This window comes from Echiichthys vipera (genome assembly GCF_963691815.1).
Source record: "Echiichthys vipera genome assembly, chromosome: 7".
In the NCBI taxonomy this organism is placed as follows: Eukaryota; Metazoa; Chordata; class Actinopteri; order Perciformes; family Trachinidae; genus Echiichthys; species Echiichthys vipera.
Genome location: NC_139832.1, coordinates 9,915,276 through 9,982,775, shown reverse-complemented (window position 1 = coordinate 9,982,775; position 67,500 = coordinate 9,915,276). Strand labels below are relative to the sequence as shown.

General features: G+C 40.2%; 6 protein-coding genes across 10 annotated transcripts in view; 2 read left to right on the top strand and 4 right to left on the bottom strand.

The window, feature by feature from the left end:
• Positions 1-26,654: 26,654 nt before the first annotated feature.
• On the top strand, positions 26,655-27,227 carry lepa (leptin a; the record flags this gene model as incomplete). Its single annotated transcript, XM_083917163.1, has 2 exons — positions 26,655-26,804; positions 26,892-27,227. The coding sequence occupies 2 exons, from the start codon at positions 26,655-26,657 to the stop codon at positions 27,225-27,227; spliced, it is 486 nt and encodes a 161-aa protein (XP_083773289.1).
• A 1,478-nt stretch (positions 27,228-28,705) lies between these two features.
• Positions 28,706-35,373, bottom strand: rbm28 (RNA binding motif protein 28). 2 transcript variants are annotated; one of them, XM_083916779.1, is made up of 20 exons: positions 35,042-35,373; positions 34,453-34,599; positions 34,149-34,363; positions 33,941-34,016; positions 33,589-33,681; positions 33,396-33,467; positions 33,184-33,283; positions 32,846-33,093; positions 32,655-32,721; positions 32,400-32,509; positions 32,232-32,305; positions 31,980-32,115; positions 31,654-31,718; positions 31,372-31,530; positions 30,999-31,148; positions 30,780-30,854; positions 30,565-30,694; positions 30,159-30,297; positions 29,585-29,699; positions 28,706-28,885 (listed from the first exon to the last, which is right to left on the bottom strand). In XM_083916779.1, exons 1-20 carry the CDS (start codon positions 35,157-35,159, stop codon positions 28,745-28,747), a joined length of 2,430 nt encoding a protein of 809 aa, XP_083772905.1. In that variant the 5' UTR covers positions 35,160-35,373; the 3' UTR covers positions 28,706-28,744. The 2 variants fall into 2 exon arrangements, with proteins under 2 accessions (XP_083772905.1, XP_083772906.1); XM_083916780.1 differs by having other exon boundaries at positions 34,149-34,342.
• Positions 35,374-39,005: 3,632 nt separating this feature from the next.
• LOC310949827 (transmembrane protein 53-A) lies at positions 39,006-44,504 on the bottom strand. The gene is made up of 4 exons (XM_083917389.1): positions 44,387-44,504; positions 43,707-43,978; positions 41,065-41,311; positions 39,006-40,303 (listed from the first exon to the last, which is right to left on the bottom strand). The coding sequence occupies exons 2-4, from the start codon at positions 43,965-43,967 to the stop codon at positions 39,942-39,944; spliced, it is 870 nt and encodes a 289-aa protein (XP_083773515.1). The 5' UTR covers positions 43,968-43,978; positions 44,387-44,504; the 3' UTR covers positions 39,006-39,941.
• A 4,806-nt stretch (positions 44,505-49,310) lies between these two features.
• On the top strand, positions 49,311-53,549 carry prrt4a (proline rich transmembrane protein 4a; the record flags this gene model as incomplete). Its single annotated transcript, XM_083916414.1, has 3 exons — positions 49,311-49,716; positions 49,837-49,983; positions 51,451-53,549. 3 exons carry the CDS (start codon positions 49,311-49,313, stop codon positions 53,547-53,549), a joined length of 2,652 nt encoding a protein of 883 aa, XP_083772540.1.
• A 2,846-nt stretch (positions 53,550-56,395) lies between these two features.
• Positions 56,396-63,901, bottom strand: impdh1a (IMP (inosine 5'-monophosphate) dehydrogenase 1a; the record flags this gene model as incomplete). 2 transcript variants are annotated; one of them, XM_083916191.1, is made up of 16 exons in its annotated part: positions 56,396-56,499; positions 56,635-56,651; positions 56,902-56,985; positions 57,063-57,206; positions 57,305-57,446; positions 57,583-57,726; positions 57,861-57,956; positions 58,056-58,146; positions 59,282-59,481; positions 59,594-59,681; positions 59,811-60,017; positions 60,179-60,253; positions 60,614-60,715; positions 61,849-61,897; positions 62,551-62,649; positions 63,657-63,901. In XM_083916191.1, 16 exons carry the CDS (start codon positions 63,890-63,892, stop codon positions 56,396-56,398), a joined length of 1,878 nt encoding a protein of 625 aa, XP_083772317.1. The 2 variants fall into 2 exon arrangements, with proteins under 2 accessions (XP_083772317.1, XP_083772316.1); XM_083916190.1 differs by lacking the exon at positions 56,635-56,651 and having other exon boundaries at positions 56,478-56,499; positions 63,657-63,892.
• A 1,660-nt stretch (positions 63,902-65,561) lies between these two features.
• LOC310949657 (receptor-interacting serine/threonine-protein kinase 3-like) overlaps positions 65,562-67,500 on the bottom strand; it is a 4,882-nt gene continuing 2,943 nt past the window's right edge. For 2 of the 3 annotated variants that reach the window (XM_083917158.1, XM_083917159.1), the window contains 4 exons: positions 67,388-67,413; positions 66,286-66,331; positions 65,922-66,164; positions 65,562-65,830 (listed from right to left, as the gene is read on the bottom strand). In XM_083917158.1, coding sequence (XP_083773284.1) covers positions 65,820-65,830; positions 65,922-66,164; positions 66,286-66,331; positions 67,388-67,413 — 326 coding nt within the window. In that variant the 3' untranslated portion in view covers positions 65,562-65,819. Of the gene's footprint in view, positions 65,831-65,921; positions 66,165-66,285; positions 66,332-67,387; positions 67,414-67,500 lie in introns of those variants that run through there. The other variant, XM_083917160.1, reaches the window with a different exon arrangement.

Sequence of the window (67,500 nt, the reverse complement as noted above, 5' to 3'; positions counted from 1 at the left end):
GAGAGTGTGGACATGTGTGTATTTTTTCATTTCTATTATTTCCTTCAAGCTTTTAGAAAAAGTAATTCTATTTTAATTGAGTGGGAATTAATCAATGATTACGCTGACCTTTTACAAACGGCATTAAACATTTAAACGGAAGAGCAACAGCTGTTCTGTACCAGACGTTCATCCTGAGGGAAAACTTGGAAGTGTAAGCTTACCATACTTGTTGGTCACCTCATTACCTTTTACATCAAGGATCATAGTGGAAATATCTTAAATATTATGGTGTTACCTTTTTACTTTTCTGTAGTTGTGTGTGATTTGACGTCTACAAAAGATCATGGTGGGATTTTTTAGTCTGTGACCCAGCCATTACCTCAAGGTGTAATACTCACTAAATGCAGGGGTTTGGTGTGTGCAATGAATTAACATTAATGTGCTGGCCAAACATTGTAGTGAAGCCTTTCTTGAACTGCTTTGGTGTTTATTGACAATACATCTGTCATATCTGATAGAAGTAAGAGATTTAAACCCCTTGCTCAACATTGCTTTTTCCAACTAACATTAATAAGAGCAGTAAGGAGCAGCTACAGTATAACTACTATAGCAATATCCATAGCCCCATAGAAACATCCACAACAGCAGCTGCAACCCAAGCACTAATCATATCCACAGTCACAAACAACCATTGCACAACCCACAGCCCTTCAGAACAGCTGTATACTGTCAGAGCTCTGCCTTTAGAAAGGAGTAATGAGCAATAAATGCATAATGTGTAATAGTGTCGGATCAAACTGGCAGTGTAGTTTGCAAAAAAATAAATAAATGCTGGAGCCTCCGTAGATGTCCTTCTTCTCGTAATGTCAAATACAACTCAAAAGTAAATTTCCCCAGGAACAAGTGTCATGGAAGTGCATGAATGTTATTATGTGATCATTCCAGAAATCCCAATGGTTGTGTTATGATGCCTTCACTGACAGGAGCCACTTAATCACTTAAACCTAGGACAGGCAGTTTAGTTGTGACGTTGTTGGGAAAACAATTCATAAGAATCTTTCATCATATTGTAAACCATGTGTTCTGAGAGAAAACTAGACTTCTGCACCTCCTCTTGACTCTGTTTTTAGGTTTTATAACACATTTAGCCCCAGTGTTGTGTCTGAACGTGTTCACTGAACACTAGTTCATGAACTCGTTCATATTTTGGGTGAACGTGAACTGAACGTACTGTATTTCTACCTGATGAACGTTACTGTGAACGTGTTCATTCTGGTGTCTGTGAACAACACGCACTCTCCGTTTAGCTTCGTTCAATAGGGTGCCAGATTTCTATAGAGCCTTCCAGACGAAACCCAGGCTTAAACACACCGTAAAGAGGCCTTAATATAAAATTTAAATAAAAACCCAATTCTGGCAACACCAGCCACCAGTGTTGCACCGCTGCATACGTCATCAAAACAAAAAACAGCATGTGTGGTCATTTAAATGAGTTTTATGACAAGTTCAGTGAGGATAGGAAAAACCTTACATTTATGTTCAAAATCCGCAGCAAACCTGAAACGGCACATTTGTACTGAAGCACCTGGAAAGCCTTCCATGGTATATACAAGCACATAAAAAATCAGACAGTCAAGACAGATCCTTGACCCAAATCCTATTAACTGCGTACAGTAGGCCCCATTGTCATCTCCCAGCCACAGCTGGACAACCTGGGGGTGCAGTATATTGTCAGAAAGTGGAAAGCTCATCTTTCACAAGCTTAATTAAGGGGTTGCAGCCCTCCAAAAGGGGGCCATCAGTTAAACGTTAAAACTGTTAAAATAATTGCTGTCTGTGCTTCTATACGGGCTGCAGCAATAATTTAAAAAAAAAAGTTAGCTTGCAGCAACATATTGAAAAAAAGAACTATGAACTAGTTCATTTTTGGAACTAAATTTTGGAAGTTGAATTACGAACTATGATCCGAACAAGTTCATTTCAAAATGTGTGAACTGAACTTTGAACTAGTTCATGTAGAAAGTGAACTTTCCCAACACTGTTGACATGGCTTGAGACTTTGGTCATGTTTTGTTACTTTAAGTTACTTTTAAGGTACTGCTCCTTTCCATGCTACTTTATACTTATGCGTCTACATTTCAGACCAAAATATTGTACTTTTTACTCCATTATATATTTGGCAACCCCTGAATTTAGAACCACTAGACTAACATTTTTGCTTTATACAGAAGCTAAAGCTGGCTCCACCTCCACAAACTACAACAGTAACTAACCATTCCCTGGGAAATGATGTGTGTTTCATATAACACTGTCCATGCTGACAGATGTTCTCTCTCCTTTGGGATTTTGGAGACTGCAGAGCCACAGGCCATCTATAGGAAACTGGAACACAAGAATGGCTGTTAATCAAACTGCCAATGGCTGCTTCACGGCAGTGTCTTACTGTAGCTTCTCTTTAACTCCAGGGACATTTTCTACTCCTGCAGTAACATTTTCTTACAGCGTAGTTTTGGCTTATCACTGGTAAAAGGGCAGGCTTACTGTGTAATGTGTGTCTTTAATCTGTTTCACCCTACACATGGAGTCTTATGTGGGAAGACAGAAAACTTAGCATCACCTGCCCGGGAGCTTATTGCTCTTGATTCATATTTGCATTGGAAAACGTGAGGGATCACAACACATTAGTAGATACTGAAATGGGAAAGCATTCTTAGAGAGAGTTGTATATACAGTATGTGCAGAGTAACTGAATATAAATGTTCCCTTTTTATGAAAGCATGTTTCGCAGTCAGACCAGAGATTGAATTGAATCAAGTAAGACTTCCTCTACTCTGCTCGATAACTCCAGGATTGAATAATGAATTCAATGAATTGTCTGTAATCTGTACTACATGCTACACATCACATGTTCCCGTTGTATTCTATGTGGACCCACCAGATTCTCCATATATCCTGTGGTCCATGCACATGTGTGAGATTGTAATTTACTTTGTATAGATGGATGTGTCGCACTGAATTATGCACCTTCTTTAATTGCATCCCCTTCTCATCAGGGTACCCAAAGTATACTGCAATTTCCTTTTGATCACTTGCCTGTGACACTGCAGATCATAGTGTGTGTGTGTGTGTGTGTGTGTGTGTGTGTGTGTGTGTGTGTGTGTGTGTGTGTGTGTGTGTGTGTGTGTGTGTGTGTGTGTGTGTGTGTGTGTGTGTGGGTGTGTGTGTGTGTGTGTGTGTGTGTGTGTGTGTGTGTGTGTGTGTGTGCGTGCGTGTGTGTGTGTGTGTGTGTGTGTGTGTGTGTGTGTGTGTGTGTGTGTGTGTGTGTGTGTGCATACTGTATATACTAGCATTCTGCGAGATGTGTGTGTGTTTTCATGTATTCATTGTGCACAGATTTCTAGATTTCTACAGCCTCCTGTAGTCTATCTCCATCATTATCCCATAAAAAGAAAGGCACATCACACACAATTTACATCCACTCATCTGTACTTGAGTGGATGATGGATTGCACCCATGCTTAAAGTGTAAAGTGAACACAAAGCCTGTTCTCTTTGACCTCTCCTACCTCTTGTTGTACAAGCACAAGCACCACTTACCTCAGCCTTCCCAGAAAATCTAATTTTGCATCTGTCAACAGCAACCATAAACAGATGGATTCATTGCTAGAATATATTTGTATTTTAATGCATGCATCAATATTTTAGTGACATATCCTTGAATTATGATTGACTTTTTGAGTCAGTCTGTAAATAACGTATCCATTCACCTTTCTCCCAAAGATAATGACCTCTTGCCAGATTGTCCTTGTAAATATGTTTTTCTTCAATCTTCTTTGAACCTGCCCTGAAAATAAAATCTTAATATCAGTGGCTGTAACAGTTGAAATGGGGCGAGGGCTGAGGCAGACAGTATGTTCAGTTTTATTTTAACCTTGACTTCAATCATCCATCCATAAAGAAGTCATCCTTAGCAATACTTTTTACGACTTTATATACATTTTATTGGCCCTGCAAAGCTAGAGCTCTTGCTTCAATCATTGTGTTCTGGAGACACTCAACAGGCATTTCCTTTGGACAGACAACTGAAAAAGACATTCACTGTTACCAGGAAAGTTTTTTACTGCAGTAGCTAATGATATGACAAGTTAGAGGTTAGCGGAAGTATTACTGAGGTTTTGGTTTACCCATTTTAGTCTGGTAAGGCAGGTACTGTAGGCTGCATAATAGATGACTGACAGTACCTTCCTTCACTCAGACATCTAATCCTTCTTACTTCTGTCACCGTCACAATTTTTAAAACTATAGAAAAACATAGCGCCTTATGCCAAATCTTTCCTTATTTTGTCACGATTTATCTTCCTAAACACTACAAATGGGTTTACATTTACAAGTTTTTGTTTGAATGTGTAACACTAGCTAAGTTTTTCAACATGGTGGATCCCAACATGTCAGCTGGTGTGGGTCAAGCATCTCCAAAAACCACCACCCAATCTGTTTTGGGATAAATATAGGCCCTGCAGTTGCACAATCAGGCTAAACACTCCCTGTAGTTTACTAATTGGTCTGGTTTCCAGCTGCTGGGCCCAATCGTCTTTCACTGGCTGTTTTTCAGACTACATTCTGCATTCAAACTTTCAAGAGGTCCGTTTTTACCCAACAAAAGTGTTGCTGTATTACCCTTTATTATTCTATTTACCTTTCAAAGTAAAGAGAGCCCAGGTTTGGTAAAGGTACACAGACTGTTTCTTCAGAGGTCTCTTTTGAGAGGAAAGGGCTTTGATATAGTGTTTGGATTTCTACAAAATAGTGCATACATTTCTGACAGACATGAGCTCTGTAACTGAGTGGGTAATTCTGCATACATGAATCATGACGCTGTCACTTCACATGTGTGTGCAAAATGGGGATTGGAGCTGTAGAAATTAAAATGCCATGGTGAATTAATCTGTGTTTCGAGGGCTATATCATCCATTGCACATTTGACATAGCTTTCTTTAATCACAGCCCTCATCTCCATCTTGGCAAAAGTAGGAATCATGTTAATTATATTTGATGAAGATGCTATCCCTTTGGAGTGTTCTTCTTAGTAATCCCTCACAGTTAAGTCTCTTGCTGTCTACAATAATGGGTTGCCATTTTGAATCCCAAGGCTTTAAGCACAAGTTAGACTGCTGATGACAGGGACTGGGCTTTCATGGGATTTTAAGGGGAAGCTGGTAAGCCACTTAACATCCCACAAGTCAGAACATGAGGCACTCTGCCAGTGGCTCACCATTTTAGATTTTCAAGAGCTGATTGCTGAGCTGTGTGGTGTCACACATTAAAGTTTAAAAGTGCTACACATACATACACACACACACACACACAAACACACACACACACACACACACACACATACACAAACAAACCATCTGACAAACTTCCACTTGCACAATGTAATCACACGGTTATGTGCCTTTTGCATCACGCAAACCGACGGAATGTTTTTCCTTTCGTGTCTTCAGGCTGTCAGAGTCAGAGGTTTCTCTAGCAGTAGATATAAAGAGATGGAGCAGCCTATTGAAATCCAGTGTAATCCTGTTTATGTCCACGTCAAGTCTCTTGTCAGTATTGCAGTAGATTGCTTCATTTTAAGAACACAGAAGGGAAGCAGCTTCATACACAAACTATAACTGATCTGTGGCCAGACATTTTCACATGCCACAGTAGGAAAAGCACAGGTGTAAATAATAAAATGTATGATGATTGAATTCCATTGAGCCTTGACTTCAGTTTCAGCGTCTTGATGTAATGCATGATGGCTTACTGTCACACTGACTTTCTGTGACATTGGAAAGGGAGGCATCGCTGACGTTATTGGTAACAAATGTGCTTATATTACTTTGATGAGTCAAAATATCTGCTGGTAAGAAAGGCCTATACGTTGTAAGTTAAACCAGCAAGGGTTAATAGAGACGGTGAAACATGGAGAAAACATGGTGAGAGAATGTGTGAGTACAGGTGTGTGTACACTGTCTGTTGGCTAGGTCGAGCCCCTGTGGTAAGCGACAGGACAAAGAGATGCCCTCTGAGCACTGTAGTCATTAATCAGCCACTCATTATTGAGCTGTGCTGTGAGACTTTCACACAGGGAAATGAATTCAAGCCATGCTAGCACACACACACACAAACACACACACACACACACACACAAAGGCACATAAACACACCCCATGGTTCAGTTCTCTGACCTCCCCAAGCCCCACCACAAACACATATAGCATTAGTCAGCATCTGGGACAGTGGGCAGAGGGTCACAGAGGGCAGAGGTAAAACAGTATGTATACCCTTTAATGATCACCAAAAGACAGATTTTATTATTTACCACACACCACCTTGGCCGTTGAGTGAATTTTCAGCAGACCTTGAGTGGACCACTCAATGTTTCCTCATGAATCTATTTATGAGAATACTAAGCCAGCAACCCAATGGATTTCACTGTTAAAACATTTGCTGCTTCCACTTTAGTTAATTAGCATACTGCATATTTCACGTATCCAAATTACCATTTAATATTTATAATTTTAGTGTCAATTGTCAAGGCTGCAGGTGTTCTTGATTACATGCCCTCTGTGTGTGTGTGTGTGTGTGTGTGTGTGTGTGTGTGTGTGTGTGTGTGTGTGTGTGTGTGTGTGTGTGTGTGTGTGTGTGTGTGTGTGTGTGTGTGTGTGTGTGTGTGTGTGTGTGTGTGTGTGTGTGTGTGGCCAAAACAAATTATGCACCACCTGTCGGGGCACGAGGTAGAAACGCGTGGCCTGTCACTCATCACGGGGCCGAACGGCTGGAGAGAATGGCTCTAAAATGAGGTGAAAAAGCATCGACAGTCAATCATTTTGTGATAAGGGCTTGAAGGATGGCTCAGTGTAGGAATGATTTCGCAGGATGGCTTCCATTTTCCCCATTACATGATGACACTATGATGTTCTGAAGCTCTTCCCCTTTCCTCCTCAAGGACAGAATCATATTTATCCTTTAAGCAGCGTTTCAGGAGAGAGAGTGTTTCATGCCCACTCTGTCTTGCCTCAGTGCATTTCTAACCCTATTTCCAATTGTTCAAGCAAAATATTACCATCAATCAACCACACACACATCTGTCACCGCTGTCTTCAACTGTTGGTGTGGGAAGAAATCTCTTTGTTCCATACAAGACTAAGATTTATAACAATTCCCCAGTTCGTCACCACCTACTTCTCCTCCCTGTCCACAGATTTTATACACCATCGCCATCTGTGTCAGTTTGGAATAAAGAGACTTGACTAGCCAGTGATGTACTGTGTCCAGTCTAAATCTGTGTCCAGCATGTTGGTCTCAGTGAGCATCTCAGTGTGTGCACATATGTGTGTGCGCATGTTTTTATTATGTGTGTCAGTGCTGCGGCAGTGCCAGTCATCACTGTGCTATCGTGGAGGAACAGAGGGCTGTATCTCTGCTGCCTCACACAGGACAAAGTTTGCAACTGCAGGTAGACTCTCGCCTCCGCCATCCCGTCTCTAACACATGTAGAATGAATCTTACACAAGCAGTTCTTCAGTGTCCTTCCCCCGTCCCTCCCTCAGGAGGGCTGATAACAGTGGTAGGACTCCAGCTGCTTGTTCACTTACATGCATGAACACTCAAGAGGCACCCATCTGCGGGCGCGCACACACACACACACACACACACACACACACACACACACACACACACACACACACACTTACACACACACATACACACATCCCTCAGACTCCTTGCTGAGAAGGTGGAGAATGAGAGGATCACACTGACATTTTCTCTACAGGCAGTCCCGACCAGGTGACTGCTGTATTGTTTTGTGTGTGTGTGTGTGTGTGTGTGTGTGTGTGTGTGTGTGTGTGTGTGTGTGTGTGTGTGTGTGTGTGTGTGTGTGTGTGTGTGTGTGTGTGTGAGAAGAGAAGGGAAGGAAAAGCTAAAAAGAAATAAAAGAGTAGGGTTGATAAAACGATAAAACCTCAAATTCACAAAAGCCTGTACATAGAATCTTAAGGAGGGAAGGCAATTTGTGTCCCAAGGAGCACTGCGGTAAGAAACATCCAATCATCAAGCTTAAAATTATGTTCCCATGCAGCTAATGGTGAGCTGACATTAAAGGTTAATAAATGCATTCATCAGCTTGAATCAATTTGGGATTATGAATCAATTTTGGATCAATTGAACAACTAAGGTGATTAAGGCTTCTAGGGCTTCTAGCCTTGTAGTCTATTCTCCAGGGCATCGAGGGTTCATGGGTAGAGCACAGACTGTGAAAAACATTTCACAGATTCTGTGATAAAATGTTAACCTTTTTACTGCATTGACTGCAATGAATTGATGAAACAGCTTCCTTGATCCTGTGTTTGAATGTGCACACCACACGAGAGCCAACGCCACCACCACTATAGCTTTTTCAACATGATTGATAGATGACTTACAACACATCTGTTATATGTTAACAAAGCACTCATTAATCCTTTTCAAACATTCATGAATGTTTTTTTCAATCATTTGTTCATTAGCAGCTTATAAATTACTTATGACTGATCGTTATTATAAAGTGTTACCAAAAATCCATGCAAAATTGATCGATTTTTATAGATAAAAGTGCCTAAACTAAACAAACACTCAACACCTAAACACACACTCAACACCTAAACACACACTCTGATATAGTTCTTTATATTGAATGGGATAATTTAGTTTGGAAACACTTAGGTATCATTAAAATTAAACATCCAAAATTTACAGCTGGGGAAAATATTTTTCTTCATATGGGACATATTCCTCACAGACTTGAGTAGTATATATGATGTACTCACTCTTAAGTATTGATAGTAATATTACATAGACCAAAGTGAGGACAAACGCGTAGAAATATTTGATCTTCACAGAAACGAAGCACACAGAAAGGTTTCTAGGGAGCAATACTGCTGACAGATGTCTTCAGGAAAAAAATAGCTCATATAGAGTTTTCCCTCCATTAATATGTGTGGGCATATTCTCAATAGATTCACAGAAAAACAAACAAACTCTGTTGATAGAATATCAATCTCCTTTTTTTCCTTCTCCAGTGACTGTCCTTTGGGTATTCCAGCCGAGTTTGCTGTTTTGTTTTGTTTGTTCACTTTTGTTTTTTAGGCCAGCATTTCATCATCCATCACACAGACTAGAAAATCATTCCATCCGCTGCTTGACAAAGAGCTTCATTCCTTTTCCTCTGAATGATGCAACTTTATCAATATTTGCCGAAGAGTGGGACACTGAATGCTTAAACAAGCGATGATGTATGATATTGCTCTAATATTGCTGAGAAGTGAATTATGCTCCCTCAGTGGGTCCTGTTTTCTCATCCCACTCAGCAGGTAAGCAATGCAGATAATTCAGGTAGAACTCTGAAGACAAACCATGTGGCTTTCTCTCACTTTTTCCATCCTGTAGCTTGGGTCTAGTAATTACTGGAGTGATCCTGTTAGATGTCCACATTCTGCACCAGTCAATAGCTTTTATGTTAATTCACTCACCGAACATTCAACTCATTTAGACTCCTCTCTCAATGTAATTAATGGAACTTGGCCATGATATGGATTCTCCTGGGCTGACCCGCTCATAGTTGCTTCATAGATGTGGTACACATTACTCCCAAAGTGTGAAATTACCAAATTGTTACTAAGTCTGACAATCAGAAACTGTGCACACTAATTATAGGATAACTAGAAGGACACTGTGAGAGCGCAGGCCTAGGCCAAATGCCGTATCTTCCAATGTTAACAATCTGCCCTGTGATTTGGCTGTTTTATGGACTCTTCCTTGGCCAATACCCTAAGCTTCCAAGCTACCAAGTTTTATAAAAAAAATTGGACAGTCACCTTTCCATAATGGTTTGAGCTAAATGCTAATTTCAGCATCCTGCATGTAACGAGCTCACAATGACAATGTTAACATGATGATGTTATGCATGTAAAATATTTACTATGTCCACCTGGTTAGTTTTGCATGTTAGCATGCTAACATTTGCTACATAGCAGAGATGTTAAGTCACACCTTCAAGTCTCAAGCAAGTCTCAAGTTCCTGTGTTTAAACTCAAGCAAATGAAATTCTACCCCAGTTTCCACACTTAAGTCAGTTAAAATACAGTGGTCATGACAAGTTGAGATTTATTTTCAACATTAATGAAAACCATTGTAACCTGCGCTTACAACTTTTGTCTCTGCTGGTCTGCCACATCCTAGCAAGTTACCAGGTTTGCACGCATTACACTAAATCACCCACTCATGATTTAAAAACAAAATATAACTTCTCAGTGCCTAGAAAAATGAAAAATATTTGACTTTATATGTCCTTTTCGAGTAATCTGTGTCAAGTCAAAGTCAAGTCTCAAGTCATGAATACCAAGTCAAGTCAAGTCTTTTATATATGTTAGCCAAGCAAATTTCAAGACCTATAATTTGTGACTCAAGTCTGACTCGAGTCCCCCACCTCTGCTAACTAGCAAGTATAGCTAGGGGTAATTGAATGTTATTTGTTTTGCAGGTATTTGGTCATAAACCAAAGTATTGGACAAAATGAAATGCTGACCTGATGTTGGTGCTAGATGAAAAGTCAGAGGATCATAATAGTTGTTTTAATTCATCTAGATGGGGACATGATTGTGTGTACCAAACTTGAATGCAATCCATCCAATAGCTGTCGAGAAATTTCACACAAAATATTATGGTGGCATGAGAGGACAAGTCAGGAGATCACCCATGTCGTCAGGCTTCATTCTTTAGGAATGATGAGCGAAGGATTAAAAACCTGCTGTTGGCGCTACAGGAAATATCAGAGGATTACCAATATGAATGGCTCTCCCGGCTACATAGCTGCACAAAATGTCATGGCAGTCCATCACATAGTTGTAGATATGTTTGTCTAGACCAAAGTGACGGACCGACATTGCCCTCCATAGAGCTATGCTGCTAAAACCCATGCATGCACGTGTAAATCCACACACCCAGTCTTTCTCTTTATATTCAGGGGTCATAGTTTGAGTGCTACTGATGCTTGTTCATTGTTTATGGGGTAAGCTATGTAGAACAGGGAATAAAAATAAAATCAAGGTCTCAGCGTTTGTCTCGGTTTCCCTATCTTACTTGACAGCAGGTACATTCAATTCTTTATAAGGCTCAGTGGCATTCCGAGGACAGAACTAGTTACACATGCCCGAAGTATGACACATGAAACAAGATACTAAGAATCATATAGATAATTTAAGGTGCATGAATTATGCATTAAAGATGTATGAATTATATACAGTGCATGCGGAGCACTGTATTCATGCAGAAAAGCGTGCCTCAAAATGTTTTAATCCACTTAGTGAAGCTCAGGTTGGACATGTGAGTTATGTTCACCGCATGAGTTGACCAAAAGGGCAGCAAGTATATTCTGACATTTCAACAAGGTAGCTCATTTAAACTGCCATCTTCTCACTGTTCCCTGCAGCCTCGCCTGTACCTGCTGTTACTGGCTTGAGCTGCCGTTCTCCTCCCACCATCCCAACTTCCTCCTCGTTAATCAACATGGTAGGATTGTCGGGCCTTCTGTTGAATTTATGTATTCAGTATTTCACATGTGAATCTGCCGGGTGCTCTTCGATGTATGCTGTGGGGGGTTCGATGGCGCTCCCCATGGAATCCGCAGCATGCTGCCTAGAAATCTGCAGGGAGCAGCCCAGTGAGCAAAACATATACTACCAAATGCAGCTCTAGAGCCATTTCACCCATAAATGTCTCTGACTGTATCTGTGTCTAACTGAACATACATTTGGGGAATAGTGTTTTGAGCTTCAAACTAGGCAAGTGTGTTTGTGGGTTGGCTTGTGTTAGCACCTGTGTATTGCATGTACACAATGCAGGCTCAGCAGATTCCGGCCTTCACAGACTATTGGCTTGTACAACAGCATTACTCTCCTCTTTAATATCTTCAGTTAATGCGAGTCTCTGGTTAATTGAAAATGAACTAGTCTCCCTGCAGTGCCTTTAGAAAGCTGTTAAGGAGACACACACCCTTTTGATGCAGGACAAACATCAGAAGCCTCCTACTGTATGCAAAGAATAGCTTGCTCTGGTGAATAAATCAATAAACTCTTTAGTGCAGAGGCGCTACACCAGGTGAAGCTGTGGTACTTTTATTCCTTGCCAAAAAGGAACAGCTGATAAATCAGGAATATGTGGAGATAAAACCACACATAAAGCCAGTGCAGAGCACACGTCTCCAGTGGCAGTGATTTACAGCAGGCTGAGCTAAACTGCTTACCGTCAGGAGCTGTAATGGATGCCAGCGTCTGCTCTTAATTTCTATGGCTGAGGATAGATATTGCTGCTGTTATTTTCTCCCAAGGCGGTTTCACTGATGTCTCCCAAGGTACCCTACTGTGTTATATTTGAACCATATGGGCACAAAATGGTGCAATTAAAAACACGCTGAAAGCCTCTGAAATTGATCACTAAGACGGGCAATTTTGGGTTTCAATAAGCAGTGCAATATACAAAATGTCTGCTGTTTCTCCTACTGTGGAGCTTATGATAAATCCTGAGAGCTGAGATAAGAAGATAGAGAAACATTAGTAAGAGATGAGCTGGAAAATTTAGAGTAGAAAAGTGTGGGCTCTCAAATGTACGTACAGATGTGCAGAGCAAGGAGGAACTCCTGATCACTGTTTCATTATCTTACAAACACACAATTAGCATTGTGCCTGGAAAGAAATGTTAAAAAACCTGTCGTCTCCTGATGATGGCTCATGGCTAAGATATGCAAATGTCTAAAGTATCAGTGCTAAAGTGAGCATGCATATCCACGAACAGAGTTATTTACAACTCGCAGAGGCTCATGCTTTGGCAGCTCATCAGAAAAAAAGCTTACATAAGCTGCACTTTACTTTATGGATGAGCTGCAACAGGTCTACCTCCACATAGTGTTTCCTCCTGCCACCTGCTGTTAATGGAGTCCATTGCAGCTTATTGGGACGAGTTCAGCTTTTCCCTGTTCTCATTGTGTGCAGATCTTTGCTTGTCAGAAGAAATCCAACATTCATCTGTCTGCAGCAGAAGATAACACATGCAAAATGAAAAAAAAATGGTGAGACTGTCCATTAATCAATTCCCAATTTCAAGTTGGACAGGAGGAGAGAAAAAGCAGATCATGTCTCCACACTCCACCCCACCATTTCCAATTACTCTAATACCAAACACCACGTAGTACCAACCTGCACCACCAGGTGAGAGAGTGAGAACAGCTTCAACTACCTGTGCCGTTTCAAGGATGATGCAACAGCGTTTTTATTTTATGCAGGTCTCATAAATAACCAGTAGATGGCATCAGCAGTTTAAGATTAACACTTGTAGCCACAAAGCTCACTATCAATACAAAGTCATAGCTGTTAGACATGGTCATTGTAAAGACAGCAATTACAAGACTTATTATCCACCCGGCTCGCTATGTGAACATTAATGATGGATCAAAAATGTTGATGTTTTAAGATTTTTATTGTAAAAGAAGGGTTTATGTTACATTGCAATTGCAGGTGTTTTATGATGTAAGTAGTAACAAAAAATGCTTGTATTGCACGAGCCTGAAAACAATGAGAAACATGGTTATATGATCCGTCTGTAGCATAGAGATAATATGACACCAAAGCATACATAGACTGCATGGAAAAACAGCCGATGTGAGTGTTTGTGTGTCACACCTCACCTCTGCTCTGTGAGTGAATAATCTGGGGAATCAAGGGACAAACAAGATGATGCAGTTTCAGTGGCCAGCTGGCATGTTTCAACTCAGCATGACCCTGTTGGAGGCTATCATGGCCTTGCAGTGAAATCAGCTTCTCTGATGTTATACTGTATATCACCCCAATGAAAAGTTCTGTCTTGAATGCAGTGAACGAATGAGTGAATGGGCTGCTATATGCCTGTGTGTTTTTGTTAAATGAATGAATGGCTAGGGGCCAGCTCACAGTGTGACAGGCCGGTCCATGGTGGCCGATGGCCTGACTCTATTTATGATGGCCGTTAACTAGGTTTAGGGTCTTGCCTCTCCTCCCACATCCCACTGCTGGCTGGGCTGGATGACCGCTCTTTTGCTATTTTTATCCCCGTGGTGCTGTTTCTGTTTCTCAGCCAGCCAGCAGAGAGGAGAGCAGAGGTGCGGGCGTCTCTCATCACCCCCCCCCCCCCCCTCTCTCTCTCTCTCTCTCTCTCTCTCTCTCCCCCCTCTCTCTCTCTCTATCTCTCTCTCTCTCTCTCTTTCCAAAAATAGCCGTGAGTCGTGATCGGCTTGTCCTTGAGAGAGAGAGAGAGAGAGAGAGAGAGAGAGAGAGAGAGAGAGAGAGAGAGAGAGAGAGCGAGAGAGAGAGAGAGAGAGAGAGAGAGAGAGAGAGAGAGAGAGAGAGAGAGAGAAAAAAAAAATGTATTATTGCTTAGAATCAGAGGAGGGGTTATGGATTGATACAAATAGTCACCCCCGCCAAGCCAACCCCAGCTCAGGCTGAATTAATGTGTTGCTATTTTTGGGAGCCCCGTGTTTCCAGGGGAGACCTAATGACGCAATGACGTCAATGCGGGTCAATCGCAGACTGGAGGAATTGAGTGGCTTCCATTTGGGGCTTTTGCAGTATTTCCTACAGAAAGGATGGAAACGAGTACAAAATGGAAGTGTATTTCCTCAAAAATGCATCGAAAATAGAGGTGAATCAAAATGCAGAAGTGAAAATGATCACAGTGGCATCACGTCGCCCCAACCCTTCGAGCATCAGCGATAGTAAGGGAGGTGTGTATATCAGGATGCTTTTTTTTCCTCCTCATCCACGGCGCATCTGTGGGATGATACCTGCCAGTGACTAGCTTTGTGGAATAACATTTTCGAGAATATTTCTTGTTGATTTGATTTAATTTGATGTACACAGCCTTGGCTGTTTGTTCTTCGTATGATCTTTGTGTGTATGTATTTTGCTGTTTTCCCTGCGTAACGCTATGTGCTGTCTATCTCTCTGCCATTATACTCTGTTTGATTTTGATTTTCTGATTCTTTCTTTCTCCCAAGGGCTTTACACAATCCCGACCTATTCCAAGCGCTCGCATCTACACGCACAGAGGTAACGAGCACCTTCTCCCTCATCTCACATCTCATAAATGAATATAGCTATTGGACATTTACTCTTGCATTTTACATGATGTTGTTGGTTTGCTCAGCTTTTGTCTTTAAATTGCTGATCAGGATTTGTATTGTAGTCAGTTATTACAGCTTCAGGATTGTGCGCGTCATGGTCGCTCGCAGCTCGGCGACCTGCCGACGCGCACAGCCAAACGTTGGTGATGCGTGAAGATTTCGTCTTTTCCAAAACTTTGAATTCGCCCGTGGATCACCTCTTTGCAGTGGAAGTTCAAATTGTTTGTTAAGTGTTCGTGATGTCATATCTGTGGGTTTATTTCCCACTGATTGCGAGCACATCTATCATTAGAGGAGGGTTATTTTTCAGTGGTTAGTAAGTAGGCGGTTGGCCAGGTGACGTGGGTAAAGGCAGGATGAATAGACAGTGCAATCCCTTGCTAAAAGAACAACCCCAAGAGGGATGCAAGTTGCATGCAGCAGAAGATCATGCTGAAACACACACACGTAAACACATTATCGGACACATTCAGACAGACAGACAGACAGACAGACAGATAGACAGACGCACAAGCACAAACAGACTCTCTGTCTCTGTCTCTCTCTCTCTCCCTCTCACACACACACACACACACACACACACACACACACACACACACACACACACACACACACACACACACACACACACACACACAGTCACACTTGCACACATGCACGGTGTCGTGAGAGGAGGTGGGGGGGATTTTAGGGCGTTTACCGGCAGGGCTGGTTTGAGGCTTTCAGGACCATGGACAGCTCACATGAAGCTCATCCAGTGTGGTCGACTGTCTTCTGTCCGCACTGGCCGCAGCATCTTTGTTTGGCACGGCACTTCAAAAAACAGCCCAAATAACTTTATCTTTCATTGTTTAAAGATTATTTTTACTGGAACAATAAAACAGATATTTTACCTTGGGATCAAGGATAGGCCCCACACATGACATATGTTACGTGTTCCTGCAGCCATCCAGTTTGTACTATTTGGCACCTGTGTGAAATGATGTCAGCTGTCAACTATTGGGGTAATAGGTGTATTGAAAAAAATATATACATATTGACTCTCTCTGAATATTTGTGTTCATGCACCAGCTCACCTTTACACCAACTTGTGGATCCACATTTTGATGACCACTTGAAAACCACACTTTCCCTCTCTGGCTTTTTTTTCCAAACTATAATTTGATAAACAGTTCCACATGAAATGTTCCCATATCCTCATCTTTTTAAAACTTTTTTTCCACCTGTTTTAAATTCAGAAACAGTATGTCCTTCTCGTCTTCTATTAGAAGCTCACAAATGGCTCCAGCATGCACTGTGTTATTCACAGGTGCTGCAGATTCATTGAATTCCCCCTGTTCATAGAGTAGCAAAACATGCCATGCAAAGGATTTTTACTTTATTTTGTGGCAGTGGACATCCCATTGTCAGTGGCTGTCTTAGGTGTAAGGTGTGACGAAGGTAAATCACAAAGAGGAATTTAGGACGCTGCGTGTATTTCATACATTTTGCAACTATGATTCCTTCATTTAGTTATGTGTATTTCAAAAGGAATCCTGGTTTTAATGATAAGCTAAGGATTGATGATGATACATTTGTGCATGTGTATTGCATTTGCTTTATGGGATCTCTTTCTATCCAATCTTTTCAATTGACTTCTCCCATTTATTTTTGAATTAATCTTTGGTCAATCAGTGGTCATCAGCATTAGTATAGCAAGCATGCGATGATCAGTGATGGATTTTATGCATGTTAACATCAGACTAGATCTTACATGATCAACGTATCTCTTTTAAAACTCAAATTCAAGTTGAAATCAGCGACACTTACATCCGTGTGGAATTGGTTAATTCAAATGTGGAATTACTCTATTCTGAACTTCAAGTATTCATTTGTTCAACCCATCTGTTTCGGCACATTAAAATCTATTTCAAAACAAATGCAATTATAATAACAACAAAAAGAGGAAGCAACACAACAGAGATTAATTGCTCAAGTATTTACATGATGTCAGAATATAGGCACTGGTGTTGACATGTTCAATAACCTTTAACCATATAAAAATTACTCATAATGTTATTAGTGTAATCATATCCAAATGGACTTGAAAATATTTACACAAAAGGCTCTGCATGCTGTCACCTATTTGAGGTTTACTAGAATAGGTCAAACTGAGACTATCTGCACTATGTATGCATTTATTTCCGCTGTAGTGCAAATGATTAAATTTTTAGTTTTAGTTATATAAACTAAACTGAACAGGGTAATGGATATTTTCTTTTAAATGTGCTGAACATCATCGCTTTTCTTTTTCAGAGCTTGAATGTTGGGTCAAATTTACACTTTGTCTGAGGAGTTGTAGTTCAACAGAAGACATAGAGTGGAGAAATTAAATCCAAGAGGATTGTCATTTATGATTAATTTTATTCCTAATTTGCATTCATTTCTCATGGATCTGTAACTGTGTTTCAGATGCTGGACCAACTGTGTATGATCGTCGGCCATGATATCAGCTTGTTCTTTTCAGGCCTTTTTGCGGTCTGGGCTTGCTGTCAAACGACAATCCAGGAAGCCCTTACCCCAAAAAGTATCTGCAAGGGACCCTTACATCAAGGAAGGTTTGCATAGAATTCCCTCAAGCTCAATTTATATATCCTGAAGAATCATTTAAGCGTGAGTATGTACAATTATGAAATAGTGAAGTTGACATTTCCATTCAACACAGAAAATGTGTGTGTTGTTCTGGTCAACTGGTTTGAATAATTTATCTTATTTGTCAATTATTCCCTGAGTTAGAGAGTTTTACTTAAAACCAGCAGGTTTCAGAATTACTCCTATTTTAAATGAGTCTGGAGCAGCACATAATTCCTCCAGACGGTGGCAGCATTTCTCAGGTTTGATGACCATGAGGAGATCTGTCATAGATGTACACCCGCATCAAATCCATGGACACATGAGCATGACAGATGATAATCTTGATGATGTTGCCCTAAAGTCTAGTATAAATAAGTCATATAAATACAAACAATTCATTGTAGCCTATTTATTTGTGATTAAAATACTTTAGTGTAACCCTGTTGTAACATTTGTTTACTTATATACATTTGTTTGGTTGTATAGCTGTCTAATACATTTTTTTCAAATATGGACGCATAAGTTTGTCCATAAGGTGAATGAGAAGCTGCTAGTAGGCTACTTAAGTAGCGTACACAGCATTACATTGGCAAGGAAAGTGAAATGAGCTCCTGTGAACACGCTTGACTCAATAAACCATTTCTGTAAAAACAAAACCATTTCTGTGTCGTTTCCTGTTTGTTACTCATTTCCTGTGCCAATGAGTTCTTTGGTAAACAATATAAAAGCAAAATCAGGGGCAAGCCAATTGATTCACCATTTCTGCAGAGCAGTGATGCAATTGTGCTTCCAGTTAAAGATATGCAAACACATTATTGGATCATTCTTCATCAATTGCCTCCAAAACTATGCCACAAAGCTTGAAGAAAGGAATTCAGCTTCCTGTCTTCTGGGGTGAAATAACTTAGTTTTACTTATGAACTCGTGTTCTGATGTTGTTTCATCTACTTACTTTGTTTCTTAAACAACGCAAGCAGAACCAATCACTTCAATGTCCGCTTCTTAAGAAAACATCTGGCTTCTTTCTCCCAATGATGATGCTTCTGCCAGTCCCATTTTTTTTCTGAGCTAATGTGAAACTGTCCCTTTCCACTCAAAAGTATGTTACTTCTCTTGTTGCTTATTGTTACTTCACTTGACCTTCACTGTGCAAAAATATGTACGTGCAGAGTTTGACACCAGAAGACAGTTTTCACCTTAATCTGCTGAAAAGGGGGATGTTCTTCTGTGCTCACCTAAAACATCAGTTTAAGGCATGCACATGTGTGTTGACATCACAACTACCTCTTTGGAAGCCAATCCAGTATGAAACTTAAACAATTGTGATGTGGAAACTTGAAGTGAACGGACTTTTCTGTGAAGTATAGGAGGCGACTTGTGTCGAGCAATTACACTTAAGAACGTACTGTATATTTTGAAATGTTTTAAAACATGGGATCTGTAAAGGAAGATGAAAACATCTTTAAAAGAGCCTTTGCAGAGTCAGTGTCCACAACCTCAACAAAGTCAGAGATCTCATTCACTATAGGAAGAACTAAAATCAAATGACCAAATCAGAAATGGTCTTCTGTTGGTTTTTTAAGCAGTTTTTTCAGTAAAAAATGTGTTTTATGGTTGTTTGCGTCATGAGTTGTGGTTAATTATTTACATGAAGTGTATTACACTTTACAGTTAAACCTCAGAAGGTGAACAACTGCTGAGCAGAAACAACCACCTCCTGCTCATTCTTGAATCTCTTTTTCAAAGAGATTAAATGAGGGGATGCTTTCTTAAACCTATTGTTGTGTGACAATCTCAATGGCAGTTACTTTTATGTAGCTCACATGACACACAATGGAGTGGAGAAGTGCGCTAGTCATACAGTTATTCCAGTAAATGCTTGAATTTCCTTTGAAAATTTGAAATCCCCTCTACCATATGAGGCTGCACCCAAATCTTTGTTACCTTAATACTGGAAACTGGAACAAAAATGAGGCTGTGTCTCCACTGTGTGATTTCCGGTCACAAAAATATCGTTCGAGGAACAAATGAGAGGGTTTGAGGCTGCTACCTCAAATTAAACCAGGAAAGAACACAGACCTTCCACCTGAAAATGCAATGAAGACGTGTTCCTAAAAAGTATGATCCTGTTTTATCTCAAGTTACAGGAAATCTTGTTGCTTCTTTCATCTAGATGTCTTTGAATGATTCCAAGAAAGCAAAGCAATTGCAAGAATTGCAATCAACAACTGACAATATTTAACTTGTTGAGCAAGATTTTTAGCACTTTGGTCTTAGTAATGGGTCAACTAATCAAGGACCACCAAGACCACTACATCAGCAGCATCAAAAGAGATTGTGTGTGTCATTGCAGGAGGATATCATGCCAATGGACGGTTTTGCTGGAAAGCAACAGTGTTTTCTTTTTCAGGTTTCTTTTGCTGTCATGTGACAGATCTTTTTGAGGGTATTGTGTACCCTGATTTGGCTTTTATACATCAAACATCTGGAGGGGATGCTGTACAGAACTGCTGTTTCCTGAGCCTGTGAATGTTCTCATTTGTCCAGGTCGTCGTTATCCCCAAAACAATTTCAGTCAAAAGCAACTGGACTTGGTTATTTGTCTAGGTAGACGTTTCACCTCTCATCCAAGAGGCTTCATCAGTTCATGTACGCATCTGACCAGGCTGGGACTGGTCCAACTAACTGGTGTGAGATCCAGGTATTTAACCTTTCACAAGGCCGATGATGTCACTTGAACCCTTTGGGCTCCAATTGCCAACGACCGTCATTAGAGTGGCGGTCGTTGGTGGAAAGTAGGTTTTGACTTCGTTCGTGCTCTATTGGCCATGGGAGACCCTACCAGGAGCACTAGGCTCCAGACAACATAGCCCTCAGGTTCACAGGGACACACAAACCTCTCCACCACGATAAGGTGATGGTTCCCGGAGAGTTAATTTGTGCACCTGCCATTTCTACCTACTTAAAGGTAATGACAGAGGACTACATGCAATTCCTGATCATCCTCCGAGGCCAAAGCATCATTATCCTAATAGTCCTGTCTGGGCGAATAGTTTGTCTGCAGACACTCGATATGAGAACAACTTTTTAAACACAAGTTCAAGTTAGCTGCACACCTTTAAGAACTTCCTTACTGGTGATGAAGTGATGGCCATCTGTTCACACCACATGTTGTTGAAAAGGGAAACTTTTTTTCCCCTAGCATATTACAAGGACAATACCAGAGAAACTGTTGTCCACCTTTAATGTTACAAACACTAATTTCTCATGAGGCAAAACTGAGTCATATTTGGTAAAATCAAGGCCGCTCCACTGTGAGAGTTGTAACTCCCTGATCATGGCCTCCATTGCGTTTGAGGGATACCTGCAAATAAAAGGTTGTGTTGTGTTGTGTTGTGTTGTGTTGTGTTGTGTCAGGAAAACCTACTGGATTATAATCCCTTATCCAAGAGCACATACTGTATATGTAATGCTGACTCTCCATGTAATATGGCCATGCCACTTGCAGCTATGTTGGTCAAGAGGGTCAATAAAAACAGCTGGTTGACTGAATGGATGGAGCATGTTGCATACCAACTATCTCTTAACTATCTAGTAAGTTTTGAGTACTGCAGGATTCACTGCAGCATTGACTCTCCAGGGCTTCCTTTGGTGGTGTACAAGTCCAAGTTCAACCAACATCTCACATTCAAAGTGTTGCAAATGAATAATAAATAAAAGCATTATTCCAGATAATCCCGCTCTTTATATATATATATATATATATATATATCCCTACAGTCCCCTCCCAGCCCTCCACCCATCCTAGAGCTGGAACAACAATGTTGAAAACAGAACACGGACTCCCCCTGTCAGTAGGTTAAAATAGGAAAAAACAGAAATAAAAGATAACTGGCTCTCTAATACGTTCTCAGTCCGTGCTTGAAGGAGTGACTGTTAGTGCTACTACAGCAACATTCAAATAAAAGTGTTACATTTTATGTCTTTTTTGAGTTGTATTAGTATGTGCTCTCAACCGGCCACATGTTTAAGTTGAACTCTCTGTTTTTATGCATTCACAGTCCTGCAAAAGATTCAGTGGTAGACACTTTGTCCAAGTGCATAAGTGCAAGTCATGGTTTTGATCTTTACTCTCATTAGGAGTCAGTTTGTGTGACTCAGCCTGCCACGGTCTTAGAGTATGTGTATGTTTTTGCACAAGCATGTTTCCAGGTGTAGGACTGCACTGATCGTAGAACTTACAGAGAATAACAGTCTGTTACATGTCCGGTTTCAATACATGCACATTTTAAACTGAATCAATAGTAACAATAAGTGCAAATTCCTTTAAAATAGATTTAAATAAATATAAACTATTACATGAGCTTGAATTATTTTCACTGACGGTCTCCTCTCAGTTTGGTATATTGTGTAATGATAAATCAACTTCTCTAGAACTAAAATCCAAAGGGAGGGCGGTCTTATTACAGTAAATCTGTTTCAGTGACTTGCTTTAAACTTTTACACTGCAGGGATCTAACTGGCTGGAAAAGGGATTACTGTAAGCATGTTACAAATTATTCAACATCCAAAGAAATGGTGGCAAAAGGAATCCGCCTGATGATCCTTAAAATAGCTTGGACGTTGCATAACATGCCACTTGTTATAGTCATCATAAATTCACTTAGGTGTTTTCACACTTTTAAAATAATATAAACTTGTTGATTGGTTTCTTTTCATACCTTTAGAAATTAAAACCAGCCAGCATTGCTTAACATTTTATTTTATTAAAGAAATTGCTGTGACTGGACTTTTACAGCGTTCCAACTCAATCTGAAACAGCCCCTCTGACAAGCTGATTCAGGTCTTTTTCAGACACTTTCAAGAAATGTCTGGGGGTGAAAACAACACATCGTCCTGAACGGCAGCACATGCAGGATCACTGAATCTGAATTCCCGTCATTCCTGTGACTCATCCAGGCAGGTCCTGCTGAGTGGGATTCCTGGTTTCCGTGCTGCGTCTGGACAAGTAACCTGACACTGTGGCTTAGCCAGTGCTAATAAGGAAGCAGTTCAATAACACTTTGTCAACCTTTTGATCTCTATATTACTCTACATCATTCACTGATAAGGTAATTGCATCCCTTCTCCTAACCTTTAAGGGTTAATAGATAGTGTGCATGTGGTTTTACTGTGTGTGCAAGTGTGTATAGTTTCATTAAAGATAGGCACACAATTCTTCTGAGGATGTGACTCATATGCTCCCATAAGTCATGTGACACAAGGTCCTCATGAATTATTAATGAAGCCTTGGAGCGTCCTTCTGTCCTACTCCAAGAGGCGACTTTTTGTCCTGCAGGGATGCGGTGTGATTGATCCTCCATGGTCGCAGGGACAAGGTACATCCACACAGAAACACTCTGGGCCCACAAAGCTGTATGCTGCAGTTGTGGTTTGTAACGTGGCCACAGAAGTACAAATGTGTATGTTCTCTGTTTGGAACTAATTAAAGCATGCTGACAACCGTGGGCTAAGATTCATAAAGTAACAGCTCTGTCTGGCCAGGAGGAAATACCTTTGACTCACCCTTTTTATGAGCAGTGCTTGCAGCTTGATAAACTGATTAAAAAAAGGCAGAAACATTTCGATTTGCCTTTGAGGTCAATACCACAAATTCATCTAAAAGGTAAAGATAAAGAATAAGGGCCGTGTTAACAACCAAGATATAGCCTAATGAATGTGTATTCCACTTTGCGGTAAAATTAATGAATGCCAGTCATAACCAAGTCAAGACTGACCATTATGTTCAATTGTTTCCTGTATATTGACACGTCACATATTGGAAGGCAAAATCCTGATTTAAAAATAGTTTCAGTGACAGGCAGCTGTAATTCATCCCAGATGTCAGATATAAAATGTTTTTGCCGTGTGATTAAACCTGCTCTGTTGCTGGTAAGAGAACTCCCTGAACCTCCAGAGGACAGCTCTGAAGAAACTTTTAACAATATTTGGAAACTTTCCATCCAATTATATCATTAACCTCATTCCTTCATGCTTTCCTTCATGAATAATACACTATTCCTGTTGAAATTCAAGTGGGATACTGTCACCCATGTACTTACCTTCCCAGAAATATGTCCTTTAGTGTGTCTTTTTCCCAACAATTTCCAGATCCTATCACAGTTCTGTTTATTCTGCCCAAAATGTGGCCATGACTATGTGTTAATAGTTTTATGAGACCTCTGCGTCTCTTTGTGCATGCATGTGTGTGTGTGTGTGTGTGTGTGTGTGTGTGTGTGTGTGTGTGTGTGTGTGTGTGTGTGTGTGTGTGCGTATATGCCCTGCGTGAGGCATTTAACAGTTTTTAGGATTTACTGTAAGTTACCTTGAGAGAAAAACGAAATAACCATTATGGGTTTTGTTCCCTGTGGATGCAGGCCTCCCTCAAACAGATACAGATAATTGTCCTCTCTGACCTCCTTTTGCTTCAGAGAAACAGAAACTTTCTCCACACAGACAGCCCTGCACCTCTCCATGGAGCAACAACCGGCATCTGCTTCCAAAGATATCTCCTTTGTTTGAAAAATAAACACTTTTTTCCAGGAAGAGCATTGGATATGAGCACATTTAGCAGAAAGAAATCAAACGGTAGAGAAATGAACGCTTGAAATGCCGTTGAGACATAAAGACAGAAGTCCTACGTCAAAAACATCTGTATTCGATCGTGATACGACAACGGTGCTGGTGTTCACTGGAAGACTCCCTCAATTCAGTAGAACTTTAATTCAACATTTTAATAAGATTTGATGTGTGATTGTAGTTGCTGTGACTCAAATGAAAAACAAACATTCAGTTAAGGCAATTGTTTGTAAGTGAACACCAGGACCGCAGATGTGACCGCTGCAACTGGATGGATAACAGTGACATTTATTGTTAGCATGCTTGGTAGTATGCATTTATACTGTGTATGTGTGTCTGCTACTTGTGTGAAGAGGAGAAAATGATCATTAGTAGGGTGTTGCCACTTACATTAGGTCATGTTATGAAAATGTATTATTTATCCCCTCTTATTTTTTTGTGGGATTCCTACCTACAAAATACTGTGCGATTATATGTTTTTGTTTTGCTAAAGACCATTTGGCGTGCTGTCTGGACAACATTAAGACCATCTCACTCCTAATTTGTCGAACTGACCTGGAAAAGTTCATGCAGGATGATTTACTTTATGCATATGCAAAGACAAACCTAATTTTTTGTCCATTCTGTATATAAGACACCGTGTTAAACTATATGAACATTTATTTCTGTTTTTTTGCGCGCGTGTTGCAAAAGCTTAAAAACAAAACATTGAAATAATGTGAATTATATATGAGTAGAGCAGAGGACTCTATATGTCCTCTGTGATATTAGTGATAGAAACGTATTGAACTGTGTGTATAAATAACTGACCATACAAAATAAAATGAAAAGTATACGTACAATGAAGGATGAATTAATGTGAAAAAGTGCAATGATACAGTGAAAAGAGGACCTGATCTGGTTATCTCCATTTATGAGATGCAGCTCATTAATACATTCCAAGAAGAAACATGATAATCCATAATCATTCATATCCCTGCTGTTGTGTTGCTGTTTTGTTTTTTTTCTTTATTTTCTGCTACTTTACCTGGGTGCTTAGACCCACTGTGTGATCGAACATCATAAATAAATACTGACACAGCTGGTGGCATTAGGCTACGTTTAGAGAGAGCAGTATAAATAAGTGTCAGCACAGGTCAAAACCCATATTGATCAGTCAAGCTGCAAAAGTTTTCTTTGCAGTCACAAAATTAGAAACAATCTTGTAATTATTATAAAATGTGAGATATCCTATATTTAAACAGGGACTTTGGGAGTGTTCTGCACTACCTAACATTGATCAAATAGTTTGTGTAAATGTGACTCAAATATGTCACAGGGTAGTCACCAAAAATTGATTTCCATATAAAAACTTGTCTCCTGCAGTACCACCAGGGGAAGCTGGGGTGTGAGATGGGGAGAGGTAAAAGTGTGTGAGTGTGTGTGTGTGTGTGTGTGTGTGTGTGGGGGGGGGGGGGGGGGGGGGGTGAGGGGGGAACGGGGGTCGGAGTGAGGTGAGTAAGAGATGAGTCAACAGCCCTCCACTATAAGATGTCCTGATGGAGCCTAACAGTTGCATACGCACAGACATCCAGCCAAGGTAAGGTCAACTCTTCTCACCATCTCATTCACCATCTCCTTTACTGCGGCTTCAACTCTTCCATCTTTGCTTCGCTGTCTGTGTTCACAGTCACACTTGGGCTTTCACCATATACCAGTGCATCTGTTTAACAGCTTTTTGAAGCATGTTTGAAATCTGTATTTATTTATTTTTTAAAAAAAGCACATTTGTAAAAGTGTGCCAGTTGAGGCATTGTTCTTAGAGGAATTCTAGTTGTTTATTGATTTACTGTGTTTCGTAGCAGAGGTTTACCTTACCTTACGTATTCAGCATGTGGCAAAGGTTTGGAAAACAGGGGGTTGAGAAAAAAAGTTTGCCAAAGTCAGTGATCTTTGTACCTGTTACACAGTCTGGACTTCACAGGTGTCTCTATTACAAATATTTGCTAATCAAACATACTGAGTGAAAGACTGGAATGATGTGTGAATCTTGAATACTGAGTGAAAGACTGGAATGATGTGTAAAACAATTACACACAGATGTGCCGGCTGTCTTAGAGGTGACACAAAAGTGAAAGATGGATAGGAAGAATAACCTGTATAATCTTCTTCTCCTAGGAACAAAGATTCAATTCTGAATTTGGTACATTTGGAGAAATTGCACAGACATGGACTACACTTTGGCCCTCCTGTTTTCTCTGCTGCACGTTTTAAACGTGGGTACAGCTGCTCCGCTGCCAGTGGAAGTAGTGAAGATGAAATCAAAAGTGAAATGGATGGCCGAACAGCTGGTAGTTAGGCTGAATAAAGACTTCCAGGTAATATTTATGATTGGTGACACCGTACCTAAAGTGTTTACAAAAGTTGGTGTTTTTGACTGAATCATGTTCTCTCTCTGGCTGTAGGTCCCTGCTGGTCTGACACTCAGTCCACCTACTGATGATCTGGATGGAACTTCCTCCGTAGTGATGGTCTTGGAGGGTTATAACAGCCTGATCTCTGACACCCTCAACGGGGTCTCCCAGGTCAAGTTTGACATCTCTTCGCTGACGGGTTACCTTGATCAGTGGAGGCAGGGGCACTGCAGTGAGCAGCGGCCAAAGCCATCAGTGCCGGGGGCACTGCAAGAGCTACAGAGCCAAAAGGCGTTCATTCACACCGTGAGCATCGAGGCTCTCATGAGAGTGAAGGAGTTCCTCAATCTGCTGCTGAAAAACCTGGATCATCTTGAGACTTGTTGAAAGACGGACATTAGAACCAATAATTGCAAATTGCTGGCCTCTTTGGACAAGATTGGTCAAGTCTGCATCAGTGATGTCTGACTTCCCACCTGGCCAGGTAGAACTTTTGCAATATGCATATTTGAAGGAAATGTATTACTGAAAATGCACTTATTTATATACATATTTATTTATATACTTTATTTAGAAAATATGTTTTTTAACTTTGTCTTCCCGTCAGGATGTTTGCAGCTAAAGTGTAGTTTCCAAAGGATTGTGTCTATGCAAACTGACAGAGATAAATAAGATTGTATGAAACTGCTGTAGTACCAACAAAGAGCTCTGTGACCCATATGTGTAGATATATAGCTCCAAATATATGCACCTATATATTATACTATGTTCAGTCATGAAGCTGAATCAGCAGTGGAAGGCTTTCTGCAGCCAGACGAAATGTCACGATGAGCAGTGATGTCAGCCCTGGAGTTTCCTGAAAACTAGGCGGAAATTTGCCAAGAATAACATTTGTGTTTGTCTGAGAACTACAAGGACAGGAAGGGCAAAGGGCAACTTCCATTTCAGTGCGATATCATCCGCTCTTCCAAAATAGTTATTTATATTTGCAGAAGACAGTTTGTATATTTTTGTACAGTATTTTTTTATACTATTGGATTAAAACTGAATAAATATTTTACAAAAGTATATATTGTGATATGCAAGTTTGTCAGTGTTTTGCAATAAGTGAAAAATAAGAGGTCAGAATGATGTGAAGGGGAGACGTAGACTTGTGGATGTCTGTCACTACACTTGTATTGAAGGTTCATGAGTGGGAAGTGTTTATTATTTAGCTTATGATTAACTTGTGTTTAAAACTAGTATTAAATACATTGAATGTAATGGAAACGGTCACAATGAACAGATTATCTGTGAATTCAACAAATATGGATTTCATTTAAAAATGTATAGATAAACAATGAAACAAATTCAAGGGACTTTAGTATATTTTCATAAAAAGCCAAAGCACATGGAAGAAAATATTCTGACATTTTTCAGTTTGTTTTAGTAGTAAAAAAAAACAACCAACCATGAGCGTACAGAAATGCATGAACAGGATGAATGAATTTAAGTGACAGTAAATGAGTGTCATATCCTGTACAATGTGACACAAACTAATTCATTAGAATCATTGATCCTATTCTAAAACCTCAGGGTGTTGATTGTAAAGGAACTCTGTTGTGGTTTTCTTAAACACTTAAGATTCAACACATTTTCACACACACACACACACACACACACACACACACACACACACACACACACACACACACACACACACACACACACACACACACACACACACACACACACACACACACACACACACACACACACACACACACACACACACACACACACACACACACACACACACACACACACACACACACACACACACACACACACACACACACACACACACACACACACACACACACACACACACACACACACACACACACACACACACACACACACCATTAACTATCAAACCACTTGTTTCTTTTGACGTGGACGTTCCCTTCACTGTTACCCATCAGTTTCTTCTTGTACTGCTCCACCAGGCTGTCAAAACGGTCCCCGTCCCTTCTCTTGAAATGCTTTTTTGGCATTTTAACCTTCTGAAAAACAACAAAATAGTCATGAGGCGTTAACAAGACAACTCTGATAAAGTGTCACCAAACTAACACACTATTTTTGGGCACTCATGTCGGCCATATTTAACCCAAATATTTTTTCCAACCTTATACTTTATACTTGATCTGACTATCTAAAAGTAGATATATTGCTTTACTTACAGTATAATCACATCATAATATAGTGAATCATAATGCCTGTATCTTGACGCTTAGATTGAGCCTCTTCCATGGATTCTGACATGTTGCATCGCTATGTTACTACTGTAGCCCATGAAGGACAAACCAAATACTACCTCTAGAGAGGGCATTTTTTACTACCTGAAGGCTTCTGTGGGTTCTGTTACATGCTAGATGCTAAGAAATCTTAACTTTGTTAGCTTGTTAGCCTAACTAGCTTAACCCAGTCTCTTTGTGATAAAGTGATGCATGTTTTAACAATGTCAATATTGTTAAGTCTTTCCCAGTTTTAGAATTGCTTTGATTTGATTCTGGACAAGTTTCTTACAAAGTAAGACTTGCAGATGTTTTTCTGCCTTAGAAGGAGTTTTAAAAGAAGTGACCACGCCACTGTTTTTAGTAGTTTCTAATAAATCAGAGTCTCCGCAGCAGCTCTTTGTCATTAGACTTTTGTAAACATGACCCAAGATAACAAAAAGCATATACAATAGAATATGAATGAACCTGGTTTCTGTGCTGTGTGGACTTTTCCATGTGTTGTCTTTGACGGTCATTCCTGTTGGATCCAGGCCTTGCTTTCTTGGGTGGCGGGGCCTGTGGCTTTCCCTTGTCACGCATTCTGCAAAGGACAGAACAGTTAGAAATCTGTAACTTTAGCTTGATACCCACTGTTGAGTTATAGTCAGTTTTGTCACGTCTACCCTTTCTTAGAAAGCTGCTTGTAACCTGAAATCTTAAAATAGATTAAATAACTCTATATAACACTACTTTACACTTGTAGTAAAGTAAGTAAAATGAACCTAGAAATTGTTTTGTTGGTTGTTTGTTTGTTGTTGTTTTTGCGGCCTTAAGCACCACAAGCTGAGTGTTATCTATTTACTTTAGAGTCAAACATCCCTACAACCAATATTTCCAACACTTGGTAACTCACACCAAAACAATCTAGATTGATTAACAGCAGTACAAGAAAAAAGGAAAAGTATGTACTTTTGATTTTGAGGTGACCTGTCCCTTTAAGCTCAAAGTGACACCCAGTGCATTGTAAACAGGAGACTAGTAAACGTAATGAGAACTGTACCTGATCTTAGGTCCACGATGGGTAGGAAAGGGCAGAACCTTCCTGCGTTTCTTCCCATGCTCTAAATCTATATGTTCAATCTCAGGGTTGGTCTGGAAGCCCAAATAGCGTTCACCTTGCTTATGGCTTTGAGGAGGAGCTGATAAACACAGAAAGTGGACAGAGAAAAACATCAAAAAAATGCACAAATGATGTAAATCTAAACCACAAAAGACAAAAGGTTGACTTTAGTTGAGTTTAATTTACAACCAGTCAAACGTTATATGGTTTCTCCACAGCACTCGCGTTCTTTGACAGGATAATAGAAAACATTTGAGCTTATCTGCAGCCTCATGTCCAACTTTGTAATACGTTCTCTCAACTGGGAAATGGCAAAAATAATGAAAATAGAGTAATAATTTCATGCCTCTCTTGTTTTCTGTCTGCTCTGATGAGGACTGTGCTTTATTGCCACCTCTCCTGGGTCCTTTTCCATCTCCGGGTGTCTGGGATTGAGGTTTTGCTTCTCCTTTAAAAGGACGATTTCGGAAGAATTCCTGCAAAGATATCCACAGAGGCTTACTTGCCACAGAGAAAAAACAAACAAACCTGCAACTATCACTTAAACTGATACAAACGCACCTTGTTTTTTTGTCGTCGGATTTCTTTTATTTTCAGTTTCCTTGAATCCTCCAGGGAGAACTCAACAATAGGTCTCTGCAGGATGACATTAAAATATAACCCAGTGTGCCAAACAAAATAATCACCACAATGTGGAGTCTAAAAAGGTAGATACAGTGGTAAAGCAAAAACAAAAAAAACACACTGATACTTTCCGACTACTCTGTCGCGAAAACGTACCTTGTGTGAGCCAAAGATGTCAGGGTTGTTGTTAAGGTAACGAAGTGTGCTGAGAGCATGTTCATGGCCCTGGAACTGGACAAAACCATATCCTAACGAATGTCCCGTCACTTGACCCCTCTCTGGCTTCTTGTCATACATCACCCGACACTAAAAGGAGAAACAGGAGGTACACACACACACACACACACACACTCACTTAACGCAAGGATAAAAATGACAACATCACCCCCTACTGGGCACACGGACACAATGCTTTTAATTCTGACAGCCAACATTTATAAATATTACTTGCACAAACCTATTTCCATGTTTTCACAAAGCTGAAAATAACTTCTACATCTAATATACCAGTGTGTCATATTGTTCTCACCTCTGTGATGCGGACCCCCGTGCTTCCTTTTACTGCTTGGAGGCAGAGTGCTTTGAGTTTTTTATTGTCCACTGACTTGGGCAGGTTATGGACACACAGACGATTCTTTGACACAAAGACATTTAAATCCCGAAGCTTGGTCCTCTTTACTTCTTCAAACTAAATGATATAGAAAACACCGGATATGCGCGTCAATATATGAGTAATCTAAGAGATGGCAATTCATTAAAAATCATTGTGCAAGAAGAAACACCTTAAATGGTGAATGACCAATGAACTTACTCTGGTTCTTTTGTGCAGGTCTTCTTCAGGCACACCCTCTGCAGCCTTGGTCCCAGCGCGGATCACTGGGTGTGGAGGTCAGAAAGGAATATCAAACAGATTTAGAAGCAATTTAGCAAAAAAAATGTGAACTCAGCCTAAGGTACTTGTTGTTAGTTTTGGTTTACAGTTTTCACGAGGAATTGTTATGAATGTTAAGTCAAATCTGCATGAAGAATCATGAATCATGTATCTTTGTGTAAGGTGAAATCACTAGTAGAGCTCAGCGACAGAACGTACAGGTGGTAAAGAAGGAGAAAAGAAGAGCGTGAAACGGGATTACTCACATCCCTCTCTGGCCAGGTACAGGTTCCTGGTGCCCGATTCTACTTTCACCTTGTCCACTTTCAGCTTGGAAGCATCCTCTCTGCTCACCGCTGCCACAACCAACAGCTTTCTGCCATCTACACGGATGCCGCCATTCTGTAACCCAGGCAGCAAAGTCAAGGCATTGTACAAAACAGGACAACATATGATGCCATGTCATAAAAAGAGCAGACGTGGGGAATATTTATTGTTAATTAGTCAGGATTTATTACCTCTGCCTCATCTGCTGCTGCAGCTATGCATTTGTCTGCAGCCTCTTTAGTCTTAAACTGAGCAAATGCACAACCTAGGGAAACAACAAAACCCGAAATAAGTCAATGAACCTGTTTTCGCAAACAAACAAAAAAGAAGGGCGTTTCATTTAAGCACTAATGACTGACCTTTTGAATGTCCTGTGTCTGCATGGACAACAACCTTAATGTAGTTAAGTTCTCCGTATTTTAGAAGAACTTCCTCAAGACCCTCTTCCTCCGTGTCAAAGGACAGGTTCCTAAAATAGGCCAGGAGTAAGACGAGCAAAGATGGTGATAAGATAAGTGAGTATGAAAGAGTGGATAGTTTGAGGGTGAAAGAATGGAGTAGAGGAAGATAAACAAAAGCAGGTTTAAGATGAAGTTGTGAGAAGAATTGCAAACCTGATGAAAATGGTTCTGCCCTCTTTGACATCTGAAGGGAGAAGTTTCTTTGAGGTTTTCTTTTTAGCTAGAGACAAAAGAGCAGACAAAAGAGCAGAGGAGCGGTGTCAAAAAAAACATGTTCACGGATTTCATATTTTTTATTTACATTACATGCAGAAATAGTAAAAACATTAGCAGAGAATTGATACCTGATTTATCTTCTTCATGGTCCTCATCCTCCTCTTCATCATCATCATCATTTGAATCAAGGCTACTCTTATCGTCATTATCGTCATCACCATCACTATCATCATCATCATCATCCTCTTTCTCATCTTCATCTTCTTCTTCTTGTTCTTCATCATCATCTTCCTCCTCCTCACTGTCTTGTTCCTCGCTATCAACTTCATCTGATTCAGATTCTTCCACCTGCTTTACTGCTTGTTTAGAAGTGACGCTGTGGAAAAAATTTAAACAAAATTAGCTGTTTAAGTTAACCAGTTTATGGTGACTTATTAATGCAGGTTTACATATTTGAGGTTCACACTTTTTCTTCACAGGGGCTGCTTGTGGCTTTTCTTCATCCTCGTCTTCAGTGTCGCTCTTGGCGTCGGACTGTTTTGCAGTTGCCTTTGTATTCTTATTTCCTATTAGGTAAACAGAACAGTGTTCATTTTTCATGTCTGAATTTGAATGTCGATAGATCTTAAAACAACAAATAGTGGTTTACCCTTGCAGATTAAAAATACAGTATATTACCTGCACTTGAGGACAACTGTGTGGCAAGAAATTTGTCCTTAGGCACAGCCCAGTCAATTGCTACCTGCCGACCTGTAAATACATTTTTTTTAAATGCCGTTATGTGATACACACTAAAGAATGTTCATTTCCCAAACTGAGACGTCAGTAATGAACTGTTTCTCACGCAACAGCAAAAGTTTCACTCACTAACCTTTAATCTCCTTCAGGTTCATAGCATTAAGCGCTCTTGCTGCCTCAGACACATTTTTAAAAAGTACAAATGCAAATCCTCGCATCTTCCCATCTATAGAAAGAACAAAAACAAATTAATAATTAAGAAAGCAACAAATCAACATACTCAAGGGTTACACAACAATTCACTGTGTCGATGGGAAATAACCATGTGGTCAAGCCTATTACTGTATACTCCTGCGTGAATTAAATACTTGACAAATGAAAATGATATAATATAGTTACATACATATATATATATATATATATAGTGTTTGGTCATATTGCCCAGCCGTATTTGTACATCCAGTACCAATTGAATACATTTTTACCAGGTTTGAGGGGAATTTTTGCTTCAAGAACTGTTCCAAACTTGGATAAAACTTGCTTCAGATCATCTTCGGAGCACTGCAACACAAGACATGTCATATGTTACAGGTCAAGCAACAAGTGCACCTCTTACACAGCAGATATGTAGCTGAGGTTCACACAATAGATCGACATGCACTTGTCAATTTACACCCATGTTGCATACTGTACCTTAAAACTAAGGTTCCTTATGATGAGTCTAGATTTCAGCTGGATTTTCTTGAAACCTTTGTTTTTCTGCTCATTTCCCTTGTTTGGTGCTGCAGCTTGCTCTTTAGGTGCTGCAGCTGGATCTTTAGGTGCTGCAGCTTGATCCTTAGGTGCTGCAGCTGGATCTTTAGGTGCTGCAGCTGGATCTTTAGGTGCTGCAGCTGGCTCTTTACGTGCTAAATGAAATACACAAACATGGTTATCAAGTAGACATGGTGTGAGAGCTTTCTCAGTTGCTTGATTCCAGACGTGCCTTCGTACAAACCTGTTTTCTTCTTGTCCTTTATTTTCTTCTTTGCCACTGATATATTCAGCCTCTGACCGTCATATTCTTTTACTTCTTTCAACGCTCGCTGTGCATCTTCTTCCATGGAATATGTGACATAGCCGAATCCCCGACATTTTTCTGTGCCTGGTTTATAAACAAAAACAAATTATAAATGTTTCCATTTGAGTGTTATGTGTTGTGGGACTATTTAATAAAATGCATTTACACTTACAGGCCCGTACACTATGGAGGACTAAACATGACTTAAGTCTCAATAAAAAAATAAAAAATAAATGCATAAATAAAGCATGAATAAATACAGCAATAAATGAATAGATGCAAGAATAAAGGTATAAATAAAAATACATAAATACAAGTATAAATAAATAAATAGACTATAAAATGTCTACATTTACTTCTGTGTCCATATGTTGATACGGTCGGGGTCCGATTTGTTCATGCATTTGTTTATTCATTTATTTATTTATTTTTTTGAGACTTAAGTCATGTTTCCTCCACCAGCCTTAAAGGTCAATTAACTGACTATTTAGTAAAGATATCCCAACTAAATGAATGACAACATTACCTTTCTCTCTGACCACGAAGCATTGCTTTACCGGACCAATGTCAGAGAATATTTCCTCCAGCCGTTCATTTGTAGCTGAAGTTGGTAGAGAACGAACGAATATGGTCTGCGCTGGCATGGTCGTCCGTTGCCTGGCTAACGTTAGCCGTTAGCCCGCTTCTCTTTCCTCCCTTTAGCTCGGTAATGACTCACAAACGGATGTCTGGTTTGTTAACAACCCCGCCTTAGATGTTAATATCAAAGCGACCGATATCACTCGAGTCGGTGGGATGAATACATTCTAGATAACTGTCAAACCCGAGCACCACTACGCTGCCAGACTAATCGCATGTTTACATGTGTGGGCAGCCATCTTAGAAATGTAACGGAAACGGTCTCGACCCTGCACTTCTCGCGTTACTTGCTTAAAGGCTGATGGTATCGCCGTCTACCGGCACGGAGGTTTACACGTTGCATTCACGCTCCCAGTTATTTAATTCTACAAGGAAAATTCACATCCATAAAAAGCCATATTTTCAAAATCTCGACCAACCTATATTCCCTTCGAAATTCAATTTCTGTCTATCCAAATGATCAATAATAACATAAATTCATAGAGCTGATGTACTACAATATGTTTTCAAGGAAATGGGATTGTACAGCCTACCTTTCAATTCAATTTTTTGGTATTTATTTTTTTGCTTTGTATTTATTGTTTTTTTACTTTTTTTGTGTTGTGTTTTTAAAGGTTGAATATGTAGAATCTTCATTAAAACTTATATATTTAAATTAATAATAATAATAATAATAATAATAATAATAATAATAATAATACACCCACAGGGCGTTTTGAGGGGTACAGAATGAAAGTATTGCTTTTCCATAAAAAATATATATTTAGTCTGAATTAATATTACATTATTTTTAGGGGTTTGACATTGACTTTCTGTCACATTCTGTTTACATTGTACGAGCCGGCATTGCGAGTTGCCAGGGTTGTCTGTTGTTCAGTGCAGCTACTGTAGACTTGCACTGGGTGAAATGGAGTTTGCCAATCCTGCAGCTGCTTTGCTATTTGTCCCAGCAGCTGAGTGACCAGAGACGAGCAAAAACCAGAGTCAATATAGGCATTAAAACCTAAAATGCACGCTATAATGGCTACGTTTCTCCTTGATCGGTTAGCCAACTTTCATGTTTACTTAACTGTAATGGTAATGGTAGTAACTGTCAATCAAACTCATCTTCAATACTTCTTTTTGTGGTGCGATTAGCCGGAGGAGATGGATTCAAACAGGCTCAAACAGGCTCCGGTCTCTTGTAGGCTACTGGACCGGGTCTGACGACATGGCAACCCGAGTGCTTCAAATTATTTTTGTTGTTGCGACTACGACCTTGAGACACTAGATGGCGGTGTCCTGTTCATTCTCCAAATTCAATCTTTAAGTACTCTTTCTTCTTAAATGTGTTTATGTCAACATAATATAAGATTGAATTGTTCATTGAAAGGAAGAATGACTGCCTTAGTCTCACTACTGTAGTAGTAGAGTACTTATTCCCAAAGGGAAATCGCAATGTGACAGCAAATTCTTTATAAAACACACACAACTAATAAGGTAAGTGAGAAACAAGTACAAAGTAAAAGGTCAAATTCTATTCAATAAAGAAAAGAAAATAGAACATGTCGTCAAACACTGTTAGAGACTTTATTGCACAAATTCGAATTGTATCAAAGTTATTAGACACAATGCTTCACAACAAAAGAAGCACACGTTCAACAACGACCGTTCATTTATCAAACGAACCAAGTAACTTGTTAATTGCTGCTATGATAGTTTGTGAAAGCAGAAATGTAACGGAAACGGTCTCGACCCTGCACTTCTCGCGTTACTTGCTTAAAGGCTGATGGTATCGCCGTCTACCGGCACGGAGGATTACACGTTGCATTCACGCAAGTTATTTAATTCTACAAGGAAAATTCACATCCATAAAAAGACACATTTTCAAAATATCGACCAACCCATATTTCTTTCGAAATTCAATTTCTGTCTATCCAAATGATCAATAATAACATAAATTCATACAGATGATGTAGTACAATATGTTTTCAAGGAAATGGGATTGTACAGCCTACCTTTCAATTCAATTTTTTGGTATTTATTTATTTTTTTGCTTTGTATTTATTGTTTAATTTTTTTACTTATTTTCTTTATTGTGTATTTAAAGGTTGAATATGTAGAATCCTCATTAAAAGTTATATATTTAAATTAATAATAATAATAATAATAATAATAATAATAATAATAATAATAATACACTCACAGGGCGTTTTGAGGGGTACAGAATGAAAGTATTGCTTTTCCATAAAAAATATATATTTAGTCTGAATTAATATTACATTTTTTTTTAGGGGTTTGACAATGACTTTCTGTCACATTCTGTTTACATTGTACGAGCCGTCATTGCGGGTTGCCAGGGTTGTCTGTTGTTCAGTGCAGCTACTGTAGATTGGCACTGGGTGAAATGGAGTTTGCCAATCCTGCAGCTGCTTATTTGTCCCAGCAGCTGAGTGACCAGAGACGAGCAAAAACCAGAGTCAATATAGGCCAAGCATTCACTCGAAGGACTGAGATAAAGGAGTTTAACGGCATTAAAACCTAAAATGCACGCTATAATGGCTACGTTTCTCCTTGATCAGTAAGCCAACTTTCAGGTTTACTTAGCTGTAATGGCGGTAATGGTAGTAACTGTCAATCAAACTCATCTTCAATACTTCTTTTTGTGGTGCGATTAGCCGGAGGAGATGGGTTCAAACAGGCTCAAACAGGCTCCGGTCTCTTGTAGGCTACTGGACCGGGTCTGACGACATGGCAACCTGAGTGCTTCAAATTATTTTTGTTGTTGCGACTACGACCTTGAGACACTAGATGGCGGTGTCCTGTTCATTCTCCAAATTCAATCTTTAAGTACTCTTTCTTCTTAAAGGTGTTTGTATGTCAACATAATATAAGATTGAAATGTTCCTTGAAAGGAAACATGACTGCCTTAGTCTCACTACTGTAGTAGTAGAGTACTTATTCCCAAAGGGAAATTGCAATGTACAGCAGATTCTTTATAAAACACACACAACTAATAAGGTAAGTTAGAAACAAGTACAAAGTAAAAGGTCAAATTCTATTCAATAAAGAAAAGAAAATAGAACATGTCGTCAAACACTGTTAGACTTTATTGCAAAAATTCGAAATGTATCAAAGTTATTAGACACAATGCTTCACAACAAAAGAAGCACACGTTCAACAACGACTGTTCATTCTTCAAACGAATCAAGTAACTTGTCAATTGCTGCTATGATAGTTTGTGAAAGCACCGTCATTTATTGCAAGGCTCATAATCTCATCTCTGTCTCAAGAGGTCATATGAACTTCTAGGTGTATTATGGTGTTTTTCACTGTCAACAAATAGCAACACGGCATTTCCCATGGAAGACGACATATTCTTCCAAGCAGGATAGACCATCAAAACACTCAAGTACCTGGAGTTGTTTGAGTAAATATGAAAGGTTGTGCAGTGATATAATAAAGTTTTGGCTTGGAGGAACTATAAAAGAGTGCATGCACAATGTGTTCTGTAAACAACTTGTCTTTTTGGCAAACTAGTATTGAGTATTAACTGTTGTTATGACCTATGTATCGTTCTTTGTTCCTGGCTCTTTCATTCCATTCAGGAAGCTCCCAATTAATCAACTCCTCTGCACGTACAAAAAGCCCCTTCTCCATCTCCCTTCATTCTCTCCCTCAGCCAGCAAACTCTGAATGAATCTGTTCGCACCACTTTGCATCATTTGACCTAACTTTGTTTCCTCCCCTCCCCAACCCACAGTGTCCCATTACAGTTAAATGAAAGATAAATAAGTTCAACAACATTTTTTTTTTTACTGGAAAGACACACCAAAAAAAACGGCAAATGTACGATCCTTCATAAAGGCGGTTTACTGTACTTTACAATTCACATCATGGAGTTGACTGACATACAGTAACTGTAAAATCAGTGAGGTGTTGTGTAACTTTGGCTCCAGTCTTGGAGGGCTGCTATAAGTTGTGCAAACCACCAGATGTCACAGATGTTAGCACCACATGCTTAGTTAGAGGTCCTGCTTCATAAAGCTCCATCAAACTGGAGGGAAATGTAACATCAGTACGGTTGCAAAAGGGGCAGGCATTTCCGGAAACTTTCCATTGGAAGTTAAGCTGGAAAATTTTGCAAATATTCAAAATTGGAAATTGTGGGTAGTTAAGACGGACCTGTGTCATACCCAAACATAAATTTAACCATTTTGTTCGGTCATGGGCTGACATCCATCATGTGATATTTGCAAGTACAACATTAATACCCTACATCAAATTTATTTACCTTTTAATATCATCAAAATGTACTTCAATAGTCCAGGGTTCTAGAAATCATCTGTGCATGCGATGGAGGAATGCACAGTGCATGTACGGGACGTGGCTTCAATACCCCTGCAGTATACAGTACAGTGAGCTATGTGCAAGTGATTGAGGAATAGCATATTCTAAGTGTACTTGCACTATATTTAAAATCCCTGTTGAGGGCCAACCTTAATCTTTTGTAAATTCCTAGTTTTTCCTGTTTATTCCTGTGGCAAGTTTCCGAACAATTTTGCAACCCTTACCATCAGTATGACGCACCCGCAACCGGTTTTGTGAATTCAATGGAATAGAGTGCAAGGTGACTGTTACTCCACCTACATCAAGTACTGGAAGAAGTGTATAAATGAAATGAATGTATTTTCCCCAAGTTAATTATCACTGTCATAGCAAAACACTGTAGACTAACAAATACTTTTTTAGACAGAGAAAACAAGCAAAGTCAAGGTAATATTGTATTGTGTTGTAATAAATTCATCTTACAACTTGGCCTTCAGCGGTGTAAAGTGGAGTGAGTGGAGGAACATGTTTAGGGTGGCCAGATACTCTTTCTGGTGCCTTTTCAGGTGGCCTGCATGTGTTGAATCCTCCCACTTCTTAGCTGTGATGTCAATCCCGCGCTTTCGCCAATGATCAATCACCTCCTCCATGGCCCGTGGGTCGCTCAATGCATCGTTCTCGCAAAAGAAGAACAGTGCAGGAGTGGTTATGGGAGTGTTCCAAAATGCATCAATGCTTGTGTTAAAGTAGTCCACTGTCTGGCGTTTGAACAAGCCAAAGTATAATAAGCTTAATTGTTTTACCAGTGTCTCCCAACGTGGAAATACAGTCTTAGCTAGACCTGGGTAGAGAGGAGAAAAGGCACATTTAATTCATTTTCACTGAAAAGCATTCGTTCCTATTCATACAGATTTCATTTCATGTATAAACATACAGTTTTGGATCTAGCCAGTGTGATTGTGCATTATGGATACTTATAACATGAAATTGATGAATGTGTTCAATCAGGCATCTCCAATCCTGCTCCTGGGGGGCTGCTGCCCTGCATGTTTTAGGTTTCTCCCTGCGCCAACACACCTGAGTCTAAGGGGTCGTCCACACGAACGCAGGTGTTTTTGAAACCATGTGTTTCTCTGCACAGTTTGGCCTTTCATCCACACGTAACCACAGTTGTGGGCTCCTCAAACTGGAGTCCGGGGTTGACTTTATCGAAAAGTCCGGTTTCAGCAGTCATGTGTGGACAGGAAAACCGAGGAAAACTTATCAACATTGTTTGACGTCACACTGTGCGATGGTAAACAGTAAGTTGTATCCATGGAGACGTGCACTCTAGATGTGACCAGCTGACAGAGGCAGATTGTGGTTTTGATGTGGTCAGAGATATTTTTTATTACACTGGTGGTTCTTTTTAAACGGGGGTCATTAAAGTTTAGTTTCAAAAATACCTCTGTTCGTGTGGACTAGGCCTAATGCTCTGCTCAGCTTAACCTTGTCACAGGTTTGATAATCATTAGCCTCAGGTGTGTTTCAGCAGGGAGAAATTTAAAACATGCAGGGCAGGACTGGAGATGCTTGTGTTAATCATGTCAATACTGAACCAACCTATGGCCATCGTCTCCACAGAGCCCACCACCAGGCTATCATAGACTTGGCCTTTGATCCTCTGAGTGAGTGCCTGATATGTCTGTGTATCCTGGGACACATGTACCAGCAGCTGAGAAAATGTGTAGCCACCAATAGAGAAGGCATGGACAAGCAGTGGGCGGGATACAAAGCGTTCACTCTGGAGCAACTCTAGCAACCTCTTTCCATGATCCAGACCCCAGCGCGGCCACAGGAACTCTTTAACCTTGTATAAAATAAACAGAAAGACAAAAACCAAAAGCTGTTGTAATCTGTTTCTGGAACCGAAAACCAGTTCTCATAAACTGAGAGTTAACAAACCTTTCACTAAACCCCCTTTTCTGGTACACTTCAAATCAAAGTTTTGTTTACCTTCAGTGTTTCTAACTAAAGCACATTGTGCGTACTGTATTCTTGATGTTTACCAAAACATGATGAACTGATTTCCTCCCCCATAAAACATTTGTCACGGCAATTTTTCAATCCACGTTTACCAGCTTGCCCTTCTTCTTTCCTCCCTTTGTTGGAACTTTGTGTATTTTGGTGAGTCATCGCCTTAATAACAGTTAAATGGATGAATGCATTCCTTGATGCACGATGCCTGTAATAATCCAGGTTTAATGGGCATGCATGGCCATATGATCACAATTAAAGACCAGACTGCCTTACAACCTCTATAACAAAGAATTAATGAAATGATTATTGAAATTCTTATTATTACTGACGTGACTTTGCACTACTGGAGGCGTATGACTTATTTGTTGTTGTAAATGTGTGCATGGATTCATTTTAGGTTACAACCTCTACAACAAAGAATAATTTGAATCAACCTTTGCAACGCTGGAGGTACGTCTTACGTGTTGTAGATGTGTGTATTGTGGTCATTTCAGTTCAGAGCAGAAGTCTGTGGATAGGGGTAATTTCTAAATACGAGTATGAACAGTGAAAAAGATCAGATCAAAAAATGTTATTGAGAAATGTGAATGTAGCCTTTTAAGTTCAAGAGGTATTCCACATACTATATGCTCTTGTCTGGCTTAACTCATTCATCTGAGGTTAACAATTAACTTGTTATCTTGTTTACATGTATAGTGGGCTCATAACGATTTTGGACTTAATGGTTGGGGAAGCAATGCACTACGCTCTACATGCATGGATGATACACATCTCTACTCTGCTGTATTCTATATTATCAAAATCATTTTTCAAAACAACCATTCTTTATATCTATATATAGATATAGGGAATGGTTGATTCAATTCATTCAATTCAATTCAAAAAACTTTATTTGTCCCCGGGGGGCAATTCAGGGCACACAGAGCAGCAAATAACAACAGTGCAATTATACAAAAACATTTTAACCTAACACAAGAATAAAGTGTAAGAGAAGAGTAAGTGTCAGGATGTTAGTGTGTTAGTACAGGTAGAATAAGTGTCACGATGTTAGTGTGTTAGTACAGGTAGAATAAGTGTCACGATGTTAGTGTGTTAGTACAGGTTAGAATAAGTGTCAGGATGTTAGTGTGTTAGTACAGGTTAGAATAAGTGTCAGGATGTTAGTGTGTTAGTACAGGTTAGAATAAGTGTCAGGATGTTAGTGTGTTAGTACAGGTAGAATAAGTGTCAGGATGTTAGTGTGTTAGTACAGGTAGAATAAGTGTCAGGATGTTAGTGTGTTAGTACAGGTAGAATAAGTGTCACGATGTTAGTGTGTTAGTACAGGTTAGAATAAGTGTCAGGATGTTAGTGTGTTAGTACAGGTAGAATAAGTGTCAGGATGTTAGTGTGTTAGTACAGGTAGAATAAGTGTCAGGATGTTAGTGTGTTAGTACAGGTAGAATAAGTGTCAGGATGTTAGTGTGTTAGTACGGGTAGAATAAGTGTCAGGATGTTAGTGTGTTAGTACAGGTAGAATAAGTGTCAGGATGTTAGTGTGTTAGTACAGGTAGAATAAGTGTCACGATGTTAGTGTGTTAGTACAGGTAGAATAAGTGTCAGGATGTTAGTGTGTTAGTACAGGTAGAATAAGTGTCAGGATGTTAGTGTGTTAGTACAGGTAGAATAAGTGTCAGGATGTTAGTGTGTTAGTACAGGTAGAATAAGTGTCAGGATGTTAGTGTGTTAGTACAGGTAGAATAAGTGTCAGGATGTTAGTGTGTTAGTACAGGTAGAATAAGTGTCAGGATGTTAGTGTGTTAGTACAGGTAGAATAAGTGTCAGGATGTTCGTGTGTTAGTACAGGTAGAATAAGTGTCAGGATGTTAGTGTGTTAGTACAGGTTAGAATAAGTGTCAGGATGTTAGTGTGTTAGTACAGGTAGAATAAGTGTCAGGATGTTAGTGTGTTAGTACAGGTAGAATAAGTGTCAGGATGTTAGTGTGTTAGTACAGGTAGAATAAGTGTCAGGATGTTAGTGTGTTAGTACAGGTTAGATACAGAGAACATCGTCGGTGTGAGATGTAGAAAGACATGTGTGTATCAGATGTAAGCAGACATGTGAACGGGTGTATAAGATGTAAACAATGTAAACGGTGATGGCTATGATATAAACATATATATGTTTAATATCAACTTAATTGTGTGCCTTTGCAAATCACTGGTGAGTATTGTTAACAGCTTACCTCACTCTCCACTACAAGCACATCAAATCCAGTACGGAAGTAGATTTCGCAATACTTGGCCACAGCTTGAGGACGGGAACCCAACCACGGCAGCATCAGCATAAGAGGTTTATGATCCTCAGAGGCTTTAGTCTGACTTCCTGAGACTGGAGATGACAATTCATTCATGTAGAAAGTGACATTCTTACTGAGGCGGTGGGCAGTGACGCCTCTGATCAGGACTGTCCGGGACAACATAGTCGCTGCCGCCCGGCTTCCCATTGACTACGTGTCTGTACAGGATACATAGAGGAGACACAAAAGGGACACATTGAGCTGGAATTACAATAAAGCTTCTAACATTACCAACCGTTTGCAAATTAAAAAAAAAACACATTAACATAGCAATTACAAACATTGCGCACGCCTAGTTGTTAAAGCTAAAACGGTACTGGATAATTAGTGGTTACCTGGATGTAACTCCAGTGCTATCACAGACTCTCCCGTACGTTGATAGACCTACTTTGTCACATTAAACAAACGTCAAAATGATCTAAGAGATAACGTTCATAATAACATAACGTTACTAACGAACTAAAACAACAATGCTTTACCGAAGTTAGGTGAAGTCAACAGTTTGTAACGTCAGCAATAAACGTCAGAGCGCTTTCTTGATCGTGTTTGCTGGATGAGTTACTGACCTGCTTTCAGCCGTGTGCCAGCGATGCTCTAGTTAAAGAATAGGTAAAGCTCTTCTTTCAAGACACATTTTTTGCCGGGGGAGAGCGAGTGTAGCGAACGAAGCACACATCACATCCCGCTGAAACCATTGACCTATCGCGAGTCCTTTGGCTAGAGACGCTCGAGCTTCCTCCTGTTCCTTCTTCATCTGATCGCGCTGTCCTCACTTGACTGCCACGCGCAGCTCACACGGACTGCTGCCCTCCTTCGGACATAAAGTGCTCGGCGTCAACACTGAAAGTAGACCGGTTGAACCATATGTCTGTGGGTCGAAGGAACCGGTATACCTAGCCCAGGGATCTGCAACCTTTACTATCAAAAGAGACACTTTTGCCCCCTCTTCACCAAGTCACATTTGTCTGGAGCCGCAAAACATATTTGATCTCACAGCTTATAGAGTTGTATATATTGTTATATCTACAAAAAAAAACCTACAATGTGTTGCATTTATGAAATTCATTCATTCATTCACAAAATAAAGAAAACTTGAAATTCCATTCCTTACTCCTTACCTTATTTAGTTTGTACTTATTTTATTTCAGTATGCTGCTAAACTGCACAGTGCGTATTGTTGTATATTGTATATACCTACGCTTAACCACAATGTCTGTTGCACTCTGTCACACTTAGTTATTGTTTGATTTATTTTACGTTAGCTTTATTTTGATTTGATTATGTTAGTTTATTGCCACTATGATACTTTCCCATCTTTGTGTTGAAACTGTTGCACAATCATTTCCCTCGGGATAAATAAAGCTTCTTGAATCTTGAATCTTGAATCTTGAATCTATTACTATTATCATTTTTATTACCTGATTTCTCACCACATGTTAGGCATCATCATTGGCAACAGACTATTTTCCTCTGATCATTATTTTGGGGGGATTAATCCATGGTTAGCATACTGACAGTGTGGGTCAGAAACTCCAGATTAGCAGGGAAAGGTGCTGAGCGATAGCCTCAGCATGTGATGCATATTTTAGTTTCACATAATAATTTTTTAAAAATCACCTTGAACGCCAGGATAACAGGTGCTCCCTTTGAAAGATTGTCCACTGTGCAAAAAACAAATCATTTATTTCCATGTTATTTTTTAGCAAAGATACAGGGAGCCACTGAAAAGGGGGCTGAAGAGCCGCAGGGTTGCAGACCCCTGACCTAGCCCTATCTACTCTTGCAAGTGAGGAAAAACAAAAGTTAAGTCTGGGCTAAGTTGTTTTCTCTCCTGTGTTTATGAATTAAAAAATGTGTCCAGCATGAATCTAGTATAATTTTTTGTAATTTTTTTCCTGAAGTTTTTTTTTTTTTCCATCTGTGGATAAAAAAGGTTTGGCAGGTGATATTATTGCTAAGCGACTTTTTTCATCAGTGAAAACACAAGAAGCAATTCAATTCAATTCAATTTTATTGATAGTGTCAAATCCTAACAAAAGTTATCTCAGGACACTTTACAGAGAAGGTAAAGACCACACTCTATGACTTATTTATGATTTACATAGACCCAACAATTCCCCCGTAGAGTACGGTGGAGACGAAAACCTTCCCTATGACAGGCAGGAACGTCAGACAGACCCAGCTCTGTGGAGGACGGACATCTGTCTGCACCGGTTGGGGAGGAAGAAAATGAGAGAGAAAGAGAGAAAAGACACACAGATGGACAGAGAGAGACAGACAGACACACTTCCAGAGATGCAAGCAACCAAAGCGTAACAGTAACTATAATAATATCTATAGTAATGTGAATATGAGGTATATGTTAAGGCAGTAAATACAACAGAATAGTAGAAACAAGCACAGCTACGGTGATAGAATATGAAAATGACAGTAATTATGGTGGCAAACATGATCAATGATGAGTAGTGGCAATAGCAGCTACGATACAGCGAGACATACCACTGGTGGTGTTTTTATGGCTAAGAATTTTATAGTTTATTAAACTAGTGATAGTATATATGAGTAACAGTGATAATAGCAGCAGGAAGCGTCATGAAGGACCACGGCAGCAGGCACCACCACGATCAGCAGAGCAGGTGAAATTCTTCCTTGTATTATTAATCTAAGGGGGACGTAGACCCGCTCGCTTCCCATTTTGCTATCTTTCCAAAAATCACTGAAGACCAAATTAAAATTATACCATGTGTCTTCGTTTATGGTGACCTTCCACGGCAGTTTGACATGTCGTAGCATAGTAGTAGGAGCACAGTCGGAATTGATAACTTTAACCTGTGTTTTTGCTACGGTGACAAATCCAAATGTCTGCTACTCAACACTTTAGTAGTCCTAAATTGTCCATAGATATTAACACATACAGTATATGATAGGTATATATCTGTGGTGTATATTAACCTACTGGTTTTAATGTTAAACTGTATTTCCAAGAGTGTTGAGTGAGTTTTCAGTGTCATATCAAGTCCATTGTTATTAATCCACTATCAGCCACTATCAGTCTCCTCCCGTCACATACAGTAAAGTCAAGTGTATTCATGACTGTGGCTGTGATTTAGTCTGTTAACCCCTTTACTCTTAAGAGGAACAAACATGTAAAGAAAATGTTTATATTTACAACGAAAGAAAGACTTGCGGGAAAGTGTAACATTGTCATTAAATCATCAAATCAAAATATCAGTCCAACAAAGGGAGAAAGGCGATGAAGCTACAAAGTCAAGTCATGTAGAGGGCTTACCATGCTCGCATAAATATGCTTACAAGGACTCAATATACAGCATATAGCTTTATCTTCTCATCACCCCTCATCCTAACCAGGGTCATGGCTTGTTTTGATCCTTCTCTGTGCTTGTGCAGCTTTGTTTCTGTGTCTTGTCCTGAATGTCCACATTCCCAGCTGGATCCCAATCCCTGCTGACTTTGTCTTGTTGGAGGATGACTTGTCTAAACAGAAACCAGTTGCCCAATGAATTAGGATAGCAAGTGTGAGGCGGCAATAATTTGGCCATGTCCTTCGCTGAGCTCATATGTTTGGCCTGTCATTGTTCCTTTTCAGTCCCTTTAGTTACGGCTGGGTTGGTGCTTTCCTGTGTCCTCATCAGACAGTGGGTTCAACACACCCCTCGGGAAGTTCCTATCTTCATCACTGATCTGAATAGTCCTTACTGTCTTTCAATCTGTGTTTATGTGAGTCTGAATCTTATTGTTATGAGCAAAGGTGTTTTTTTATCCTGTAAGCAGAAGCTTGTGTAGAATCGAGATGCAAGACAGCTGGTAAACTGCTCTCTTTATAAATGCTGTATTTACCATTGCAGCCAACATTAGTCTTGGCATGCAGAATCAGCCTTTATGCCTTCATGTCTTTGGGATTTGTGTTTGGCAGATTTGTTTGGGATGTAGTTTGATCCATATTTATCTAAATGTTTTTGTATATAAGAATAATCAATGTTCCTTTGGCAGAATACATGCAACAACATTCCTGGCTTGAAAAAATACCCTGCTAATTCAGCAATGGTCAGTGGAGAGTTCAAAACATACCTGAGACAGGCAGCACAGAAGTGTATCTGTGCTTTAAACTCTCTAACTCTAAATGCAAACGAAGGTATGTGGATCAGTGTCTATTTTAGAACCATCTTTGGGAATTGAATTAGGCCACAAGGCTACTGGATTTCCCCCACTGGGTAAAAACAGCACACATGAACAAAAGAATAAAGAAAGTGAGTAACATGGCACCATCAGATCATGCATGTCAAAGGCTCTTGCCACAATAATGGCATGCCAACAATGTCAGGAGTGTTAATTACTGACTTAAGGCTAGCAATTTTTTGTCAAAACCACTTGTGGTGAACCACTGTTCACCACTATCATGCATTATGCATTCGTGCTATCTAAAGAGAATTTCCTGCTTTATCAAGTGTATTTGACACAAACTGAGTAGTTCATATAATGGCTACTTTAAGAGGAAGGGCACAGCATCAGCTGTAAATTAAACTCAATAGCAGTTATTGATCTGTAGCACTAGTTAGCTCAGTGCAGGGCACCGCCTGCCTGATGGTTGATGAGAGTGCTTTGGCCCCATGACATATTTATGCCTTTTTCTTTTTTATCTGTATTCTTCTTCTGCCTCGTCCTCGTCTCTTCTACACTCTCAACATCGCATACAGTACATCATACACGCCAGAGGGATGTGTGTAAGTGTATGTGGGGAACAGAAACAGCAGTAAGAGATGATACTGAGTGTGGTGTGGATGATGCCTTAGATTTAGGAGAATGGGATTGTGCAAACAGTGACTGTCAGATCAGTGCAGCGGCAGAGAGTGGGACAGGGGGGGTTGTCTCGAGGAGGTGGGGTCTGTCCCATGTGTCGACTGTCGGATGGAGAGAAGAGCACAGCACAGTCAGTATGCAAGGACACAGAATGCTACGCAGAGAGAGACTGCAGGCATGCAGTGACACGGAGGAACATGTATGTTTAAAGAGGCTGCAGCAGAGTGGGCTAATGATGAGGTAAGAAAGCTGAACTGAAACCGACTGCAAGAAAGCAGTTGTGCACTTAATATCCTTCATGTGCTCTTAATTTTAATTGTCTTTATACTCTATGTGTCTCAATGTTTGTACTGTGTAGGAGAAAGAGAGAACAGTATTTGCATTTTTAGTATTCACCCAACATGGAGAGTGATTTACTGCAGATATCCTATAGCACTACACAATGTTTGATGAATGGTTGCACTGACTGTGATTTACCTTTATTTTTTTCCCCAGGTGTGTTGAGCATGAGATCCCCAGAGACCTGAGGTTAAAGATTTGTCAAGCATGTGATTGGACAACACCCCTCAAAACTTACAGCATGTGACTCTGCGGTGGAGTTTGTAGACCCTCGCGATGCTCTCTCTATGGAATCTTCTTCTACCCCTCTCCTTGCCGCTCTCACTTTATGTCATGGCGTTCACTGGAGAAAATGCCCAGGGAACCCGACAGCCAGACACTGACACAGCAGTGCAGCGTCTCACGAAGCGCCCACAGAGACCTCATGGATCTACTTACGCACTGGGGAATCCCATATTTGGGAGTGAGAACATTGACTCCCTGGGTCTACCTGTGAGTTGGCCCTTATCGTCATCTGAGGAATCAGATAGACAAGGTGTGATCGGTGAATACACTGATTTACAGGAGAGCACAGACACTCCTCTTTTGTATCCTAATGAGAAGGGGCTTATCATATCCAGAACCACAGATACAGAAGATGCCACCTCCAAGGAGAGCACAAAACCATTAAGGTCTTCATCAGGAGTACCACCTCAACCTACTCGGGAACAAACATTAAAGAATCAGCCATCTGAGACAAGTACTGGATCTATATTGCAGTCTACACAGACTTTAGAGAATCAGCCAACTTTCACAGCTTCACAGAATGACACGACTGAGAGCCAGTTACCATTTCTTCTCTCTGGCTCACTTCCATCAGACTCCTCTTTACCACTATCTGTTGGACCTGGGCCTAGTCCGGAGCGCCCCACTCCACCAGTAGCCAATTGGGGAAGGACCGCAAGCCCTTCTGTTATCACACATGGAGAGAAACAGGAGAGGACTGTAAACCTGAAGAAAGACAAAGGTTAGTGTCCTGCCTTGAATTATATGTAATGTGTAGCATCCATCATTTACTAAACAACCATCACAGTCACTTACGGCCTATTGTGAATAGTAGGATTTATAGTGTTGGCATTCTTAAATACCTAAAATAAAGTCTACAAAACAGCAAGTCTTTGTGTGACTGCAGTGTATCCAATATATATTCTACTGGCATTTTACATTCAAAGGAGGGTTTGCGTCACATCACTCCCCCAAGCTTTCACTCTCCTCAAAAATGTCTCCCTTACTATTCCCCAAAACCTCTCTTCCGTCTTTCTCTCTCACTCCTTTCATCACAGATTCTCCGACCAAATTCTCCACTATCTTGTTGATGTAGAAACATTTCAGTGTCCATTACCCACATCCAAAGGTTACTGGATAATGTGGTGTACACCTGTAGATAGAGTATTTACCCTACACACACACACACACACACACACACACACACACACACAATAGCACTCACTTGTCAAGTAAATAATGTGCTGTGTCCACAAACACGGGGGGTGGAATACTCTGACAGAACTGTGTATAACAAATTGCCCTTCCTCAAGCTGCCTATGAATTTAATACCAGACACAATTTTCAGCCAGTTTATTGAATACATGTATGAAATATGACATTGAAAATTCTTGTTAACTATATCTCTATGAGTGTTTGCTGTTTCTGCATTGACATAATCACTTCACTACTAATGGAGGACAAGAAATAGGGCATATTCCAGTTATAACCAGTAAGTTATAGTCTACTGATTCTGGTGGCTCCACACAGCTTACTCTGAACGTTATTTCACAGAGAGAATGAGATGCTTACATTATTTATTGGTTACACAATCGCAGTCAGATATGAAAGTTAAATACCTCTGCATGTTCTTGTTAGGAAGGATAAAACATGAATGATAGCACAACACCTCTTGACCATGCATAATAATTGCCACACAGAATGAGAGCAGCAATGAGGTCAATACTGGCTAATCAACCCACATCTCTCTCTCTCTTACACACACATGCACACACTACTTCCTCATGCTCCCACTCTCTCTGTGACCCAGTTAGAGATTCCCAGTAACAAGCCTGCTCTGTATTATGGATTCATTTCAAACATGGCATGCTCTCTTTTGGACAATAAAGGTAGTGGATATACAATACCTTACTTTGGCCTGTATTTATTGGTTAGATTATAATGATGGTTTCATTTGTGATCATTATTGTCACTTTATTAAAATTGCATCAGCTTGCTGACATGCTCATAAAGACAAGGCTAACATACTGATGTTCCGCACATATTGTTTAGCGTGTTGACCATCATATTTTAGTGTGTTAGCATGCTCTCTCCATTTGCAAGCTAAACACTTTCAGCTATGTCAGCATTTAAAATCTCTGCCCTTATGTGCTCTGTTGAGACAACAAATAAGTTGGTAATGTTTGCTTTTCTTTTACCTGCTTTGCAGATGACTCCAAGGATGATAACCTTCAAGTTTCAAAGACAAATGGCACAGTCTTGCTTAATGGTAACACTACCACACCGTGCAATACCTCAAACCAGTCCTGGACTCCCACCTACCCAGATGATTTTACCCCCAACGAGTCCCTGCGCCCCTCTCTGGCTCTCAGCACTGCCCTTTTCGTCCCTCTGTATTCAGACTGGAATTCTGCTCTTGCTACATGGGGATTTGCGTGGGAAGCACACGTCTATGGCCTGGGGTCTGTCTTTACTGTATTTGGCCTAATCTCTGTGGTCTGCCTGCTTGGCCTGCCCCTGCGGTGTCCCCCGGGAAGCCCCTATTTCACCCTGCTGCACTTGTTCCTCCTAGCATTTGCAGGGATCCAAGCATTCTGTTTGCTGTACGATGCATACTGTCACCAGGATCGTCTTCCCCCTCTGGGCTCCCTGTTGCTTTCTGAGCTGCCCTTCCCCTGTTTGATCTCAGCTTTCTCCTTGGCCTTCCTCCTTCTTTCCTTGCGCTCACGCATGCATCTTTCACTCCCACTTGCTAATTCCACCCTCTTCTCAGTCTTGCCCAAACCTTGCCTGTTACTGTGCATGTCCCTGTTGTATTCTGGGGTATCTCTAGGGTGTGTTGGCATGCTCCAGCTCTTCCACAGCCTCCCCTCTGTGATCCTACTATTCCCTCAGGGAATGTTTGTATGTCTCACAATCTTTCTTTCATGCTCCTACCTCATCTTTTACTGCTTAATGCAATTCAACACAAAACACATCTACAGGCTGAATGATAACGGAGAGAATGGAGGATCTCCGGAAGTAATGCGACCTGCAAAATGCCCCTTTGCCAAAGTGGAGGACTGGGGTAGGGCAGCAGGAGCTGGAGTAGGGGCTTCTTTGTGTCTGTTAGGATGTGGAGGCCTCCAGTGTTATGGGATCCTGCATGCCCTTGGATTGGGTGGGGTTGATGGCTATGGGTTCCAGCCCTGGCCCTGGTGGGGCTTCCAGGTAGGCTGCAGGCTCTGTGAGGTTGGGGTATGTCTAGGTTTGTCTCTCATTGGTTCGTACCCTCTATTCTGTCACAACTCCTCTATCAAGACCGTAACTCATCCAAAGCCAGGATCTTGGTCCCGTCTGTCCTGCAGCTCTCCTTCACGAGGGCTCACCCTGCCCTCTCAAGGAGGTGCAGATTCTCCTGTCCTCTCCTCTCACGATTCTTGGTCCCAGGGTAAGCAGGAAAAGATGGTGGTCTGTAATGTCATCACTAAGGGGCAGTCAGAGGCTCTTCCCCTTTTCTCAATGGTGGATCCTTCTGGAAATGGCCTAAACTGTGTCCCCAAATCCAGCCAGACCCGGAGCACCGTACTACCTCTCCCTACACCTCCAAGCCCACCACACAAGCTTAAAAATGCAGTTGAGTCTCAGCTATCATCACTTGATAGCCTAGGGCTGGAGACTGACTCTACTGTGGATCTGCGTCCCCCATCTCCAATAGACTTGTCCCGCAGCATTGACCAGGCTCTTTTCAGTGAATCCCTATTCTCTCACAGTATTTTTGGTTTGCCAAGACCCCATGCTTCTTCCAGCCTCTCTTTGAACTCTTCGAGCCAAGGTGCATCAAAGCAAGGGCCTAGTTCTCTGGAAAATGCCCTATACCGAACCTCTTCCTGTGGTGACGTGGATCAAGAGAGCGCCCTGTCCAGTTCAAGACCTTCCCAGCCTCATGGCTCTTTGACATCACACAGCAAGCCACCAGTGTCACCAGAGCAATGGGATTGGAAAGAGAGCGTATCTGGCTCAACCCAGGGTCTGTGCAGCAATCCCAAGGAGACAGGAAAACTGCGCTCAAATTCTTGGGCCAACAGAGGTCAAAACTTTACTCAGAGCAGCCTCCCACGAGCAATTCCCCACCTGTCTTGTCACAGGCGTTACCGAACCCTGAGTTTAGCCTCCCAGGACAGCAGTGGGTCTGGCCGTCTGGCAGGGACTAAACACCTGAGTGAAAGCAAACAGCTTGAATGGGATCTAGCTGTACAGGCAGAGTTTGTCAACGTTTGCAGACAAATTGACACTCTGAGTGTTTGCAGTGACACCATTGAATTATAATCAGTTTTAAAAGTCCAGTTGTAATTGAAATGCCCATGACATTGTACATAGATCACAGACTGGTCAGGTTAAATGGAACAATTAAATTGTACATCATAAAAGTTATACAGGTAAAAACAATTACCTGATCAAATGAAAGGGGGTATTGACTTTAGTGATACTATATGTAGACCTAACTTATTTTCTATAACTGCTGTTAGTATATACACCTGAGATCAAAATTAGAGAACAATTTATAAAAACTTGATTTATTCTAAAATGTTATTATTTTTTATTGTTCAGAATTTGATAGAATATCCACTGTGGCTATACTACCGCTTTACTAGCATCTTTTGTTTTTTTAATAACAAAGGCGCTTCAACAAATACCTTTATTTTGAGAGGAGATACAGTATTTTAGAATAAATCAAGTATTAATTATTTGTTCTCTAATTTTTTATTTAAAACTTGCCTTTAAAGGCTTTATCACTGTTTTAGCAGCTTCCCTTAGCTCTTCCTATTGTAGTTCTGTTTTTTTAATTGTCTATTGCTAAAGAGTGAAAATATTTTCGAGGAGTTAACTTAAGTGGGAGTTTTAATATTTGTGTAACTGACACTTTTAAAAATATTTGAAGCTATCCTGCAGAGAGAAATTGAAATGGATACACCGGTTAAAGAGAGGGGACAAACAATATGGGACTGAAACTAAGTCTAATTATTCACTGCTGATGTATTGCTGTGTTTTCAATGGAGGAAGGACATGCTCATAAATATAATGAGATGAGCCCTATTTGACCTCTTCCCAGTTGGGATTGTGTGGACACAGTTTCATCCACAGTGGTAAACAATAACACTACAAATTAAAATCTAATTAACCGGAGAGAGCTGTTTGTGATGGCGAAGCATAATATTTTGCCAACACGATTGCCCCTTTTGCAGCCATTAAGTTGTGCACAGAGCTGGCAAAGTTATGGTTCATCATGGGAACAGACATATTTGCATGTAATGCCATCGTAATTGGATTATCATGTTACCTCAGTGTGGAGTAATAAACTTGGAAATTTAAGGAAAATGTATATATCCTGTTTATAAATACACAGGATGAGTTTATCTTCCCTGATTTGGTACTGCCTGTTTAGCCAACTATTTGAGCGGTATTGTTGACATTTTTGTAGTAGGGTGGCAAAGTGTAGCATGGGTATCTCCAAGATTCAAACTTCTTGGCACACAGGCTTGAAGTGAAAATTAAAGTGATTCCATTTTGAATATATTGTCCTCCGGTGGTAATGAGAAAAACAACACCTTTTACCATTTCTGGAGATATGAAAGAAATGTCAAAATAATATCAAAATGCACTTGTCAAAATGACCTTTATTCATGTAAAACTATTTACAGTAAACATAATTTAGGCTGGGTAGATATCTGTATTTTCTGTAACCCTCAATTATTATTAAAAAACTGTCAAATAATGTTGTCAACCGCAGTACAATAGCTCATTAAAGTGGTTGCATCTTATTGCAAAATAAAGATCCACTCTTTATCATAGAGTGACATTTAATACCAAAGATGTTGAGTACCTCCAAGAAATATAATAAAGTACATTTAAAACTGATAAATCAACTTGAAAGAACTGTCTACAATTCTACAAAAAATAAATCCAACCTGGGCAATTGGTTTGTTTAAATAAATAACTACTTATATTGTGTATTATATACAGACAATAGCCATGTAATTAATATGTGTTTTTGCAAAATGATATAATGGAAGATCACAACATGACAAGCCAATGTGACTCAGACTGATTAGTATTATGAATAGAAAATGGATAATATGTATGGAACCATAAAAAGATAAGTGAAATGTAAAGTGTGGATAGATTTCTGTCTCTTCACTCAAACATTTAGTTATGCAATATTTTCTGTGCCAAATAAGTTGAACAAAGGAAAATCCAGAGTGAGATTACACATGATCACGCCTTTAAAGCGCTCCATGTTACAAATATGTATATGTAATTAAGGCTGATGCTAAGCTTTTGGTCTCTTCTGCAACAGCACATTAAGAGCTCACCAGCTCAAGATAAGATTACATACGGGGTGGTCAGAGCAGAGGATCCATTATGTAACAACCACATTTTCACCTGTCATAGAAAGTACATAGAATGTACGTATTTGCTTAAACAAAAACTAATGGTTACAGTAAGACAATCATGAGAACACAATTGTACTATAGTGCCATATGTATCCTCTTGGCTCAGTAAACACAAAGTAATACACAAGTTATCAGCTGAGAGCTGACAATTAAGCTATTTAACTTTTGTGTTAATTTCCTCTTTTAATGAAATAAAATGTTAAACATTATGTAAAGATATGCTGTTGTTATGTGTCTTTTAATTTGTAAAGAAAATATCTGATTTCATGCAAAAAAATAAAGTAGCTTGTGTGGTATATTAAATGAGCATGGGAATTGTGAGCCGCTACCTTTGACTGTAAAAAGCTGTGTTTTATACTCTGTTGTATCAGAGTGCAATTCAGAGGCTTCTCCAGCAAAGATAAGCCTGTCCTAAAGTAGTTAATAACATCCGTTTGCCTGTTGAAAGGGATCAGCAGAATAGTTAATTACATTACCTCCACTGCAGCTTGGCCCCAGCGGTCGAAAGACAGATAAAGATTTAATGTGACTTTAACGTGACTGCATGTTAAGCTCAAAGTTTACACTTTAAATTCAGTTTAAAGTGTATTGTTTTGTCTATCTTTGAAGGGGTCAGAGATGAGGCAGTCAAGAAAAAAAAAGGGACTACAAAGGAAAGGAGTGTCAGATTTTTCAGTGCGTAAGTTGTACAGCTAGGACAGCTTTGTGTTCCTAGTTTAATCACATGCGCCCGCTGCCTCTGCTCATTGCTGCTGGGGCCGGGACATTAGGTCCTGAACGAGTCTGTCCTCTTCCTCCCGCCTCAGTAAAGTCGTTTCTCGTAACTAAGTGTAAAAAAAAGAAAAAGAGTGTAACTAGTTTGTAGTGATTACATTTCACTGCTATCAAAGCAATCTGTGATGGAGGTAAATGAATGATAGAAGAAGATGGAGGTGTGATAGCCACATGGATGTACTTACATGGCACAAAAGAATATCTAATATGATAGCATGGGTAAGAAAAGAGGAAGAGAGAATACACATTTTGACGCTGCTAAGCACAATCAAACCACATTTGAAGTAAAAGGTTTTTGAACACGAGTGAAGCTTGGACACACATTGTTAGTGCTTTGCTGTTATAAAACAAATGTCACATATTCAGAGAGGAAACAGATAATGACAGACTTCAACACGCTGCCATCAAATATTTTCGACAACAGAAAGGGGACTCCAAAAAGACAGACTTACGAGTGAAGACCGTGGACTCCTCCCTCCATCTGAGCAGACATGGTTCTCTTCTCAAACTTCAGCTCTCCAGAGTACATCATTGACCTGATGCAAAGACACACAGCTCATAGTCAGAAGCCCGTACACAATGAAAATGTACACACACACTATTTTACACGTACCGTAAAATAGACAAACTCTTGGCTCCTATGTCCTGACAGCCGTGTTGGATACCAGCAATGAGGTAAGGAACAAACTTATGGATGGAACCTTTATCTTGTACTGATCCTGAGACACCTTGAGCCACCTTCACCTTATCTCCTTCGCTGGATGCACAAACACAATTCACAGGGACAAGTAAGAGATAAATGTATCACCATGACCATACATTTTTTGAAGGACCTCTGTAACCTCACTCCCTCACCTGAAATAGCGTTTCTGACTATTATTTTTCTCCATGGCATCCAAAGAGCCCATCCCTCTGTACTTTTTCAGACGGACACCATCGGAAAAGAAATATTCTCCTGGAGCTTCAGTGGTTGCCGCGAGCAATGACCCCATCATCACTGAGGACAGAAATATGAGAGGACCAAAAAATGGGGATGAAGGTATGCTAATAACAAAGGAAAACGGGCAAGGGCAAAAAGACTTTGCTGCTCTTATTTTGAAAAAGCAGTCTTCAGGTAGAAAAGTAGTTCCTACCTGTAGATGCTCCCAGGGCCAGGGCCTTAACCACATGTCCAACAGTCTGAATGCCTCCATCAGCAATTACGGGGACTCCAAAACGTCGGGCATACTCGGCAACCTTGTATACCGATGTACCTTGGGGGCGTCCACATGCCATCACTGAGAATAAGAGCATATAATTGTTTAAGCCCGCTTTACATTATCACTTAATTGCAGTTTTGCTGACTTTTTCAAATACACAGGGTTTTATCTTAAACCAGCTGCTGTTTACAGTAATGCACTTTTTATCATACCTTCCTGGGTGATACAGATAGAGCCACACCCCATGCCCACCCTCAGGGCATCCACACCAGCATCTATGAGGTTTTTAGCCTGCGCAGCTGTCACCACTAGAGGGAAACAGATGCATAGAAAAGAGCTGAGAGTGGAGAAGGGACTTTTCACAGCACAAATGCAGAAGTCAGTTCTGAGACAGGAAGAGAGCTTACCATTCCCTCCAACTACCTGTAGTTCAGGATATTTCTGTTTGATGTAGTTTATCATGTTGATTTGATAGACGGAGTTTCCTTGAGAGGAATCCTGTAATCCAAATAAAAGTGAAATAGTTTCAATGAGAGATGAAGCACCTGCTGTATCTCTAATTTAAAGGGGGCGTATTATGCTCATTTTCAGGTTCATAGTTGTATTTTGGGTTTCTATTAGAACATATGTACATGTTATAATGTTCCAAAAAACATTTGTCTGTCTCAATACACCAGTATTCACCCTCTGTCTGAAACACTCCGTGCGAGGAATCTCTGACATGAAAAACCGTATATTGTGGTTTAAGGTGGCTTATGTTATCTCGCTAATTACAGCTGAATTGTTAGCTAGCCAACATAGGAAAATACTGCCTCGTGGATAACATCAGCCAATTCCTTCACGGAAACAGGGCCTAAGCTGCTGAATGCGTTTCATTTCGATCTTTTTAGACGCCCATCCCCCTTCTCCTGCCCATAACTCGATCTTGGTAGGTTCTAAAACTATGTTCACCTAAATGCGTTTAGTAGAGGTGATTTCTTCTTTCTCACATGTACTGGAGTGAATAAGTAAATGTGCTTCTGGGCCAAGGACAGTGACACAAACAGGCGAGCGCTGCAGTACCGCGCTTGGCCTTTGAGCCCATACTAGCATTCGATGAAAGCGCCTGTCCTTGGGACCTGCTCTCAGGGCTGGTCAGGCTGGCTCGCCGGTCGTAAATTACTTAATCAGCTAACATTACAAAGCAAGTAACACAAGATCCATGCAGCCTAGCTAAGTTACAGGAAGTTGGCTAATGTTAGCTTGCTTGCTAATGTTAGCTCATCGTAACCTTAGCTGGCTGTGGCTCAGCTGCACAGCAGGCGGTTGGTTGCTTCGTGGCACTGGCTGATTTGCAAACAGCAAGCTAGCGTTATTGTAAATATGATTGTAATATTTTTTAAAAGCAATATACCAACATGATGACGGGCAATTATGCTCATTTGAGGCTATGGAGTTTGCGAGCATGTGGGCACAAGCAACAGGATGCTGCCTACAGTGTGTGTTTAATAGAATCATCAAGAAACTCCAATGCCACCAACATTCATTCTACCTGTATCAAGAGGCACATGACTTTTCTACTGATATGTGCTAGGACATCAGAATCAACTCACGAACTTTCCAAAAGCTTAATCAGACCAATGTTGAAACCTACCAGGACTACAACATCCACCCCAGCCTGCATGAGGAGCTCCAGTCTGTACTTGTCATCCTCCCTCGTGCCAATAGCAGCTCCACACAAAAGCTGTTTGCGGGAGTCCTTGGAAGCCAGAGGATAATCTCTGTTTTTCTTCAAGTCAGTCCTAGCAATGATGGCAACCAGCTCATCACTGTCATTCACTATGGGCAGCTTACCTGGGAGAGTCATAATTTAAAATGAGAGACAGAAGAAACAGAAAAGAAAAGTGTGTATCTGAGTGCAGATGCTGGTTGCTCTACAGTAGCATGACCTACTTCACAGATTTACCTTTTTTGCTACGTTGCAGTATATCATTAGCCTCTTTCAGTGTTACTCCAGCGGGTGCAACAACTAAATCTTCCCTTTTTGTCATTGCCTAAATCAAAAATATTTTAAGTTAATTCAAACAGTATATCAATATACCCCTTACTTATTTGACAATAAGTTGTTGCATGTACTATTTTGTCATCCATATTCCCCGTAAATATGTCAGTTATAGACCCACCTCCTCCAGGGGTCTGTCATGGTCCTTCTCAGACAGAAAGTCTATGTCTCTGGAGGTGACTATGCCAACCAGTTTGCTGCCCATCTTGCCGGTCTCTGTAACAGGGATCCCAGAGAAACCATGGCGTGTCTTTGCCTCAAACACGTCCCCAACTGTGTGTCGGGGACTCATCACCACTGGGTCTGTAATAAAGCCCTGCTCAAATTTCTGGCAAAGTGAGAAACACAAGTGTTGAGTGATAAGCAGCCATTCAGTGTGCATTGTTTTCATCGTATTGTGAAAGAGGGCTGTCATAGTTGCTACAGTGTGACAGATTACTTTTTCTGTCAATTGTAAGTTCTTGTCTTTGTTAACTCGGTCCACTGTACCTTAACTCTGCGCACCTCGTTGGCCTGGAACTCAGCAGTACAGTTATGATGAATTATTCCAATCCCGCCCATCAACTGAAAACAGCCAATCAGAGACATGAGAGGAAACAACTCATTGATGAAATATCACTGAGTACACAAAGCCTTTGATATTGTTACGCACTGTGGAGCCAGATCTGTGTGTGTGTGTGTGTGTGTGTGTGTGTGTGTGTGTGTGTGTGTGTGTGTGTGTGTGTGTGTGTGTGTGTTTCTGTGTGTGTGTGTGTGTGTGTGTGTTGTGTGTGTGTGTGTGTGTGTGTGTGTGTGTGTGTGTGTGTGTGTGTGTGTGTGTGTGTGTGTGTGTGTGTGTGTGTGTGTGTGTGTGTGTGTGTGTGTCTGGTGTGTGTGTGTGTCCGGTGTGTGTGTGTGTGTGTGTGTGTGAAAAGTGGTACTCACTGCCATGGCGATGGCCATGGATGACTCTGTGACTGTATCCATGGGAGATGAAATAAGAGGTGTCTTCAGGGTTATCTTCCTGGTCAATGCAGAGGTTAGATCCTAAAAAAAGGGCAACATTTGGAAACGGAAACATCATCTTATGTTCTCAAACAGACTGATTCATATAATAAATATATAGCAAAGTGAATCTAAAATTAGATGACATGATACTACTTCCCTCAACTATGTCCCCAAAGTGTTGCAGCTGCACATTTGTTAACCAGACGTTAAGGTTTGTTTTTATTGTGCAGTGTTATGAACCTAAAAGTCAAGATTGGAGGCTGATTTATAAAGTTTACCGGACGCATCCAAGTCATCTGATACAGTCATACAGAGAAGCAGTCACTGTGTAGGTTTCTTGCATTGGTATTGTCACAAGTTCAGTTGGCAGAGCATTAAAGGTAAAGTATCAAGTTAATAACATCAAGAATAGTGTCAAGAGGGCTGCTATCATCTCTCTGGATCTATGTTTGATTCAATGGTCAATCTAATATCAGTATTATCATTTCCATCCATGTGCATTGCGCCTCTATGCACCAGGTCCACTAGATGCCTAGGTCTTAATTGTTTATAGTGTTTTTTCTTAGTATATTGTGTTTCTTCTGTTTGCCCTGTATATGTGTATGTATAATCCATTATCATAGTCACAATTTTCTTTAGGGAGAATATTCTTAAACTACTCATAGCATCACTAATCGCCAAAGACTCTTTCCAATACACTTATTGTGCACCATGTAATTAATTTATTCTTCACTCTCAATAAGTCTCTCCTGATTGAAGTTGAATTCACCTGCTGAGTGTTAGATGACGCAGGTGTGTGTCTGTTTTGAACACCTGCTCTCCAGCAATAGCCCATGTGACCTAGGCATGAAATTAATTTAATGTCCCAGCAGAGCTTGCAAAGACGAAAACAAAGCATGCCAAATAAACAACCCTGCGCTCTAAGGAACATAACAAAGAGTAAGCCTGGCAAAAACCTTTCTGTGCTTGAGAATTATTGTCAGGAAAACCTTTGTTCTGTTGAGGTCAAGGACAAGAACATGTTTGTGGCCCAAAGGAATGATCTACCAGTGTTGACATGGAAATAAACACACAAATATAACTTTTCTTGTTCGTTCCTGAGAAATTGTTCAACAATATAATCAACAACATACACAACATACATCTATGCAGGACTATGTTATGATACTCACCACCTCTTCAGAAGTAAAATCTATGAAACCAGGGAGGATCAAGAAGTCACTGAGAGGAGAGACAAAACACACACCATGCTTAGGAACTGGAAAAGTATGACCTGAATTAAATGAATAATCACTAGCAACAATCACCACCATAAATGAGGATCATGTAGCTTTAGTTGTGCATATCATATTCCTACAAAGCAGCAGTTTTTTTTTAAACTTAACTGACAGTGAACAGACATAATCTGTCAGCCATTCAAACCACTGACATGTTCTGTATTTATCCTCTGCACACTGATAAACCCTGCATACAGCCTCCATTAAGGAAACTACACCGACACCCATCAGCACTGATATGTGCACAAAAGCACACACACACACACACACACACACACACACACACACACACACACACACACACACACACACACACACACACACCCACACACACACACATGCGTTTAATGTTTGTGACACCACTCAGAGCCATCCTTGAAAGTAGTATTACTCATTATAATCCTCCATATACAACCCAAGCAGATGTGGCAGCACTGATATTACAAAACATTTAATGGACATAACTCTAATGTGTGTTCCTGTATGTGCACATGCGTGCATACCCGCATGATCATCTGTGTAGGTGTGTTAAATGTGATATACCATAGAATGATCCAGTGAGTAAAATGAGTTGTGTTTTTGTTTGGCATTTCTTACTTGTATGTGAGTCCATCACCGATGGAAAATAGTTGTTGTGCTGTTAGTCCATCTTCAGGAACATAACCAGTGCCTCCACTGATCAAGTAATCTGCCATGCTGAAACATAAAAACACATGCACAGATGATACTGTAGTACTGAAAATATTAAGTATCTTAGGTCTGAGTATTTGGCGGTGTAAAAAGTCATAGAGATCTTCCGATTCCATCATTTTATATCCGATATTCTGATACCTCTTTTGTACCAATGCACCACCAGTGCATTGTTAGCCTTGCTCAGGTTTGTATAACATGAACACATACATACAGATCATCACTGCCATAGAACTTTCTTTAATTATCTTAGTTAGACAGTCAGTCATAACTTAAAAAAAGAACATAAATAAAGTACTTTAAAGTAGATTCCTTTCAGGGATGAATGATGTGGTATTGGGTTCTGATACCAGGAATTAGGCAGCATCTGCGGCCTCATCTCATTTGCAATAGTGGTATCGGAACAATTCCATATATACTCTATATAGGACAAAGATGACATTTCTATCATGATGTCGTTTGTATTCTTCTGTACAGCACTTTAGTCAACATTGGTTGTTGTTAAAGTGTTTAACAAATAAAGTTGGATTGGATTGGATTGGATTGGATTGGATTGGATTGGATGTACCTCTAAGCACCATTGAGATAATTGTTCATAAATCTGCTCTCATTAAAAACAATTTGGTTTGTTTAATCTAGATATGCTTATTCCTTATACATGTTGTTTTGCTCGTCTCTTTCTTGACCTCTGTTGCACACATGCTGTAGCCCGATCCTCTTACAAATGTTGGAGAGGAGACAGGAAACACTGTCATGAGGAATCCATTCTTGTCTACGGAAACTCTTTCTATACACCTATGACGGCTGTGCTCTAGGTAAGAGGATTTGGTTGACTGCCCAGGTAGCTCATACGGCCACAACCAATGCTGCTGAAAAGCGAAAACATCTCAGTTGCTTCCGGGTATACGATTTGTAAGTCTTTACACAATTGCTTCTACAAATAAGAGATGGTCATGTGCATACAGTATGTGTGTGGTGTGGTGGGGTGTGGTGAGCAAACTTATGAGACTGACCTCTCTGGTTCATATCCAGCTTGGATACGTGTAGCGCTGTATCGCTGAGCTGCAGTCTCATGCCCATGTCCATGTGGTGATGGGTGGGCATAGCCCCCATAGGGGTGAGGTTGTTCCCCATCTCTGTTTGAGATGCGTGGACGGGCTGGTTCCATGTCCCCTACAATCCTTCGGTAGTCAATTTGGTAAGTGTCCCTCTCTCCATCTCCGAACCGGTCATAACCATGACACTCCATCTCTAAGAAATCCAGGGCTACGTTCTCCACAGGGCCCCACCACCTCACAGACACACACACACACACACACACACACTCTTCAAACCCTTCTGACTTTTTTCATACACACAAAGTCACACCCTCACCTTCCAAGTGAACAGTGGCACCTGCAGCTCGCACACACAGCAACACACTCAAGTTGCTGTTCAGTTATAAGCACTAATAAACTGCCAATGCTTTGAGTGCATGTTAACACAAATACCCTTCAGACACACCTGTCATGGGAGGAAACTGTCTCGCCATCTGTTTTGTGGCCAGTGCAGCAGTTGAACCAAAATAACCAGAATTGTAAATTGTCAAAAATGTTAAAACTGCAGAATAAGCAGCAACAAAAGTCCCTTTAAAACAAAACTTGCCTCGAGAAAAGTTTGTATTCCAGTGTGTCAGCTCTCATCCCTGGAGTTCGGGGCCCTCAGACAGGGGCGCAGTGTTTATAGCTAACCTGTTGATGAAATCGACTATCTTGAAACACCAAATTTAGAAGTCCATGAATTCTTCCCCAGGTGCAGGCATGAGCAACCGCTGGGTAGGAGAGTCAGTCCTTGCTTGGGTAGCAGAGAATTGTCCCCCTGGAGGCCCAGAACGCAGTGCTGCTTGGATATGTGTGGAGCTTCTCACCACTCTGTTCTCCCGGTGCCTGCTGAGCTTAACTCTGTTTCTGACAGTAGCAGACGTCACTCTCCCACAAAGAGGATTGGGAGCATTAATACAGGATGGGGTGGGGTGAGATGGGTGTGTAGGGTGGAGTGAGGCACTAGGACTGAGGAAGCGAAGGATGGGTCAAGATGAACACACTTTCCCCACGGAGGATTACCATGGTGTAGAGGTGTGTGTTGTTTTTTTTTTGTTTTTTTGCAGAGCTCAAGGAGACAGAGCTGTGAATGAGACAAAGGTCAAATCCCAGAATGCTATTAAGCTGCTAGCTTTGCTCATTTGAGACAGAGAAAGGACAGACAGAAAGACATACAAGTGTCTGTGTGAAGAAAGGCCGGATTTTTAAGGGCAACGTGTGATTGATTATTCACACTTAAACAGCGACTTGTCTATTCTATACTATTCTGTTATTGTGTAACAAAAGAGGCTTATTAATGCACATTCACATCAACACATTAAGTAATGTATTTAGTGTTATTTATATATCTTGTATAGAATTTTACCTTCACCAGTCAGAAGAACAGGTTAATAAATCCAAAGAATGGATGGTCTGTTAGGTCTTTACACAAGTGAGTTCTGTCTTTATTCCTTATTTTTATTTTTCAGCTCTCTGTTTGGGACAGTATTCAGTGAGAGAGTAGGGAACAACAAACCTGAACATTGAACTAAACCAGGAGAGTAACTTTGTTGCCTAGGATGCCCTCGACACCATCATCTGCAGGTGACTGACTGACTGCTTGTGACAGTTACTGAGGGATTGAACTAGAAAAGCCTCTTACCCAGTCTCTCTCTCTCTTTCTCTCTCTCCCACCCTCTGGACGAAGCAAGCAACACCCCCCCCCCCCCCTTCATAATATTAACAATGACAAAAAGGTTTATTGCTAATAAATAAGCCATAACCCCTTCACAACACACCATGTCACTTTCTGAACTAAAGAAATTAAAGAGAAAGCAAGACAAGACATCTTTCTTATAGTATATTATATTTATTAAGAAAATAAATGAACAAAATCAAATATTATTCATGATTTGTTGTGAAGTTGTAGTACATTGTAGTAAAATATGAAAATATATTTTCTTTTTCATAAAATAGGAAAGTGTAGGGGGGTGACAGGGTGGTGCAATAGTCAGCACTGTCGCCTCACAGCAAGATGGTTCCTTGTTTGAGTCCGGGCTGGAGTTCTTCTGTGTGGAGTTTGCATGTATGCCGAAAATGCCGACAGGGCACAATTTCTCAAAGTCCACCTGAGGGAAAAGAAAGTAAAATTAAAAACGTGAATATCAAGTCATAGCTTTAACTACAGTGTTAAATCGTTTTAACAGGAGGAAATCCTACCGAGACGCTTCATTAGTTCGGGATGATGAATTTTGAGTGCGTCGTAGAAGGCTGCTTTGGCCACTTGCCCTTCTGAAACCAATGTTCTATCGTAGAGCAATCTCGTTTTATCCCGGCTTGTTTTTGCAGCAATAATGTTGTCGTAGGTTGCACGGTGGACAATTTTTCCAAGATCCTCTACTATATCCACCACCTCAGTAACTCCTCGAATCAACTGGGCCCTGTTGTCATCGACAAAGTTTGCTGTTTGGAAATGCAGAAGAATGAAAGCATGTATATAAAAAGCATGATTCAATTATAAATGCGACTTCACGTGATTACAAATGATAATATAGAGCATTGGTACAGTAACATAAGCACTCACCTTTATCTGCATCACTCATTATTTTAGAAGAAACACTGGCACAATCCTATAGGCCAAAATAAAAAGCTCTTTCAGTCTATATTGTTTACATTTTACACAAGTGCATGAATTAAAGTATTGTAGGCTCCAGTGGTTTCAGAATCCCAATCTTAGACAATGAGATGGTTTCTGTTTGTTTCCTTAATGGCTGACTTACATAACACCGAGAATGTGTTGTCCATTCCAGTCAAAGTACTCTTTAATTAATTAACCCTCGGGGGATAAATACAGTTTTCTTGAATCTTGGCTTTCAATTAAATAAATAAACATAATAATAATAATATTTCAAATGAATAATATTCCCCTGACATATTTCTTGGTTGTGCATTACAGGGTTCCCACGTATTTTCACGGACAAAATTTCAAAGCTTTTCCATGTCTCTTTCAAGGGCTGATAATAAAACCATGACCATTAACAACACAAACAGAATTCTATAATGTATGAAAACCAAAACAATTTTCAGTCTCTAATAGTTCAGATTTACTTCCGAAGTTGCTTTACAAGCACTTATATCAGTCTGATACTGGCTTTTAAGCACAATGGAAAATGGAACCTATTGAACTATCAGTGTGTTCTAAATGTTTTTGATTATAAACTCATTTCTGCAAGTCCAGTAAATAAAAAAGTATGTGTAGCCTACTTACTACAAAATATTTCATGACATTCATTGGTCAAATTGTATCGATCATTAGAGAGCCATGAAATAGTACTTGTACACTTGCCCAGCATTATTCAACATATCAGATATCCTGTTCAAACATGAGTTTAGCTAGCTGGCATATAGAAAATTCAGACACATATGTGACAGTAACATTATAACAATTACAATATTCCCTGCCTTTTCCAAAACCTTCAAGAATATTACTCATTCCGTGAGTTATCCAGGCATTGAAAATGAGATTTTAAACTTCTTTTGCATGTTGTTCATGACCGTGGGAACCCTGACGTTAGGTCTAATTGTAAGCTAAATGTTTTCTCTCTCACTTAATCTCAAGACTACCTTATTAAATACATATGTTTAGAACTTCCTGTGAGGCAAAAGTCAAAGTGCATTTGGCATACCTGTCTGCCATGATCCACTGGCTGTTCTGAAAAAGACAAAGAAACATCATGTTTTATTGTGGAAAGGAAGGAATAACTAATGAGATTAAACTCATCCGATCCAAAACAGTATT

Bases quoted from the DNA above. Each gene is read 5' to 3' on its own strand.
- rbm28 (XM_083916779.1), bottom strand. From the start codon at position 35,159: ATGCCAGCGCAGACCATATTCGTTCGTTCTCTACCAACTTCAGCTACA. The intron at 31,531-31,653 runs GTAAGTTCATTG...TATATCATTTAG, and splicing joins ACCTGCACAAAAGAACCAGA to TTTGAAGAAGTAAAGAGGAC. The intron at 30,855-30,998 runs GTACGTTTTCGC...GTCATCCTGCAG, and splicing joins ACATCTTTGGCTCACACAAG to AGACCTATTGTTGAGTTCTC.
- LOC310949827 (XM_083917389.1), bottom strand. From the start codon at position 43,967: ATGGGAAGCCGGGCGGCAGCGACTATGTTGTCCCGGACAGTCCTGATC. The intron at 41,312-43,706 runs GTAAGCTGTTAA...ATTTTATACAAG, and splicing joins TGCTTGTAGTGGAGAGTGAG to GTTAAAGAGTTCCTGTGGCC. The intron at 40,304-41,064 runs GTTGGTTCAGTA...CTCTCTACCCAG, and splicing joins TGTGGAGACGATGGCCATAG to GTCTAGCTAAGACTGTATTT.